General features: G+C 35.6%; 2 protein-coding genes and 1 pseudogene across 4 annotated transcripts; all 3 read right to left on the bottom strand.

Moving 5' to 3' along the window:
- Positions 1 to 21711: 21711 nt before the first annotated feature.
- Positions 21712 to 28875, bottom strand: LOC114184677 (annotated as a pseudogene).
- A 1179-nt stretch (positions 28876 to 30054) lies between these two features.
- LOC114184676 lies at positions 30055 to 31050 on the bottom strand. Its single transcript, XM_028071991.1, has one exon. It carries the CDS (start codon positions 31048 to 31050, stop codon positions 30055 to 30057), a length of 996 nt encoding a protein of 331 aa, XP_027927792.1.
- Positions 31051 to 46613: 15563 nt separating this feature from the next.
- On the bottom strand, positions 46614 to 53198 carry LOC114183344 (rRNA-processing protein UTP23 homolog). 3 transcript variants are annotated; one of them, XM_028070342.1, is made up of 8 exons: positions 53017 to 53197; positions 52104 to 52240; positions 51273 to 51463; positions 51059 to 51139; positions 49826 to 49946; positions 47879 to 48193; positions 47178 to 47237; positions 46614 to 46891 (listed from the first exon to the last, which is right to left on the bottom strand). In XM_028070342.1, the coding sequence occupies exons 3-8, from the start codon at positions 51461 to 51463 to the stop codon at positions 46805 to 46807; spliced, it is 855 nt and encodes a 284-aa protein (XP_027926143.1). In that variant the 5' UTR covers positions 52104 to 52240; positions 53017 to 53197; the 3' UTR covers positions 46614 to 46804. The 3 variants fall into 3 exon arrangements, with proteins under 3 accessions (XP_027926143.1, XP_027926144.1, XP_027926145.1); XM_028070343.1 differs by having other exon boundaries at positions 52104 to 52224; XM_028070344.1 differs by lacking the exon at positions 52104 to 52240 and having other exon boundaries at positions 53017 to 53198.
- Between the last annotated feature and the right edge of the window lie 18891 nt (positions 53199 to 72089).

Below are 72089 nucleotides of genomic sequence, written 5' to 3'. Positions count from 1 at the left end.
AACTATGCCAATGCTTTAAAACGAAAATTACTTATTGAATGGAGTTTATTATCATTTACCAAAACATTATGGCTCATTTCCAGCCACCTCTCGGCTGCCTTACCACTAGGGTTTCTTCCTAACCCTTTCATATTCAAGTCAAATCCAAAATGCCCAAAAAAATATAAAATTAATGTAAGTTCTCCAAGGCTTGAACCCATAACCATGCAATTGCCAAATCAATATCAAGCCATCATGCCAATTTATATTTCATGCAAACAATCATAATTCAACTGTCATACTATTTCACCACATGATTATCACATATTAAAATAACGACGAATAACAACACAAAAGGCATACATAGGACTCAAACCCAAGTCCTCTCACACACCCAAAGTACTCTTAACCACTTGAGCTAGTACTTTTCCACGTTATACCAACCATAATTAAATGTCATAATTATTTCTCCTCCCATATTTATTAATTAATTATTTAATTAATTAATTAAATTCTACGGGTCTTACACATACAACTTATGCTCTCTGAGAATTCCCAGCACCACTCTCAGATGCTGTGTGTTCTTCTTGACTCTCAAAATATATCAATATATCGTTAATGAATACAACGACAAATTGATCCATATACGACCGAAAGATTTTGTTCATGTAGTCCATGAAAATTGCAGGAGCATTTGTCATCCCAAACGACATCACCACATACTCGTAGTGCCCATAGCATGACCTGAAGGCTGTCTTTTGCACATCCTCTGGCTTGACTAAGATCTGATGATATCCAGACCTCAAGTCAATCTTAGAGAACATAGTTACTCCCCTCAGTTGATCCAACAAGTCGTCGATTCTTGGCATTGGGTATTTGTTCTTGATAGTCAGCTTGTTCAGCTGACGATAGTCAACACACAATCTGAAGTTGTCGTCCTTTTTTTCACTAGTAACACTGGTGCTCCCCATGGTGATGCACTCGGTCGGATGAACTTCTTCTCTAGCAGATCTTCTATTTGCTTCTTCAATTCAGCTAACTCTGTTGACGCCAAGGATGAGATCATTAGTGAAATCCACATCCCTGCTTGGTGGTAGTTCTGGTATTTCATCTGGAAAGACATTCGCATACTCATTCACCACTGGTGTGCTTCTACTTCTTGGAAAGACATTCACATTCTGCTCAGTTGTACTCTTTTTCTCTCCTTGAGCCACTATCACGAAGCAAGTAGCTCCAGCTTATACTTCCTTCATCGCCTTCTGAGATGCGATCAACTCCAGTCCTATTGTCTCTGGGAATACCACCCTGCGTCGTTCGTAATCGATGACAAAATGGTTGTCTGACAACTAGTCCATCCCTAGAATCACGTTCAGGCCCTCCATTGGCAAGCAGATGAGATTCACCTTGAACCTGCGGTCTGCCACTACCATAGGGCATCCCACACAAATAGATGCTGGTGTCGCAACTATCAACTTGCACCTTAGCTCTCGCAACACAAGTCTGAGCCTTCTCACACATTCATTAGACATGAATAAATGGGTGGCTTCTGAATCAAACAACATAACAACCTCGTGATCAAACAACAAATAAGTATTCTACACCAGGTTACTTGACTAGTTTGCCTCGGTGGTTGTCAAGGTGAATACATGCCCTGGTGTTATGGGTCGCTCTCCCACTGGTTTCTTAGCTGGCGCACCTTCACCAAGACTGGAAACTCCCTGATCCGGAGTGGTCTAAGAATCGTCGCAACGCGTGTTTCATCCCACCCTTATATTTTCTACACCTCTACTCCTCGGTAACAACAATTGAGTAGAACCTCGCCAGATATTCAAAAATGTCAGTGTATGCCTACGCAGTCAGGTTCCACTGTTAGAAGATGAGGAATTCGCTTCCCTCTCGTGTTTGGCACTCTCAGGAAAGTATTTCTCCATGAATCTCGTTCTGAAGGAAGTCCATGTCACCTGCTCCTCCCGGGTCTGCATCAACTGTTGCATTCCCACCCACCAGTACCCTGCATTCGCCACCAGCAGGAAGGTGACGAAGGTCAGCTTCTGTGCATCAGTGCACTCTATGACTAGACAAATTTTCTCGCACTCTTTGAGCCACATGTCTACCTCATCAGGAGTGGATTTGCCCGTGAATTTTGAGGGCTTGTGCCTCATAAAGTCCTCCATCGTTACTAGGCGAGTGGGTGCTACCACAGCCCTAGGTTGCGCTGCAATGGGCTGCATCGCATCAACCATCCGATGAATCACATGTGTGATCTCATAAGCCCCAACGTTATTGCTCCTTTGCCTGTTTGCCATAGCTTGAGCACGCCATATTTTTAGTTGTTCACACCAAACAGCTCCAGTTAAGATTTACACAGCAAAAAAGAGCAAACATAACTCAAAATAGTCTCGCAAGCGAAACACAGTAAGTTCACTCCCCATACACCCCAAAAATCGTTTTGAAAACAAAGCTCTGATACCAAATGTAACATCTCGACCGGATATTACGGATTTAAAATAATAAAATAAAGAAATAATAATTAACTTCACTAATTAAATCTCATTTCCTAAAAACGCGAAAAATTTAAAAAAATCATTTAATCTCAAAATAATTGAATCCAAGCTTTATAAAATTAAATACAATATTTAAGTTTGATAATATAAAAGGATTACAAATTGTTCCACAACATAATAATATAAAAGCTTTGATGAAAATCTTTATCCCAACTAGCCTTGTTCCGGCTCTATGCATCACCAGATCCACCTACAACATTCTTTGCTCATGTGTATCGCGTACATGATCATCGCCACCCACAAGCAGATAGGGTGAGTTAACAGTTAAACAAACATATATATAAGCCATGTTCTACGTCTTCTAGTAAATACTTCAAGATGTCTTGCTGCCACACCTACAAGCCACAACCGGTAAAGCACGTCTGGGAAACTATGCTACGAATCACACACCATAAAGCCAGGTGGAGTTCCCAATACGAATAATATTTGTAACATCCCAAGACTAGCAAACTCGTCAGTTAAATACTGAGGAGGGCAATCTAACTGGACCCATCCGTACACACCGTTACGTGCACACTCACACCGGCAACACTCGCCAACCCGAGCCACCACTCAAGAGTTCCTCGTTGTCAACACCCAATTTCGTCCGAGTGAATAAATTTATTTAAAAAAAAAGTTTTTTAGTTAATGAAAAATAAAAAAAATTTGAAACAAAATTTTCTTCAAAGATTTTCATACTTTAATTTTAGAAAAAAAAAGAAAAAAAGAGAGAAGAAAAAAAGAAAAAAAAAGGAAAAAAAAGGAAGAGCCTATTTTGTTATCACACTCCTCTTCATGAGTCCAACAACTCAACATATCTTCTACCACCTTTGTTCTGATAGAGAAATTAGTGATATGATTTTAATAATTAAAAGTAATATCTCTTCATATAATTAAAATTAATATTACTGATCTTGATTGATTTTGTGCTTTGATTTGCTATGATTTGATCCTTATAATGTACTGCTATCATGACCAATTCTTTCCTTACATTGTTCATTACAATTAAGGCTAGAATTGCATTGAGATTGCAATATGTGAATATTAATACATAGTCTGTCATATGAAAAAGACCGAAAAAAAAGAAATTTTCTACACTTCTCTAATTCTTTCCCATCATCACTCTCACATACACCCCTCCTTTTATATCTCTCTTTCAAAAAAAAAAAATATAAACATATTGGAGGAGGTAGGGAAAATAAGAAGATAGTTATAATGTAGGGAACAAAATAAGGAGATTGATAAAAAAGAGGAGGAACCGGAAAGTTTGTGATGTATGTCAGTGCCAAATTTTTTTCATTTATTCATTCCAAAATTTTCACTATATTTGTTTTAATATTATACTTTTTTTTCCTACTTATGGGTATTTTTATCTTATTCTAAAAATCATAACAAAAAAATAGTTTTTCTCATTTCTATAGTGTTTGTCTAACACCAATTCTAAAATAATTCCAAATAGTAAAAATTTAAATAAAAAGTTTTCAAAATTACAAAAAAAAAAATCAAATAAAAAAGGTTCTCAAATAGTTTTTCATAAAGAACTACGTAACCTTGATTCTCCATTCACATGGAGATACGTAGGAGCGATAATTAATCTTCATCGGGCCCAAAAAATAGTTTTGTTGTTTTTTTTTTGTACATTCTTTTATTAATATCTTTGGCAAAAATTAAATATTTTGAAAAAACCACATAAATTTTGCACATTTAATTAAAGGCATCGTCTTATGACGAGAGTTGTCGGGGTGCTAATACCTTCCCCACGTAACCGACTCCTGGACCCAAAATCTAATTTTTTGCAGACCTTGCTCTTTTTATGGTTTTCCATAGTTTTCTATAATAACTATGGTGGCGACTCCAAACTCTGTCTTTACAAAATTTAGTTTTTGGTTCGGCGTCCTGTTGCGATTTCGGTTGCGACACTCGTGTTCATCCATCCCGAGCCACAACTCAAAAGATGCTATTTCGAGCCACAACTCAAGGAATACCACGTGCTTAACCCCTATCCCGAGCCAGAACTCAAAGGATACGTTCTGAGCTACAACTCAAGGAAGACTAGCAAGACGACCTTTAAGATATCCTAGAAGCCTTATAGATCACGCACCTCAAAGCAAGCAAACACATTTGCTTCACAGTATCGCCTGACGTAGTGTCTTGGGCGCGAGGCGCATCAAACTTCAAGACCGTTTGGCGGGGGACGCGTACTGCCAGGCACCTCGCGCCTTTGATGCCATTGTCCTTCAGTTACCGCCTGGCGGATCGACCATCGTCGCCAAGCGCCACGACCTCTGTTGCTTTCTAAAACTGCAGCTATCGCCTAGCGGGTCCCATTCCGCCGCCAAGCGCTGCACTAGTACAACGATATGTATAGGTTTAAGCCCTCCAGATCTGATGGCACACTCTCAATAGGCATCAAACACCCCATGTGAACTTTACCAAGTTAATTTAAACAACTTCGAGCTGATTTAATCTTGCTACTAATTTTTATAATATCATTAGATTCCTAACCCAAGATTTCCAATAATGGAACTTGTTCAAGTTCAACATTGCCAGTTCACTAGATACCACTGTTAAATTCATATTTGATATTCCAAATGGTACCTAAGTCCCTACCACTTTTGGATAGCATAACTATCATATCTTAACAATATTTACACTACAATTTCAACTAGAACAATTCCACATAATCTTACCACTCTAACATTTCAAATTGCCTTCCCACCAAACCAACTTATGGTTTTATTAATCAGAATTCTACTATCATAGTGTCCAAACCTAACCAAAACAATTTATAGCTTATTGCTCATATATAACCTCCTCTCACTCATTTCCTATACTCATAGACTTCTTCTAGCATATCCAAATTTTTTATTTAATACTCACAAAACCTAAGCTACACTTTCCAAACTCCCCTATACATCAAACACTCTCTTGCCACTAATCTGGTATAGCGCCTGGCGGCAATTCAAGTGCCACCAGGCAATTCCTGTTGTACCAAGAACCCAGAAGCCCCCTTTTTTCACCTGTGAACCTCAACTTTTCCTAGTGTTCCTCTTGCATATGGATTCCTATCAATTCTCACGCAATCCAACTTCTAATTATAATAATTTGTATCCTCAGCACATCCGTTATCAATCTTTCCAAAATAATTTAAAGACCAATAGGTGATAGGTCTCCTGGCGACACCTAGCTCACCGTCAGGCAGTTCCTCGTAGAAACCTAGAAAATGCACAAAAATAGTATGAGTCGCCTGGCGACTTTGAATGCTTGTCAGGCAATTTCTAGAAAATTTCCAGAAACCCAGAATTTCAAACGGGACAAACATTGTTCATACATAGACATGCCATTCATAAAGCAATTAAACTTAAAATGCGAGACTAACGAGTTATAGCTCCCCTAACCTGCAATTCCTTTGCTTAGAGTTTGAATTTTGAGTATTCCCTTTAGCACCAATGTTCTCCCTTTGATTCCTTCTCAAATCAGCTCCTATGCGTCACTCAAAACTCACGTTTCACTCCAGAATTTCTCTCCCTATTGTGCAGTACAATGATAGACTAAGCAAACGCTTTTTCTCACCTCCAATTGGCCTTTTATTTAGGTCTTAATGAGGGTTAATTAGTCAAAAGGAAAAATAAGTTTAATGGTGAGGTTAATTATTATTCAAGGGCCATTATGGAGTTGTTTTTCAGCCCCTCTTGGCTGCTCTTTTGTTAGCTAGGGTTTCTTTGCCCTTTCACCTTCATGCCAAAACTAATTTTAGCAAAAAGAAAGTTAATTTGTAAACTACCAACCCATAACCATGCCAATGTTAAATCCATGCACAACCATTCAACCAAATCATGTTTTATGATGATTAATATAATTCTATGATTATATTATCACTCAACATGGTCAAGCATATTGTCAAAAATAATAATAAATTAAATAACACACAAATGGCATACATAGGACTTGAACCCAAGTCCTTTCACACAATCAAGTACTCTCAACCTTTTGAGCTAGTACTTGTCCACGTCCTACAGGTCATAATTAAATGTCATAAAGGCTCCCACAACCAGCATATATTAATTTATTAATTTTCACGGGTCTTACAACTGGTATGGCGCCTGCCGGCTTGCCCGCGCTGCCAGGCGACAACTACCTAAAACAGTGGCAGTGGCCACTATACGCGCGTGGCGCTAGCGGCAGTTTTGTTTCTGCTAGGTGGAAGAGGTGTAGCAGAAAGCCTGAATGGCGCCTAGCGCCTGGCGGCGCGAGAGGTGCACCAAGCGGTCTGGAACCAAGTTCCGCCTAGCGATGCGAGAGGTTCACTAGAAGGTTTTGGGTGCAGAGTTGGAGTGCGAGGAGGATTTCTACACAACTTTGGATGAAGTTCATGATGTGATGCTTTGGCTGGGGGCCCAATTACGAGTGTAACTTGTATTAGGGTAACACGTGGCCCCTCGAGGTTGTACCCCTATGGTTTAGGAAGTCCAGTGGAGTGTGCTAGATCATGACTCTTACGATGAGGTTCTGAATGATTGCCCTCTTCAATGCAACTGATTGGGTTTGGTAGTCTGGGATAACTACGGACTTCGGTTCATTTTGGAGAACTCCACTTGGTGTCGCGGATTGCAGCCGTGGCAATTTATTCCCGCGTGTGGACTATTAAGTGGTGGCCTGTAGTCGAAGGGGCGAGTAGATACTCATGCAGCAAATATCGACCAGTGTACTCACCAAAGGGTGTAGAATCAAGAGGCATCTAACGTAAGGTTTGAAAGTTGAGGAACTGATGAATGGGAAATTTCTAACACGGGTTATAGTTTTAAGATGCTTTAATTATGTCATGTTATATTTGTTTTTTTTATTTGAGCTCACCCTATCTGTGTGTGTTTGGCGATGATCATGTAACTTGTTACATGGGAGCAAAGGTTGATGCAGGTGAGTGTGTGGATGCTTAGAGACGGAGTAGAGAACGACTATGGGAATTTTACTAGTTTTCTTCTTGGAAGTTTTATGGAATATTTTGTATTGGCTTTACAAATACTTTATAATTGTAATATTTGAACGCCGCATTGAAATAAATGTTTTAAATTTTTCCGCGTTTTGGAAATAAATTTAAGAATAAATGAGGTTTTCTATTATTATATTTAGTTGTTTTCATTTTAAATAAGTAATTTCCGGCTAAGACGTTACAAATCTTCTACTACCAAAAAAGGATGAAGGAAGAACAACCCTATTTCCTTGTTGTGAGCCTTGAGTTTGTGAGCTGGTGGAAGCCTTCTTGGAAGTAGTCTCCTCGATCGACTCTTATTGATTTGATCGGTCGGCACTATCTGATTGACCCATACAGTACACATACAAACACTAAAACTAATTGAGCGACCACACATTACAAACATTTCCACATGGTGCGTAAACATTTGACAAAGTGTATAAAAAATTACACAATCAAATATATGGAAAAACCTAAAACAACAACAAAATAATATTTTAATCCCAAAATAAACTAAAAAAGCAAAACAACCAAAATCAAAATTCAAATTCAGAGAATAAAATCTCCCACTACCTATAATACTGAATGAAACACAAAATCAAATTGGATAAACTGAGAACCACAATTTCACCACCACAAGCCCAATCGTCAAACCGTAAAATTGCACTCCCTCAAATTTCAATCATCAATTGACAAGTGTGTCTTGATTTTATTCTCTCGTTAACCAATTGAACACCATTAACAAATAGAATCACTTTAACTTTATTTAAGAATTATAAAAAATCAATTAAATAGAAAAAACAATCATATCCTTAAATAAGTATAAAAAGATACATTCTCAAACAATTGCATTCACTATGTTGAAAATATTACACATAAATTTTAGATTTAATAGTTAAAGTGCATTTCTTCAACATTGGGGATGTAGCTCAGATGGTAGAGCACTCGCTTAGCATGCGAGAGGTACAGGGATTGATACCTCGCATCTCCATTTTTGTGAATGGAAACTTGAAAAAATGATATATAAATAAACTAGTTTTGAACCTGTGCATATGCACGAGTTCAAAAATTATTCATAAGTTTAGAAAGTCAATATATATGTAAAAAGTAGATTTTGTAAAAATACAAAAAAGATATAAAATTTTAAAAAGTATAGAGCAAACTCTCTAAGAATAAGAATATACTATGCTAAAATATGTAGAAACTCACTTAATGCTTATTCTTAGACTCGTTTAATTAATGCATGAAAGACATGTTTTATATTTTATGCACCAAATAGTTGTATAATTAGTGCATGGATAGACTCATGTAATATGTATTACTAAACTCGTGTCATAAGTGTATGAACAAACTCGTCTAATGTATATTGCAAGATGCATATAATTATTGAATGGAAATACTTGTCTAATGTGTATTAATAAAGTCTTCATATTTGTGTATGAAAAAACTTGTCTAATTTATATTGTTAGACTCATCTAATGAATATATGAATAACTTGTCTAATGTGTACTGCTAATGACTTGTCTAATGTGTACTGCTAGATTGCTTTGATTAATTTTTCCATAACTTGTCTAATATGTTGTTGTTATATTCTTCTAATTAGTATATTTGCAATATTGCCTAATGTAGATTGTTAGACTTATGTAATATTTTTTCCATACTCGTCTAATAAGTGTATGGGAAGTCTTGTATGATATGTATTTCTAGACACGTCTAATTAGTGCCTCTACAAACTCCTCTAATATGTATCGCTAGACTTGTCTCATAAGTATATGGACACACTTATATAATGTGCAAATTTAGATTCGTTTAATCATTGTAAGTTGAGACTCGTCTAATACGTATTGCTAAATTCGTCTAATTAGTGTATGAACATCAACTTTGTTTTCAGTCTTGCATTTCGTAAGCTGCATTCAATTCCATGTTCTGATCACTCATATTTGGCCATTTTAAGAATAAATATTGTTATTGAAACAAAAACATAGTACACATTCACATTCCATATTAATCTTTTATAGTAAAAGCACATTTAAAAGACAATAATAATATAGATGAGTGCGGTTAAATTTTTACATTCAATCCCATAATATAAGAAAGACATGGAGAATGTTCTAGAGAAAACAAAACATTAAATATAGTATCCAATTTTTACTGAAAATCCATCGAAGGTGTTGGACCTGGTTGTTAAAAAGATTTTTTTCTATCTCGTGTTATTTTGACACCTTGGACTTCAGCATCTTTACTTAGGGATTCCCTGGGTAAATCATCTTTCCCTGCGAGAACAACTCTTCTTCAGCCACCCAAGCTTGCACGTGTAGAGCTTTTAAATTCAGGTTTAATGAAGTAGTAATCCATGGTATATTGAGGCAAATTTTTTTATTATACCTCCAACTTCATTTACTTGACATGTACCTTCTTTTTCCTTTAAATTGTTGATATGTAGAGTTTGTTCTTTGTTTTACTGCTTCCCATTTTTGGAGTTTGAAACAAAAACTTCTTAAATGGACTTTTCATTATATGTAGTGTATAATGTGAAAAAAAATGAAATCTATTCAATCATTTTATTTTATTAAATCCTTTATTGTATAAATGATTGATATTATAGCATGAGTACAACTTGAACTTCTTTAGATCAACAATGAAGGAATAGTTAATGAAATAATTTTATCGGTCATGTTCTGTAACTTTTCCTTTTACAATCTTTCAAGGTTGGACATTTTGATAATATTTTCCTTTTTTCATTTTATTGTTGGGTAAAGTTGTATTATTTTAATGCAAATTAGTTGAACTGAATTTCTAAAAGTTAATCTCAAGTGTACTTCATCAAATGTCAACATCAATTATTCTCAAATGTACTTCCTCGAAATGTCTACATCCGTTATTTAACATTTTATTTATTATAATTTACTTGTGTCATTATAATTAATATAAAAATAATTAATGTTAATGTAGAACCTTCTATTTTGATAATTGTTGACGTTGGTTCAGAGTAATATTGACTTTTCACTTTTTGTAAATATCTTTTGAACTTCACAATCCTACTTCTACAATGAAGATATTTGAGGGCAACGACAAGGCTTTTGCAAAACGTTATTTCTTCAAAAATTGGTTCTAGAGTTCAATGACCTTGGTATCTCCGAACTGGGTAAGTTTTCAAGTTATGTTATCATATTTCTCTAACATTACTTTTCATTCGTCATATCTGACAAATAATTCTTTTTCCCTTACCTTTTATTGTTAAATTTGTTGTAAAAATGAAATCTTTCATGACATGTCCAACTTTTAGACCATATACATTTACATTTTAAAACTCATGTTATCATACAACTTGAAATGCCTAAAGATTGTATTTTTTTTTACAACAATTGATTACTTTATTACTCTTTATCCCAAAGACTCTAATTTTTCCAAAATCGGTTACTTGTAAAGCATACCCAAAGGAAAAAACTACATTTTAAATTTATTAGATGAATTGAGTTTAAAGTATGCTCTCCAAGATTTGTAATATGTTATTTGGTCAATACATGGTTACATGATAAAAATAATTCTTATTGTTTATAAAAATAAATCATAAACATGACTTGGTTCCATTTTGTGATTATTGTGTAACAGTTTGTTTAGGTTGAAGAAACTTTCTTTCTTTACTAGGTATATAGCACATGCTAATGGGTCCAAACTATTTTTGGGATCTATGAAGGAATTATATTATGGTTGAATTTGAAGACTCTTTGACCCAAACCCAAACAGTTCGTATAGCCTGTTAACTTGCAAATTATTATAAGTTGGATGAATTGTACTGGTTAGTCATCCTATATTGTGGACACTGCTACTTTCAATTTAGGATTCTTAGTTTCTTTATGGATGAAATAGAGTATCCCACATCCCTGATGATTCCTATTATGCAACAACCATTATTTTCTTCGAGGTTTTTCACTTGTTTTAAACGATCTATTGGTCTTTGAAGTACTATTTTAAAGTTCATAATATTGTCTTTGGTGTATTAAATTTATCTTGATTTCATGCAATTTTTTAACATGGTTGCAAAATTCCATCTGCTTGGACAACTCTTTTCTACTACTTTAGGGACATGAATAGACCTTTGACTTGGTTCACCTTATTGATCCTTGTTAGAAGAAACATGATATAGGTCGGACAATAAAGATTTGATCTTATATAAATGGATCTTAGAGATGTGCCAATACTATAGTTTGAAGGAAAACAAAATCATACATATGAATTATGTTTACAAAAACACCTTTTTATTTAAGGTTTTTTCTTCTAAAGGAATTGAGATTGAATATTCTCTCCAATTGATTACTAGTACTAATGATGATTCAAATCTTGGAGGATATGACCCTGCAAATGATGTTGAATCCTTTTCACGGGTATCTAACTCTTAAACTTGGATATTAGTATGTAATATTGTTTCATGTGTTATAATTATAACGAAATTCTCACTTTGTTTAGTATTTGAAATTCGACTTTGCTGCAAAAGCTTTGGTTAAAACACTACAAGAAAATGCTTCATTAGTAACCAATTTTAGTGACCAAAAATTGTTAGTTACTATAATTACTAATTTAGATACAAGTTTACAAAGTAAAAAATTATTAGTTGCTAAAATAGTTACTATTATGAATAAAAAATTATAATTGGTCACTAAATTGGTTTTTAAAATTAGCTACCATAGTTTTGGCTACCAAAGAAAACTGGTCACTAAAATTTAGCTACCTAAGTTTTGGCTACCAAAATAACTTAGTTACTAAATTGGTCTCTAACTAATTAGTGACAAATTTAGTGACCAATTATAATTTTTTATTTATATTAGTGACTATTTTAGTAACCAATAAATTTTAATTTTGTAAAATGGTATCTAAATTGGTCACTATAGTGACTAATAACTTTTACTCACTAAAATTAGTAACTAATAAGACATTTTCTTATACTGAAAAGAGGACACGCCATTTATTGGTCAATGCTGAAGGTGATTGTTGGCCTTGTACAATCAGAAGGTCTCGAAGAAATAACAAAGAATGCTTTTTAAGTTGTGGATGGAAATATTTTTGCAATCAAAACAAATTAAAGGAAGGAATTATATTCTGACTTGGTGTAGATAAGGACCTAAGCATATTTATCTATGTAATGGAAATAAAGATATAGTTATTTTGGTTCATTACAATGAAGTACATCTATATTATGTATGTCAGTACAATGAACAACAATGATTTTGATATATATATATATATATATATATATATTGTGTTTGTGGTCCTTATTCCTTAACTTTAAATTTAGGTTAAAATATCTTTTTGATACCAATTTTCGTCAAGTTTTGTCAAATAAGTCCTAATTTTGGTTTTGTGTTCAAATAGGTCCCAATTTTGTTCAATTAGATCCTTTTTTGCTAACATCGTTTAAATCATTAACAGCCATGAACAGTGACTGCCACGTGTCACTTCATGGTTTTTTTATTTTTAAATTTTTTTTAAATTTTTTATTTTTTATTTTTTTTAAAAAAAATTAAAATGTCCACGTGTCAATCCAGTAGTGTGTCATGTGTCAAAGTCAATGTTTTATACTCAATTTGGTCTCTATATTTGTTACTTTTTTTCAATTTAGTCCCAATTTTGTTTAAAATTGACTAATTTTGTCCCTATCGAAGATGTGACCAAATTTAATTTTTATATCAAAGTTATAATGATGTGAATTTTAATATATTATATAAAAATAATTAATAAAAAATGTGAATTTTAATATAAAAATTAAATTTGGTTTCAATTTAGAGAGGGACCAAATTGGTTCATGTTAACTAAAATTGGGACTAAATTGAACAAAAATAATACATATAGGGACCAAATTGAATATAAACCATTGACTTACATGTGGCACACTGCTAGGTTGACATGTTGACATTTAAAAAAATTCAAAAAAAAAATCACAAAGTGACATGTGGCAGTCACAGTTCATGGTCATTAATGACTTAAACATTGTTATCAAAAAAGGACCTAATTGAACAAAATTGACGAAAATTGTGACCTATTTGAACAAAAAATCAAAATTAGAACTTATTTAACAAAACTTAAAATTGGTACCAAAAAGATATTTAACCTTAAATTTATGTAGTATGTGATTGTTATAGGTTAACCTTAAAGAAAATGAGACAAAAAAACTAAATATCGACTTTGAAACCAAATTTTGTATTAGTGTAGAGACTTACATATTTACATGTTGTGAGCCTTAGTTTTTATGCATAAGAAGTTGGTACTTCTAGATAAAGAATCCAAACAAATTTACATTTTATTAATCATGTTACATGATAATTGGTTGTACCAAAGACTACACGTAAATTTTAGAAAATAGTACACATAAATTTTGGATTTAATAGTTAAAGTGCATTTCTTCAATGTTGGGGATGTAGCTTAGATGGTAGAGCGTTCGCTTAGCATGCGAGAGGTATGGGGATTGATACCCTGCATCTCCATTTTTATGAATGGAAACTTGAAAAAATGATATTTAAATAAACTATTTTTGAACCATGAGTTCAAAAATTATTCATATGTTTAGAAAGTCAATATATATGTAAAATGTAGATTTTGTAAAAATACAAAAAAGATATAACATTTTAAAAAGTATAGAGTAAACTCTCTAAGAATACTAAGAATATACTATGCTAAAATATGTAGAAACTCACTTAATGTTTATTCTTAGACTTGTTTAATTAATGCATGAAAGACATGTTTTATGCACCAAATAGTTGTATAATTAGTGCATGGATAGACTCATGTAATATGTATCACTAAACTCATGTAATAAGTGTATGAACAGACTGGTCTAATGTATATTGCAAGATGCATCTTATTATTTAATGAACATACTCGTCTAATGTGTATTAATAAACTCGTCATATTTGTGTATGAAAAAACTTGTCTAATGTTATATTGTTAGACTCGTCTAATGAATATATGAATAACTTGTCTAATGTGTACTGCTAATGACTTGTTAATCATCCATTTTTATATATTTGACTTGTTTTTTATAGTTAGAAGAAAAAAAGTTGTATTGATAACTTAATTAAAATGAAATAATGTTCAATACTTATTTATTGATTTGAGGTTGACTTTACATAATTGTTCGAACACTTTTTTCTAGTATAACTAAATATGTAGCAATAAATATAAAATATTCCCTAATTTTAATTTGTTTTATTCTATTTCATTTTGGGTAACTTTTTGTTGTAAACGCTGACAAAAACATGAACTAGATGAACTTCCTGAAGCGTGTAGATTTAAATTCCTTAAAGACTTATTCGCGGTGTGTTTCCTATAGGATACAACAGGAGCTATCCAAATCTTTCGCAAATCTCAGAACTAGGGAGAAAAATACTCTTTAAAGAGTAAGTAAACCAGAATAATATGAGAGAATAAGAGGAGAAAGAAGAGAGTTTGAGGAAAGTACAGCAAAAGAATATGAGAGATGTGTTTTTGGATGAAGCACAAACACTATTTATAGGTGCAGAGAAGGGTTTGAAATAGGCTAAACGATGAAAATATTGTTGTAAATACCAAATCAAAATCATTGCAACAATATTGGCCAAATCAAAATTGTCTGTCGCAACTTTTGTATGTTTTCGATAACAATTAAAACTTGCTTTTACAACACTTTTCACACAATATGGCATGTAACCAATGGCACGTATGGCTTAATTTTTCAAACAATTTGTCATAAACCTTGAATACTTTTTCTAACATGTAAATTAAATTGATACATGTTTTACTCGTGGTGCGTATATTTATTGTATGGAGAAGGTACATGCAAACATGGTGAGTGGGATATTTTAAACTTCTCCTCTCCATCAATCCAAGAAACTACTAGATATGGTCATATGACTATATCCAATGACATTTCTCCTAACACTGCATGTATCCGCATAACTCTGAACCTCAAAATCGTTGGGATGTAGAACAAAGTTGATTTCCTCAACATTGTTACACTTGCATGCACTGACGTCCCAATTTAATAGAATAATTCTAATAAATAGAACGACGCATGTTTATAGTATAAAATACAGCACCGACAGAAAGTATATCAGAATTAACCTTTTATAGTTATCCCAAATTATACTTGAATGGAAACTCAAAGGCACAACATAATGTCATGAACAGAATCTAAACACAGATTAGATTAAATTGGAAATTTTCTCACAGATCAAATAAACTACAAAATAACAGTACACAAGGAAAGAGGCTCAACAATAAGCAATAAAGGATCCAAGAAGCCTAACTAAACAACACCTTCCCTGCCAACATCACGATCACCAAGAGTCACCGCGTCTACTCACACTAAGGATTTGGTGATCATCACAAAAAGAAAACCGAACAGAAACATAGACACAGGGAGAAAGGGTAAGCTAGAGATAAAATCAAATTTTTAAATAAGCATTTTAGTAAGTACATAAGGCATGTGAAGGCAAGTAATGCAAGACCCTCAAACTCAATTATTCAGATTATGCGCTTGATATAAAATTCTAAAGGAAGTATGCGCTTATGCTGATTTCTAAACTCTACAGAGTCTCGACACAAGGGGTTATCACCCAATTACACACAAGGTTAATCCCATTCTGTCTTAGGATCAAACACCTCCCAAGACTAGGACCTCCTGCCATTCTTACCACATAATTCATTCTACTCTACGAGTGTGAACGATTATCAGAGTTCAGGATACCTTCCTTTATCTAGAAATCTCCTATATCAAGGCATACACTAACCACACCATCACCAAGAGTTTCCCATGAAACTATCTTACCAACAACATTCCACATGTCATCTCAAGCCTTATAATCTCATGCCAATGTACGGCCAACCAACCAAGTCATGTCTCATTTCATACCAAAACATCAATTTCATTCTCATTACATCACATAAAACATACATGGTATCATACTTTAAGCATTGAGGAGTAAATCAATCAGTCATGGAAGCAACAAATAATCCAAAATCAATATGTTGTCAATCTCGCTCAAGCTAAAGAGCTCTCGCTCAGGCGACAAGAGCCTCTCGCTCAAGCTAAAAGTTCTCACCTGGGTGAGATTGCCAACAAATATCACTGGAGCATCCACGAGTTCTCGCTTAAGCTAAACCATCTCGCTAAGGTAAGGTTACTCTCACTCAGGTGGAAGGCCTTCGCTCAGGCGACAACTCGCGACAGAGTGCAGGGACGAGCTTCTGCATATTCTCGCCTAGGCGAGAGCTTCTCGTTTGGGCGAAAAATCACTCGTGTAGGCGAGCACAGCAAATCCCCATCTGCACTCACGCACACAAGGCCAACAAACAGTATCAAACAAACATGAAATCAACTCCATAGCACATAAACGCCAATCCAGTAGATTTTAAAACACAATCTCAAGCAAGAACCAAGCAAATCATTTTAAAAGTCTTTGAGTTATAGCTTCTGTAAGACCCGGGAAAAATTAATTAATTAAATAATTAATTAATTAATAAATGCGGGAAGAAGGCGCCTTTATGGCATTAATTGTTGTTTATTGTTATATGAAAAAGTACTAGCTCAAGTGGTTGAGAGTACTTTGATGTGTGAGAGGACTTGGGTTCGAGTCTTATGTATACCAATTATATTGTTTTTTTGTTAGGATATGTATGAGTATGTGATTGGTATTGTAAACTATTGTTGATTTGTGAGTATCATCAAATGTGATTTGGTATAGTGGTTGTGATATGGCCTTATGAGTGGAAGGTCATGGGTTCAAACCTTGGTGGGCAAATAATAAGTTTTATTTTTGCTAACTAATAGTGGTGATATGAATGTGAAGGGGTAAAGAAAAGCCTAGCAGAATGGGCCCCCAATGGGGCTGGGAATTTATCAAATAAGTAATATTGAAAAAGAAATTAAAGGCCCAAAACACGTTTTATTTTTAATACCTATTTTAAAGGCACCTATAAAAGCCAAAAATTAGGTAAAGGGAAGGGTTTTAGCATTGCTGGAATTTGCTTGGGAGAGGAGCACGAGTTTGAGAGGGTGAACTAAGTTTTGAGGTGCAAGGCTTGAAACAAGAAAGGATTTTGAGTCAAGGGGTTCTGCATTCACAATTGTTGAGCAATTAATCCAGGTTAGGGGAGCTGAATTGAAATTATATGCTTTTGGTCAGATTATATGCTTGGTGTCGCAACCAGAATCGCGACAGGAAGGCGAACCGAAAAAGAAAACGGGTTTTTAAAAAAAGATTTGGGAGTCGCCACCATAGTTATTCTGGAAAACTATGGAAAACCATAAAGATAAGACAAGTCTGCAAAAAACCATATTTTGGATTCGAGAGTCGGTTACGCGTAGGGAAGGTGTTAGCACCATACCGCGCCCGCCCGAGGGCGGTACCTTTAATTAAAAATGCAAAGTTGATGTAGTTTTTAAAATATTAATTTTCCCCAAAATAATAAGACAAAAATATTAAAAAGAAACAAAAAAAACATTTTTTTTAAATTTTTTGGGCCCGACAAGGATTTGACCTTGGTCCTACGTATTCTCATTAAAAATGAGAAATCAGGGTTACCTAGTTCTTTAAAAAAGATATTTGAAAAACAATTGAGAAAAAAAGATTTGATTTTTTTTAGAGGTGAACCTGACAAGGACTGACCTTACTCCTACGTATCTCACAAGGGAGAATCAAGGATCACGTAATTCTTAAAAAGATATTTTGTTTAAAACGTTGATGTTTTTATATTTTGAAATTTCATATATTTTTTGATGTTTTTGAATCATTTGAAAACAGGTGCCATACGATGCGAGCGATCGGACAGACACTAAAAGAAAAAGAAAACTATTTTTCGATATTTTCAAATTATTTGGAAGAAAGTGTCACACGACGCAAGCGGCCGGACAGACACAATAAAAATGAAAGAGAACCATTTTTATTTTTCTATATTTTAATTTTTATGATTTTCAAATATGTTTTTTTTTCCTTTTTTAAAATAAATAAATAAATAAAATTATAAAAGGATGAAATTATTTAAGAAGAATAAAAGTGGGAAACAAAAAAGTAAGGGTGCACGAGTAATTGGTGGGGTGCACAAAGCAAATACAACAACAAGCCCAAAAACAATAGACAAAGGCATGGGGGTGCAGGAGTATCACATGTGGGAGGTGCATGAAGTAACAGGTGGGGTGTGTGCAGTAAATAAAGAGGTGTGTTAAGGAAACACAAAATGGAGGTGCAGGAATTAAAAATGGGGGTGTACGAAAAGAAAGGAGGAGGGTGTGGTTGAGGTAAAAGAGGAGGTGCGTGTAGTAATTCAAAGCCTGGAGCACCCTTTTTTTTCCTTTTCAGAAAACCCTAACAAAGCTAAGGCTTATTCCCCTCACATGGCAGCCTCTTCTTCTCGACGCCACCATCACAGCTCCGGGACCTGGGACGCGCGCCCGCCCCCCCTTCAACGCCGGCCACCGTCGCGAGCCCTGCTGGCGACGATACCGTCGTTCGATTCACCTCGCGTGAGGCGCTTCTACACCAACGTCCACAACGTCTTCTCTTCCTGCTCCAATGCGTTCCAAACAGGGGCTGCACCAATCCCTTTCATGGCCGCGAGGTCCCGCCTGCTAGAGACCGCCATCAGCGATTCCAACCACCACCGGTATCCACGCTCGCGACCACTCGCCACCTATCCTCTTCCGCACGAAAGGCAGGTGCGCGCGGACTCTGCAATTCGTCACTGCCGCGCCAGCCACCGTGACTTGGTCTGCAACCATCACGCGACCACACTGCCTCCTTGTTCATCTATTTGTTTTTTTCGTATTGTTTTTTATGCAGGTGAATGTGAAAATGACGATGGAGGAGTCTTGTGTTTGTAGTGCAGTATAAGAGTCCAAAATTGAATATGTTGTTTGGTGACGAAGGTTCGTTAATGGCGGGCGGGTTTATGATGAGGGAGATGATGGGAGAGTTTGTGTTGATGACCGTGTGAATACTGCTTTTGGGTCTATGTTTTATTTTCAGGTGTGACATGAAGATGATGGTGAAGTGTGTTTGGGTTCTGGTTTGGCGATTTCTTGCAACTAGAAGGTGATGAGGGAAAGATGATGGTGGCGAGAGAGATTGAGGGTGAGATTATTTTCCAGAACTCATTCGGGCAACAGTAACACCCAAACAAGAACATATCTTAACAATGGCAAATAAGATATAAAAAATAAAAAATAAAAATAAAAAGAAAAAATAAAAAACACATTGTGCTCTGTTCTTTACTATACCCAGGTGCGATGGGAATAAACAAAAGGAATAACAGATGTAACTATGCCCATCTCAAACCATCCATACACTCATGAACATCAATATCAAATCACGTTAACATAAGCTCTAATTCATACACCCATGAACATGAACAGCAACATCAAGTCACGGTAACATAAGCTAAGGAGGAGTTAAGAACACTTACCGTGAAAATAAAACTTAATGCACTAACAGCTTTGCTTCCGTTTTCAAATTTGACTCCTTCTCTCCCTCCCTGATTTCTAGTGCCCCCTCCCCTCTCTGTAGTAATCAAAAAAAGACCCCCCTCTCATGAATCTTCCCCCTTTTATTATGTAACCCTCTGCACCTTCCAATTTCGAAATTTGGGACAAGGCTGAGAACAGATGTTGCTTCCTGCTCCTTCAGCCATCATGACCATGCTACATGCTCTTCCCAATACAAACCATGATAGCATAACATGCATGGGTCTGACAAAAGAGAGACCTTACGTTATCTCTTTCTTTCCCCTTTCCCTTCTCTCTTTTTTTTCTTTCTTTTTTTTCCTTTTTTATTAAACTAGAATGAGAGACATAAAACAAAAATGGAGTTGTAATAATAGAAAGGAAAATAATGTAATAATCAAAATAATAAGCCCAAATAAACAAATAAATAAATAAAACTAAACTAAAATAAAAAATAATAATAATAAAATAAATAGATAATTATTTTTTCCTCAAACTAAAACATTTTTTTTCTTTTCTTTTCTTAATTATTTACTTATTTATTCTTCTCAATTGAACTTTAATTAATCAATTAATTTTTTTTATTTTATCATTGTTACCCGGACGAAATTGGGTGTTGACAGCTGCCCCTCTTTACTTAGATTTTACTTGATAGTATGAAATTTTAACTTTCATAGGTTATCAAAGTAAAAGATGAGTAAAGATAAAAACACTAATTTCGTTTAGGTTTCAAAGGAAAAGAGGAAAAAACAAATCAAGCATATACAATGACCAATTCAAGAAAAGGGTCGTGATCCAAAGAAAAAGATAGACTCGACCATTTTGAAGGAGAGGATCTTGTTGTGACAAAGAAATCAATGACCATTCCATCGGAGAGGGCCTTGATGTGAAGAAGGAAACAAATGACCATTCCATCGCAGAGGGCCTTGATGTGAAGAAGGAAATAAATGACCATTCCATCGCAGAGGGCCTTAATGTAAACAAGGAAATCAATGACCATTCCATTGAAGAGGGCCTTGATGTAAACAAGGAAATCAATGACCATTCCATTGGAGAGGGCCTTGATGTAAACAAGGAAATCAATGACCATTCCATTGGAGAGAGCCAAGGAAATCAATGACCATTCCATTGGAGAGGGCCTTGATGTAACAAGGAAATCAATGACCTTTCCATTGGAGAGGGCGTTGATGTAAACAAGAAAATCAATGACCATTCCATCGGAGAAGGCCTTGATGTAAACAAGGAAATCAATGACCATTCCATCGGAGAGGGCCTTGATGTAAACAAGGAAATCAATGACCATTCCATTAGAGATGGCCTTGATGAAAGGAGAACCCGAAGTTTGATTTTGATGTGTCAGTAAACACTGCTTGAATGCTTAGCCGGCAAGATTCAATCTTTAGGCAAATGATGTAATGTAGTGAGGATGCATAAATGCATGGATGCATGGATAAAATTTATAGGCGGCTTTATTTTTTGCCTTTTTACTTATTAATTTTTTTTCCACGACACCCTACAAAAATGAGTCTGCTCTTAGTGAATGTACCCGTGATGCCTCGTTGGTATCCACATACTTTTATTCCCTTCTTTTTGTTTATTATTCTCTTTACGAACTCAGCGTGACATTCATTGCTTTAAATTTATGGAGAGAACTAAATGGTGTTTATTGAATGAAAAACAAAGCAGAATACAACAAAATTTGGAGACAATGTCAATATCCCCTAGTAGCACTTCCTATCAAGGAATCATCATGTATAAATTTTTTTGACCGCATCAGAATTGACCGGTAACGGTAACTCCTCTCCATCCATCCTTGTGAGAATTAGTGCCCCACCAGAAAATGCTTTCTTCACCACATACGGGCCTTCATAATTTGGAGTCCACTTGCCCCTATGATCCTTTTGTATAGGTAAGATCTTTTTCAAGACTAGCTCGCCTTCATGGAACTCTCTAGGGCGCACCCTCTTGTCGAACGTCTTTTTCATCCTTCTTTGGTATAACTGTCCATGACACACTGTTGCTAGCCTTTTTTCCTCAATGAGATTAAGCTGGTCAAATCGGGCCTGAACCCATTCTGCATCTTCCAATTGGGTCTCCATTAACACTCGTAGGGATGGGATTTCTACTTCGAAGGGTAGTACTGCCTCCATTCCGTACACTAAAGCAAAAGGTGTTGCCCCAGTTGATGTACGTACCGAGGTGCGATACCCATGCAAAGCAAAGGGAAGTATCTCATGCTAGTCTCTATACGTGACCACTATTTTCTGTACAATTTTCTTGATATTCTTATTAGCGGCCTCAACTGCCTCATTCATCTTTGGACGATAAGGAGAAGAATTATGATGTTGAATTTTAAATCCTTCACACAATCCATCATTTGATTGTTCAGATTGGTGGCATTATCAGTGATTATCTTGTTAGGCAACCCGTACCTACAAATTAACTCTCTTTTTATGAATTTAGTCACAACTTTCCTAGTCACACTAGCGTAGGAAGCAACTTCCACCCATTTAGTGAAATAATCAATTGCAACTAGAATGAAGCGATGTCCGTTTGAGGCTTTTGGCTCTATAGCCTCGATGACATCTATCCCCCACATTGAAAACGACCATGGGGCAGACATTAAGTTTAAAGTAGTGGGTGCCGCATTGATATTATCTGCATATTTCTGACATTTCTCGCACTTTCTCACGTGTGTGCAACAATCATTCTCCATAGTCAACCAAAAGTAACCAGCCCTCAAGATCTTTCTAGCCATCGAGTGTCCATTCATGTGTGTGCCAAAAGTTCCTTCATGCACTTCCTCCAATATTGACTCGGCCTCTTTTGCATCCACGCATCGAAGGAGAACCATATCATGATTTCTCTTGTACAACACATCCCCACTCAGGATAAAATTTGCAGGCAACCTTCTCAATGTCCTTTTATCATTCTCAGATGCTTCTTCAGGGTATTCTCTGGTTTTTATATAGCGTTTAATATCAAAATACCACGGCTTACCGTCTAACTCTTCTTCAATGAAATGGTAATATGTTGGCCCTTCATGGCTCTTTATTTGGATCATCGGCATTACCCCATCCTGATTAATCTTGAACATCGATGATAAAGTAGCTAAGGCATCTGCCAATTGGTTATCCTCTCGCAGAATATGGTGGAATTCAATGAAATCAAAATACTCCATCAATTCCATGATATAAGTTTTGTAGGGAATCAACTTCTGATCCCTAGTTTCCCATTCTCCCCTCAGTTGATGGATAACCAACGCTGAATCTCCATATACGTTAAAAAATTTTGCCTTTGACTCAATTGCGGCTTGGATGCCCATAGCGCATGCTTCATATTCAACGATATTGTTTGTGCAATTAAAACACAACCTTGTTGTCATCGGAATGTATTGGTTTTTTGGAGATATTAGTATTGCCCCTATACCATGTCCCATGACATTAGAAGCCCCGTCGAATAATAACGTCCATTTCTTTATGTTCTCATCTTCTTGGTCATCTTCGAACAAGGCCATGATGTCCTCATCAGGAAATTCGGGTTGCATCGATTGGTAATCGTTAACGGGTTGTTGAGCCAGATATTCAGCCAAAGCACTACCCTTAATGGACTTCTGAGTGACATACACAATGTCGTATTCTGACAATAGCATTTGCCACCGGGCTATCCTTCCAGTGAGAACGGGCTTTTCAAAAATATACTTGATAGGGTCGGTCTTGGATATCAACCAGGTAGAATGACTCAACATGTATTGTCTTAGACGATGGGCAGCCCATGCCAATGCGCAACAAGTTCGCTCTAAAAACGAGTATCGATGTTCACATTCCATGAACATCTTGCTCAGGTAGTATATGGCATGCTCTCTTTTTCCATTTGCATCATGTTGACCCAACACACAACCCATTGACTCATCGAGTACCGTCAAATACATAATGAGTGGCTTCCCCAGTTCGGGTGGGCGTAACACAGGAGGATCTTGTAGATATTGTTTAATTTTGTCAAAAGCAGCCTGACAATCTTCATTCCACTTAACCACCTGATTTTTACGCAATAGCTTGAATATTGGTTCACAAGTGGCGGTTAACTTGGAGATGAACCTAGCAATGTAGTTCAGTCTGCCCAAGAAACCCCGTACCTCCTTTTCTGTACTGGGAGCAGGCATTTCGATTATCGCACGCATCTTGTCAGGATCGACTTCTATCCCCTTTTGACTAACAACAAAACCCAACAACTTTCTCGATTTCACACCGAATGTGCATTTAGCCGGGTTTAGTTTAAGCTTAAATTTCCTCAATCTCTCAAACAATTTCCTTAGGTTGAGGATGTCATCTACATAAACCTCGATTTCTTTGTGCATCATATCATGAAAAAGCGCCACCATGGCCCTTTGATAGGTTGCCCCAGCATTCTTAAGCCCGAAAGACATCACCTTATAGCAAAATGTTCCCCACAATGTGATAAACGTAGTCTTTTCCATATCTTCCGGTGCCATCTTAATCTGATTATATCTTGAGAAGCCATCCATAAACGAAAATAGTGAGAACTTGGCTATATTATCCACTAATGTATCGATGTACGGTAATGGGAAGTTGTCTTTTGGACTCGCACGGTTCAAATCTCGATAGTCAACGCACATCCGAACCTTCCCATCCTTCTTGGGCACTGGTACAACATTTGCCACCCATTGAGGGTATTTTGCCACAGCTAAAAATCCAGCATCAAATTGCTTTTGCACTTCTTCTTTAATCTTTAATGACATTTCTGGTTTCATCCTTCTTAGCTTTTGTCTGACTGGAGGACATTCCGGCTTGAGTGGGAGCTTATGTTGTACTATATCAGTATCTAAACCAGGCATATCATTGTACGACCAAGCGAACACATCCCTAAACTCCTTTAGCAACGCACATAATTCTTCTTTCACTTCTTTCTTCATACTCGTTTCAATTTTCACTTCTTTCTTTTCATCCCCCTTGCTCAGGTCAAGCACTTCAACATCTTCCTGATGGGGTTTTATTTCCCTAGATTCTTGTTCCACTAATCTCATTAATTCGGGGGAGAGTTCCGAATCACCTTCATAATCATCTTCCATCTTATTGACAGGGTGCTCAAAATTAGGGATATCAACATTGTTATTTTCAAAACATTCATTATCATATCTGCATTATTTGAGTTTATAAAAAAATATAAATAAACAAACAACAGTGAAAAATGCAAACAAAGATAACAAAGGTAGCAAACACAAATTGATTATCAAGATGAGCATAAAGGAAAAGGTGTCATCTTGTTAAGTCATGAATCCTAAAGCTCTTGGTAAGACAATAGGATAAATTAAAAATATTACATTTTAACCAAATTAAACATCACGGGTAGATCCAAAGCCTCCCAATTGTTGAGTAGCGCATTTGGAGCACAAGCCTGCATAAAAATCGAGCTTTCAAGTTCATCTTCATCTCTGACAGCTGCTATGTGACTAGAGTTGATCCATCCCACACTGCGGAAGCTATCTTTGATGTCGTAGATGCGAATCTTTCCTAATCCCAGTTCTTTTCTTTGGATTCGAGCCACACCGCGCTCTCTCCTTTCTTCCGCCAACCTCCTCTTATCCTCTCTAGTAGGCTTGTATCCAAGGCCGTATTTATTTTTTTTCTCGGTGACTTCTAAAGGATACATCAATCCTTGCTCGTAGTTGCCTAGCCCCTTTCCGTACTCATATCCCTCTTTCAACATGACCTTGGTCGTCATAAGGGAAGTACGCGACAAGTGCGGGTTCATTGGAAAGGGCTCCACATAGGCATTTCCCATAATTTCCAAAGATTGGAAGGCTGTCTCGAGGGCTTCCTCTGCTGCTTCAATATAGCGAGAAGATGAAGGCCCACTTACTAAAATATCTTCCTCCCCTGAAACAATCACTAATTTGTCACCCATGACATATTTTAACTTTTGGTGCAAGGTTGAAGGTACCACGCCCGCTGAGTGAATCCAAGGACGACCCAACAAGCAGCTGTATGCTGGAAGGATGTCCATCACTTCGAAAGTTATTTGAAAGACACATGGCCCTATTTGGATTGGCAATTCTACATCTCCCATTACTTCTCTTGTACTCCCATCGAAAGCTCTCACTATCATTGCGCTTGGTTTCATGTGAATACCTTCACACGGTAGCTTTCCCAATGTCATTTTTGGCATTACATTCAAGGAAGATCCGTTGTCGATCAATACACGTGCTATGACATGATCCAAGCATTTTACAGAGACATGGAGGGCCTTGTTGTGTCCCATCCCTTCAGTAGGTATCTCCTCATCGGTAAACGTGAGGTAATTGTTAGCAGTGATATTGTTAACAATTTCCTTAAAACTGTCCAGAGAAATATTTTGCCCCACATGCGCTCCATGGAGTATCTTCATTAACAACTTTCTATGAGAGGTTGAATGCATGAGTAGTTCTAAAAGTCAGATTCGAACAGGCAGGCGATTCAACTGTTCGACCACTTTATACTCGCTTTGTTGTATGAACTTCAAGAACTCGCAAGCCTCCTCATCAGATACTTCTTTCCCATCGTCTTTTCTTAGACCCTCGTCGGTTTGGATGGTCTTCCCTTTCAAGAGTTCCTTAGCCTTCTTGGTATTCACTGATTCACTATTGCCAACTCCATCTTTCACCAAGTTTGGAGGCGTAAAGATTCGACCACTGCTCCTAATTCCACCGATGCCTGATATATTTTTCACCGCTGACTCACCACTGATAGGTTGACCACCTACCCGTTGTTCCTCACCCAACATGTATGCACCATATTTCCATGGGACAACTTTCTCACTTTTGTAGGGAAATGGGGAGGGTGCTTGGATAATAATAGATTGCCTTTCTTGAATTGTCAGGGCAGAGGTGGATCTAGTGAAATGAATCACCAATGGCTCTGGCAAAGTCACACCTGGTTCCGCACCATCTTGTGCAAATAGTTCTTCCTCCATGTCCCCGTGACATACTTGCACAAAGTTTTTGTCTATAAAATTTTGTAGAACATCCTCGAACTCGGTGCATTCATCAATAGAATGTTTAGCACTCGGATGAAATCCACACTTTTCACTCAGGTTATATTCCCCTTTTAACAAACCCAATTTTAATAATGTCTCAAAAACAAACCGTTTGGAGCTTCGAATTTCTTTCACATCCCTCACCAGTCGGTGTTTCTTAACCTCAATGGCATTTGTCGAAGGGTTCCCAAGACCAGAAAGGGGATTAGCCTCAACACTAGGTTTGTCTTCATGGAACTTTATCCATCCTGAGTTGATTAAAGCTTCCACCTTGTGTTTAAGGGACACACAACTCTCAATAGAGTGACCAACTCCCCCTCCGTGATAATCACATTTGGCATTTGGATCATAATTCTTGGGGAATGGAGGCTGCACAGGCTTCATCGGACAAATGGCCACCAAACGCTTTTGGAGGAGATGAGGTAACAATTTCGTATATGACATAGGAATAGGAGTGAAATGAATGAAGTTTCTCTCTTGATTCCTCCTTAGATTAGCGTTTTGTCCCACGTTTCTGTTGAAATTCGAGTTAGGTTCGGTTTTCCAAGCATTATTTTGAGCATGTTGTGGTTGATAAAGATTAGACGGTTGATAAAACCCTTGCTGCTGAGGTCGTGTTTGATGAACAGACACTGCATTGGCCACATAAGGAGGTTGGTTCAAATGTGGTCGATAATTATGTGTAGGAGCCCGACTTTCCCACATAGGTATCAGTGAGGCCGCCTGTACTTCCGCTTCTTTCTTCTTTCCGAAATAAAATTGGGTTTCTTAGGAGTTGCAGCCGCGAATGGGCCATATGCAATCTTTCCACTTTTTAACCCGATTTCTATTCTTTCCCCTATGATAATGATATCAGCGAAATTGGAAGACACATTCCCCAACACATGCTCATAAAATGGTGATTGCAGTGTGTTTACAAACGTCGCCACCATCTCCTTATCAAGTAGTGGTGGCTCAACCTGAGCAGCCAACTCTCTCCACCGTTGTGCATATTCCTTGAAGGACTCAGTATCCTTCTTGGCCATGTTTTGTAATTGCAATCTATCTGGCGCACTATCTGTGTTGTATTTATACTGTTTCACAAAGGCGTCGGCCAAATCCATCCAGGAATGAATTCGAGACTCCAAGTGTGTATACCAATTCAATGCTACCCCAGCCAAACTATCTTGGAAACAATGTATTAGCAATTTTTCATCATAGGCATAAGCAGTCATCTTTCTACCGTACATTGTCAGATGGCTTTTAGGGCATGTGGTGCCGTGATACTTTTCAAATTCTGGGACCTTAAACTTGTGTGGTATCATCACACCAGGAACCAGGCTTAATCTCGCCACATCACCGAACCCATAGCTTCCACCACCCTCAATGGCACGAATCTTTTCCTCAAGAATTTCAAGTTTACTTTTAGCCCCATCAACAACAGTGGACATTGCTTGGACTGTAGCGTGTGGTACAGCTTTAGTCACAGCATCTGCATCGATGAAGGTCTTCGGAGGCTGGGGCACCACAGTCATCCTCGGTCCTGTGAATGTGACTGTCTCATTCATCTCTGCTCCTGTCATGGGTGTCGAAGCTAACATCGGCCCTGGAGTACCGTTCGATAGCGTGTTGTTAGTTGTAGGAAAAGAGAAAGAAGTTTGTTCTGCATCTGAATATTCTCCAACTGGAGGAGTGTATCCCGGAGGCAGACTGTACATTGGGAACGGAACTGACGCGCCTAGAGGCATACCATAAGAATGAGCATTCTCCTCGACCCTAGCGGATGAGGTCTCCCCTGAAGCCTTCAGTGACTTCAAAGCCTCTAGGATTTGGCCCACTTGATCCTTCAGCTCGTTAATGTCAGCCTTCACAGCTTCATAGGCTTCTTCCCAATCCTCCATGCTTTTGTGGTTAGCTCGTGTGCGATAAGGGTGTCATGGAAATTTTGCTGTCGTATTTGATTTTGCTCTATTATTTCGTTAAATGAAATGAATTATGAAGAATGAAAAGAAAGAAAATGAATGCACAACAGTTACTCTAGTTGGAAATTTTAAAGCTGTGAGAGCCTTAAGGTAAATATATCATAGAAATTAACACGAAACTGATACAACCCAACCATTAACAAGTCTTCTACATTCATTAAACGATAAAAGAAAGAAAACCTATTCCCTAACCCTGACTATCATGCTTTTCATCTCCCTCATCAACTTCATGCAATGATTAAAGAAGGCTTCAATCTCCCTTGGCGGATTGAAGATCGGTAATGCAGCCTCTGCTTCAGCTAATAATTGTGGGATTTCTTCAATTGCCCCATTCGCCATGGCAGCTAGCTGTGAGAAACATCTCTTCCAATGTTCTATAGTCATTTCCTGCTCAGCTGTGTACTCATTCATCCGACTGATCACATCTCGATGTTCCTTTTCCAATTCAGCTCTATGCCAACGCTCCTCGTCCATCTTCACCTCATACGTCGACACCACCTCTCTCATTTGTCGTTCAACCTCACTGATTCTCATTTGAGCATTGTGCAACTGTCTCAGTGCTTCAATTTTCTCTTTCTTAAATTCTTCACACAACTGATCCCTTTGGCGCTTAGATGTTGCTGCTGCATCTCTCTCTCGGTCCCTTAATTTTAATAAGGTGCTTGCTGCGGCCAAATACTGTTTCACTCTGAAAGCATGATCTCGTTCTTCTCTTTGTTGCCTAAGAATCCCTTCATACGCCTTTGTCATTTCCTCATTATCACACCTTAGATCCACATACTCATGTCGGAGACTTTGAAGCTCGTTAATTAATTTGGCATTTTTTAATTTCATCTTCTCGATCTCTTCTTTTAGCCCCTTCACCTCCTTAGACTCAACAGGTTCCAATCGCTCCGGAGTAGGAGAGTCTGACTTGAAGGGTAACTTGATCACATTAACCCTTTCCAGAATCCATCATCGGTAAGATATCTTCCCGTCTATTACCCATGGCCTTGGGTCTTTTTTTGCGCGCAGAACCTCACCCTAGGCACTCCTAACTCGTCGAATTAGATCTTGAGAAATTCCTTCTTCATAATAAGTCCATATGGCAACCAGAGATTATGGAGTCGGAGAGCTCTTAATTGGACACCCAAACTGTCGTTGAGCCAGAACAGGGTTATAATTCACACAACTTCTGGTGCCTATCAGAGGGACGTTAGGGAAGTCCCCACAAGAAATGACATGCGACTTGCGCAGCCCAGGGACACACCATCTTAATTTTCCCCCATTCAAACTTGCACAGAATTGGGCCCATTCCTTCGCCCCTCGAATTTCAACTCCACCATGTGGCAACTCCCTAATCTGACATTCAGCATTTACTGTACCCAAGCGGACTCGGGATATAAACCATACATACAATATAGGTACACAGCATAACATCTTCTTCCTCTTGAGTGCGTAGCACAAATTCAAACCCCCGTACACATCAGCTAGAACCGCAGTGACTGGACTTTCCGAATGAATCTTGTAAGCGACAAACACATTGATGGCCGCTTGATCAACAAAATTCTCCATGTTAGGGAAGAGCACGACTCCATATAGCGTGAGAGCCAACACATCCATGAACGTCTCCCCTATCTCCTTCTCAGCCAAACGACGCAAGTGCCCTTCTAAATACCCTTGGGGGATCCCCTTCGAGTTGCCCTTGGAGGCCATTTTACTCTCTAGCTCAGCAGGGTGTACCTTCAAGATTCCTGCCAACGTAGAGATAGATGCTCGTTGCTCAGAATATCTGTAAGGGACTTTATCTTCCACCGACAAACCCAAAATCTGCTCGAACTCTTCTACTATTGGTGCCAACTGAAAATCCTGGAAGGTGAAACATCTGAGCGACGGATCATAATATTGGACCAAAGCGATGACTGTCGACGCTTGGACTTCCACATTCAACAACCTCAATAAGTTCCCACACCGCTTCTTGAAAGCATTCTTCTGTATAGTCTTCATTTGTTGCATCATTTCCCTTAAACCATTCAGATTGCTATCTATAACCCTGATAGGTAACTTCTTCTTCAAGGCATCCGACCCTAAATTCCCTCCGACTTGAAATCCCATGTTAATTTCTTTTGTTTCATTTTTTTTCACAAACTCAATCACAGCCTTAAAATTTCTGACCTAGAATCACAAGAAATGTTATGGCATGGCATGACAAAATACATGTTATACATGAAGAAATAATCAAAATGCATGTATGATGATGCCGCGAAAGAATGTACAGACACATGACTTCATTGCTAATTCAAATAAGGCGAGAAAAATAAGATGAGAATTAAGGTAATGCACATGTCTCCCCTTGTCAGGATGGTTCCTAAGGTAAAATATATGCGCTTGTCAGGATGGTTCCCTAATACTTAAGGATCAAGGTCACTAGAGCTATGGTCCACTTCTTGGCAATTCCCACAACAGTTGGTAGACAACAAGATGTGGGAGTACCAACGAAGTAAACAAACTCTAGCTGGGGTTCTCACAATGACCACTTGGGAAGTTCATCCACTGTGGCACTGCTACACAATCCCCTCTAACTCTAAGTTACACAGACCCGGGTATAGGGCCCCGCTCATGATATGCACAAAGTGTGTGTGTGGAAGGAGAATGATGCATACCATAATCCCCACCTGCAAAACATCCAGAAAACTTCTCAGGCAGATATACAGCAAAATATGCAAAACAATTTACACACAATCACTTCAAGAGACAAATATATACACATCCAAATAAAGACAATAATAAACAAAGAAAAAGAAAGAGGAAATAAAACATAAGGAAAAACCCCAGTGAAGTCGCCAGCTGTCGCAACCGGAATCGCGACGGGAAGGCGAACCGAAAAAGAAAACGGGTTTTTAAAAAAAGATTTGGGAGTCGCCACTATAGTTATTCTGGAAAACTATGGAAAACCATAAAGATAAGACAAGTCTGCGAAAAACCATATTTTGGATTCAGGAGTCGGTTACGCGTAGGGAAGGTGTTAGCACCCTACCGCGCCCGCCTGAGGGCGGTACCTTTAATTAAAAATGCAAAGTCGATGTGGTTTTCAAAATATTAATTTTCCCCAAAATAATAAGACAAAAATATTAAAAAAGAAACAAAAAAACATTTTTTTTTTAATTTTTTGGGCCCGACAAGAATTTGACCTTGGTCCTACGTATTCTCATTAAAAATGAGAAATCAGGGTTACGTAGTTCTTTAAAAAAGATATTTGAAAAACAATTGAGAAAAAAAGATTTGATTTTTTTTAGAGGTGAACCTGACAAGGACTGGCCTTGCTCCTACGTATCTCACAAGGGAGAATCAAGGATCACGTAGTTCTTAAAAAGATATTTTGTTTAAAACGTTGATGTTTTTATATTTTGAAATTTCATATATTTTTTGGTGTTTTTGAATCATTTGAAAACAGGTGTTATACGATGCGAGCGATCGAACAGACACTAAAAGAAAAAGAAAACTATTTTTCGATATTTTCAAATTATTTGGAAGAAAGTGTCACACGACGCGAGCGGCCGGACAGACACAATAAAAATGAAAGAGAACCTTTTTTATTTTTCTATATTTTAATTTTTATGATTTTCAAATATGTTTGTTTTCCTTTTCTAAAATAAATAAATAAATAAATAAATTTATAAAAGGATGAAATTATTTAAGAAGAATAAAAGTGGGAAACAAAAAAGTAAGGGTGCACGAGTAATTGGTGGGGTGCACAAAGCAAATACAACAACAAGCCCAAAAACAATAGACAAAGGCATGGGGGTGCAGGAGTATCACATGTGGGAGGTGCATGAAGTAACAGGTGGGGTACGTGCAGTAAATAAAGGGGTGTGCTAAGGAAACACAAAATGGAGGTGCAGGAATTAAAAATGGGGGTGTACGAAAAGAAAGGAGGAGGGTGTGGTTGAGGTAAAAGAGGGGTACGTGTGGTAATTCAAAGCCTGGAGCACCCATTTTTTTCCTTTTCAGAAAACCCTAACAAAGCTAAGGCTTCTTCCCCTCACATGGCATCCTCTTCTTCTCGACGCCACCATCACAGCTTCGGGCCCTGGGACGCGCGCCCGCCCCCCCTTCAACGCCGACGAAGACATCGGCCACCGTCGCGAGCCCTGCTGATGAAGGATTGACCCCAACCAAGGATGAAGGCACATGCTTAAGAAGACTAAGCATGTTTAGAAAGGAAGTTCACTAATCCTTCATCCCTTTCATTTGTGTATGTTATTTTTGATTCCCTAAGTTGACTTAGTTGAATCAACTTTAGTTGACTTGTTGACCTTTGACTAGGTTTGACTTGTTGACTATAGTTGACTTGACTTAAGCCAACATGTTAATCTATGTTTATTTGCTTTGTAGGTTAATTAGGAGTAAGAAAGCAATGCTAGGTGGCGCATGGTGATTGGGGAGCATAAATGATGTGGATGAGAGAGTAAAGCAAAGGCATAAAGCATAAAGTAAGAGGCATAAAACAAGTGTACCTATGTACCTTTGGTCTCCTTTGTTTTTAGCACACTTTGGCCAATTTTTGGAGACATATGAGACACATTCTTTGTCTCCTTTTGTGCTAGAACGAAATTAGCCTTGCACACACCATAGTTAGCTCTTTTGTCTCTCATTTTTGTAACCTTATTTGACCTAGTTTCTGGAAGCTAAGGTTAGGTTTTTGTAGAGACATCCTTAGGTATCTTTTATTTGCTTAGAAGCCCCTAAACTCTTCTATATAAGGGGTGCTCCTAGACATGTAAAAGGGTTGAACATTTTGAAGTAAAAACACTCTTGTGTCTCAACCATTTGTGAGAGTTTCCTCCCTTGGGAGTGAATACTTTTAAGCCTTATCTTGCATAGCAAGTGGCGGCACACATCCACTCATCTTCAAGGTTGCCATGGCTTCTTGCCTAGCCTTGTAGTGGCGTGTTTCTCACATTTTTATCATTTCTTTCCTTTCCATTTTATGTTGTCTTCTTCCTTTAATTTGTTCTTGGTTTTCTATGGTTTATGTGCTTTCCATTTCCTTTTTGTTTTGAATCAATCCATCATCTTCTTCTCTTGAGCTTTGTGAAAGGAACCTTCACATCTAGATAGCTTGCTATCTTAATGTCCAGTGGGGATTTCACTTAGCTTTCTTAATCAAATCACACCATATTCAATAATCATAAAAAGGAACAAGATAATCCTCTCATCACCTGCCGGCGACGATACCGTCGTTCGATTCACCTCGCGTGAGGGGTTCCTACACCAACGTCCACAACGTCTTCTCTTCCTGCTCCAATGCGTTCCAAACAGGGGCTGCATCGATCCCCTTCATGGCCGCGAGGTCCCGCCTGCTAGAGACCGCCGTCAGCGATTCCAACCGCCACCGGTATCCACGCCCGCGACCACTCGCCACCCATCCTCTTCCGCACGAAAGGCAGGTGTGCGCAGACTCTACAATTCGTCACTGCCGCGCCAGCCACCGTGACTTGGTCTGCAACCATCACGCGACCACACTCCTCCGCTCAGAGCTCCGAATCGCCGGCGACGAGGCTGCCGGTGAGGGTTTCTGCCTCCTTGTTCATCTATCTGTTTTTTTCGTATTGGTTTTTTATGCAGGTGAATGTGAAAATGACGATGGAGGAGTCTTGTGTTTGTAGTGCAGTATAAGAGTCCAAAATTGAATATGCTGTTTGGTGACGAAGGTTCGTTAATGGCGAGCGGGTTTATGATGAGGGTGATGATAGGAGAGTTTGTGTTGATGACCGTGTGAATACTACTTTTGGGTCTATGTTTTATTTTCAGGTGTGACATGAAGATGATGGTGAAGTGTGTTTGGGTTCTGGTTAGGCGATTTCTTGCAACTAGAAGGTGATGAGGGAAAGATGATGGTGGCGAGAGAGATTGAGGGTGAGATTATTTTCCAGCACTCATTCAGGCAACAGTAACACCCAAACAAGAACATATCTTAATAATGGCAAATAAAATATAAAAAATAAAAAATAAAAATAAAAAGAAAAAATAAAAAACACATTGTGCTCTGTTCTTTACTGTACCCAGGTGCGATGGGAATAAACAAAAGGAATAGCAGATGTAACTATGCCCATCTCAAACCATCCATACATTCATGAACATCAATATCAAATCACATTAACATAAGCTCTAATTCATACACCCATGAACATCAACAGCAACATCAAGTCACGGTAACATAAGCTAAGGAGGAGTTAAGAACACTTACCGTGAAAATAAAACTTAATGCACTAACAGCTTTGCTTCCGTTTTCAAATTTGACTCCTTCTCTCCCTCCCTGATTTCTAGTGCCCCCTCCCCTCTCTGTAGTAATCAAAAAAAAGACCCCCCCCCATCTCATGAATCTTCCCCTTTTTATTATGTAACCCTCTGCACCTTCCAATTTTGAAATTTGGGACAAGACTGAGAGCAGATGTTGCTTCCTGCTCCTTCAGCCATCATGACCATGCTACAGGCCCTTCCCAATACCAAACCATGATAGCATAGCATGCATTGGTCTGACAAAAGAGAGACCTTACGTTACCTCTTTCTTTCCCCTTTCCCTTCTCTCTTTTTTTTCTTTCTTTTTTTTCCTTTTTTTTATTAAACTAGAATGAGAGACATAAAACAAAAATGGAGCTGTAATAATAGAAAGGAAAATAATGTAATAATCAAAATAATAAGCCCAAATAAACAAATAAATAAATAAAACAAAACTAAAATAAAAAATAATAATAATAAAATAAATAGATAATTATTTTTTCCTCAAACTAAAACATATTTTTTTCTTTTCTTTTCTTAATTATTTACTTATTTATTCTTCTCAATTGAACTTTAATTAATCAATTATTTTTTTTTTATTTTATCATTGTTACCCGGACGAAATTGGGTGTTGACACTTGGGATGTTGTTTTGCCATGAAATTTCGAGTTCTTTACAAGAGAAATTAGGGGATGTGTAACTGGTACTGTTGGATTGGGAATTTCATGTGAATTGGTGCTCATGATGACTATTTTGTATTGTGTATGTTTTTATGGTATGAAATGTGAGAATGGGAGTCTGTATGGCAATTGTACCTTGTATTCTGTGAGTGTAATGTTGACAATTGAATTGGTGGGTTTTGGGAGCGTTTTGGGTTGCTGATGAAGTGCTTGGGTGCGTAAAATAGTGCAGAACCTGCATTTCTCGCTCAGGCGGGTTGGACTCGCCCAGGCGAGACATGCAGGGACTCATGTTCTCACCTCGCTTGAGGTTCTCGCTCAGGCGATTAGCTTTGGTTTTAAGTGACTCATACCCTCGCTCAGGCGAGTGGGGTTCGCCTAAGTGAGATAGCGAGGGAGTTACGCGTGTTGAGCACGATTCCTCGTCCAGGCGAGGGGTTTATTGATTTTGAGCGAATCGGGGTTTCGCCCAGGCGAGACGACCTCGCCTAAGCGAGATGTCGTGATTGTGTTTTATGCTTTGTTGTTTGATAGCTCAGGCGAGATGGAAATGGGTGCTTGGGCGAGAGATGACCTCGCCTAGGCGAGTGGATCTCGCCTAAGCGAGATAACGTGGTGTGGTCACTGTTTTAAGCTCGCTCAGGCGAATTGAGTTAGCCTAGGCGAGGCTGAGGGCTGAGCTTGGGCGAGAGGTCCCTAGCTTAAGCGAGTTTAAGTGAATTACTATGTTTTTCATGTCTTTGAGAGTGTGTTGGTTGTTTTATGCTAAGGATAGGATGTGTTTGCATGTGGTTGGTGTTTGGGCTTGAAGGACTAAGTCCAATAGGGGTCTGGGATGTGCTCGGTGATTGGACACATGATGGGCATGGAACTGGTTGAGTTCCCGTCGTCTACTAATGGGCGAGGAGTCCTTAGTATGGTGATTGCATATGTCGGGCGCACGATGGGCAAGGAACTGTGATGTTCCCGTCGGCTACTATTGGGCGAGGAGTCCATAGTATGGTGATTGCGTGCGTGCCAGGGTCCAAGTGTGAGACTTGGATGTTTATACTACAGGCAAGGAGTCTGTAGGGCAGGACTATGAGCGGGATAGGCTCATAGGGTTGGACCACGAATGAGTTAGTTTCGTGGGAGCACAGGGAAGTCCCAAGACCTAGTTCATGCATATGACTCATGAAGGACTATGAGGTCATGGTTGGGTGATTGAAAATTATGGGTTTTGTACTTATATGATTTGGGTGGGGAAGCATATTTATTTCATATATATTTGTTTATGTTTTATTGTGCATAACTCACCCTATCTGTGTGTGTGTGGCGATGATCGGATATCTTGTTATCCGGGAGCAGATGATTTGACAGGTAAGCCAGGAGACGCTTAGACTCGGAGCGTGGGCTATCTTGGGGATTTTTGTACATGTATTATTATTTTGGTTTTTGAGATAATTATGTAATCATTTCGGGAGCCATTGAATTTTATTCCAGTTTTATATGTACGGACTCCTGATTTATGACAGTTATTTTAAAGTTTTTAATTTTCCCGCATTTTTGGGAAATAGTGATAATAAATGCGGTATTTATTTTTAATTGGAATTTTTATTTATTAAAAATTAGTAATATTCTTTAGGGATGTTACAATTGGTATCAGAGCAAAAGTTTTGAAAATATTTTTAAAATATTTTGAGGCTAGTGGGGAGTGAGCTTATCGATGTGTTGTTTGTGGTATGCTGTGTGTTCAATGTGAAAAGTGTGTGGTTTTGTTTGACTAAACGATTGATTTTTAACAGTTGTAATGCGGCTTATCCAGGCTATGGCTGCTAACAGGAGGAGGAGGGGTAGTGGCACTGATGACATCGCAGAGGCGATTCACCGCATGGTGGATGCGATGTAGCCACCTGTAGCAGCGTAGCCTAGGACAACGATTGCACCAGTCAGGGTGCCGACAGTGGAAGATTTCTTGCGCCACAAGCCAGCTGAGTTCACTGGCAAGGCTTCCCCCGATGAAGCGGATGCATGGCTCCGCAAGTGTGAGAAAATCTTCAAAGTGATGAATTGCGAGGATGAGCAGAAATTGTTGTTTGTTGTGTACCTGCTGAATGAGGATGCAGAATATTGGTGGGCGGGCATGCAAAAACAGATGGAGAATAGTGAAGAGCCAGTGACTTGGGCCAACTTTAGAGCTCGTTTCCTAGAGAAGTACTTCCCAGATACGGCGAGACAGGACAGAGAGGCTAAATTCCTAGCACTGCAGTAGGGAGACATGACAGTGCAGGAATATGTGAATAGGTTCGAACACTTGGCGAGGTATTCTTCCCAGAACATTACGGAAGAGTGGAAGTGTCTAAAGTTTGAGCGAGGTCTCAGACTTGAGCTGAAGAGGGTGGTAACCCCTCTGAGAGAGGAGATTTCCCCTCTTGGTGGAGCAGGCCAAGAGTGCTGAGAGTCTTGAGAAGGGCCCTAGTCCTATTGTGAGCCGACATCAGAAGAATGTCGCGGAGGCTAGGCAGATGAAAAAGCCGTACAGCCGGCCCCAGACATCTTAGGGTCCCAGTTGCTATCAGTGTGGCGGACCCTGTAACACCCCCGGATCCTCTTGGGCTTACCAGGCATCCCACCTGCCACCCTCAAACCGGTTGTGTTAGGTCTGCAGCCCAATGCACCCCAACCCCTCACCCTTCTCCGTCCATTCATACTGGGTGGGTTGTTGTCAGTGGGAATCGAACCCCCAACCTGACCTTTAACACCCCTGGCAAACCAGCAGATGCTACCAGTTGCGCTGCAGCACAACTGGTAGCATCTGCTGGTTTGCCAGGGGTGTTAAAGGTCAGGTTGGGGGTTCGATTCCCACTGGCAACAACCCACCCAGTATGAATGGACGGAGAAGGGTGAGGGGTTGGGGTGCATTGGGCTGCAGTAACCTGACATGGTCTGGCGGGCCAGGGATGTTACAGACCCCACCTGAAGAGAAATTGTCCACAGCTGGCAGGTGGAGTTGGAGGGTCAGGAGACCGTCGCAAATGTTTTATATGCGACAAACCTGGACATTTAGCCAACAATTGTCCAGAGAAGAAAAGCCTTAGCACGAAGAAACCAGCCGCATCGCCAGCAGAGCGAGCGAGAGCAGCGGGCAAAGTCTTTGCCCTGACCACCACAGAGGCTACACAGTCTGGTAATCTTATACTTGAACCTTGTGTATTGTTTGGTAATTTAGTGTTGTTGTTGTTTGATTCTGGGGCAACCCATTCTTTTATTTCTAATGTGTACGTGGGGAGATTGCAATTGGTGACACGTGATTTGGGATGTGAGTTGCTTGTTTCAACTCCCTCATCAGGTCAAGTGGCTACCAGTTCAGTCTGTGTTGGGTGTTCTATGGAGGTGGCAGGTCGCAAATTCAAGGTGAACTTGGTGTGCTTGCCTTTGGAGGGACTGGACGTAATTTTGGGGATGGACTGGTTGTCTAACAATCACGTCATAATTGATTGTGGACGGCGCAGTTTGGTATTCCCAGAACATGAAGGACTGGAGTTAATCTCGGCTCAGAGGGCGATAAACGAAGTAGAAGCCGGAGTCACCTGCTTTATGATAGTGGCTCATGCAGAAAAGAATAGTACCGCCGAGAAGATCAATGTGATTCCAGTCATGGAGGAGTATGCTGACGTATTTCCAGATGAAATACTCGAGTTGCCACCGAGTAGGGATGTGGATTTCTCCATTGATCTCATCCCTGGGGCTGGCCCAGTATCCATGGCGCCTTATAGAATGGCACCTGTAGAGTTGGCAGAGTTGAAGAAGCAAATAGAAGATTTGCTTGAGAAGAAGTTCATTCGGTCGAGCGCATCACCTTGGGGAGCACCGGTACTACTAGTCAAGAAAAAGGATGGCAGTTCGAGGTTGTGTGTTGATTACCGTCAGTTGAATAAGCTGACCATAAAGACCAAGTATTCGCTGCCGAGGATAGATGATCTGTTGGATCAACTGAGGGGAGCCGCAGTGTTCTCTAAGATTAACTTGAGGTCTGGATACCATCATATCTTAGTCAAACCAGAGGATGTGCAGAAGATGACGTTCAGGTCACGATACGGTCATTACGAGTATGTAGTGATGTCGTTCGGGGTGACAAATGCTCCTGCTATTTTCATGGACTACATGAACAGAATGTTCCGACCATACCTTGATCAGTTTGTTGTCGTGTTTATTGACGACATATTGATATACTCGAAGGATCGGGATGTACATGCAGATCATCTGAGAGTGGTGCTAAGAATTCTCAGAGAGCATAAACTGTATGGGAAGCTGTCAAAGTGTGAGTTTTGGTTGGATGAGGTACAGTTCTTGGGTCATGTAATTTCAACCCAAGGTATATCGGTGGATCCAGCGAAGATTGAAACAATGGTGAAGTGGGAAAGGCCGCAAACTGTGACTGAGGTGAGGAGTTTCTTGGGCCTGGCAGGTTATTACAGGCAGTTTGTGGAGGGATTCTCCAAGCTGGTGAGTCCCTTGACTCAACTCACTAGGAAGGACCAGCCTTTCTCATGGACAGACGAATGTGAGGTCTGTTTTAAGGATATGAAAAGGAGATTGAGGTATACTGTGATGCTTCATACCAGGGCCTAGGTTGTGTATTGATGCAGGAGAAATGACACATTGCTTATGCATCTCGTTAGCTGAAGGTGCATGAGAAAAACTATCCTACACATGATCTAGAGTTGGCGGCGGTGGTTTTTGCCCTCAAAACATGGAGGCACTACTTGTATGGGGCATAATTTCAGGTATTCAGTGATCACAAGAGCCTGAATTATTTTTTTGATCAGAAGGAATTAAATATGAGGTAGAGGCGCTGGATGGAATACCTGAAGGACTACGACTTTGAGCTATTATACCATCTTGGTAAGGCTAATGTTGTAGCAGACGCTTTGAGTAGGAAGAAATCTCATGTCTCGGCCATGATGATTAAGGAGTTGGAGTTGATCGAGAAGCTTCGAGATATGAATCTGGGATTGGATATGGAGACAGATCACATACGGTGCAGCATGTTGAGGATCACTAATGAATTCTTGGATGAGGTTCGGGTGGAACAGGGTAAGGACCAGGAATTGCAGCATATCATTAGTAAGTTAGGCACAGAGAAGAGGAAAGACTTCAGGATGGGTAGAGATGGCATCCTGCGATTCAGAGAGAGGGTGTGTATACCCAGCAGTCGGGTACTGAGGAAAATGCTCTTGGATGAAGGGCATAAGAGTCGTCTTAGCATACACCCAGGTATGACTAAGATGTAAAAGGACTTGAAGGCGACTTTCTGGTGGACTGGTATGAAAACTGATGTGGCATCTTGTCTAGTGTGTCAGAAAGCGAAAATAGAGCATTAGAGGCTAGGTGGTACGTTGGAGCCTCTTGAGATTCCCCAGTGGAAATGGGACAACATTTCCATGGATTTTGTTACTCATCTACCGAGGTCAGTGAGGGGGCATGATTCTATATGGGTAATAGTGGATCGATTGACGAAGTGCGCTCACTTTCTACCTATTAATCAAAAGATGTCCCTAGATAAGCTGGCAGAGTTGTACGTTAGGGAGATAGTCCGGTTACATGGTGTGCCTGAGAGTATCATATCGGATAGAGATCCGAGGTTTACCTCGAGGTTCTGGCAGTCGTTACAGAACACTTTGGGTACTCAGTTGAAGATGAGCTTGGCATATCATCCTCAGACGGATGGTCAGTCTGAGAGAACCATACAGTCTCTGGAGGACTTATTGAGAACGTGCGTTCTGGACCACCTCGGGACTTGGAGTGATGTGCTACCACTGATGGAGTTCACTTATAATAACAACTACCATTCCAGCATCGGGATGGCACCGTACGAGGCCTTGTATGGCAGGAGGTGTCGAACACCTTTGTGTTGGCAGCAGGATGGGGAAGCTGTGGTACTTGGTCCAGAGTTCTTACAACAGACCACTGAGAAGGTAAGGGTAATACAGGAACGGATGTGTGCAACTCAGAGTCGGCAGAAATCCTACGCAGATAAGAGGAGGAGGCCACTCGAGTTTGAGGCTGGAGACCATGTATTTCTCAGAGTTACACCTACAGCAGGTATTGGGAGGGCCTTGAAGTCGAGGAAGTTGACCCCTCGATTCATCGGTTATCAGATTACGAGGCGAATTGGACCGGTGGCGTATGAGATTGCATTGCCACCTCACTTGGAAAACCTGCATAATGTTTTCCACATATCACAGTTGAGGAAGTACGTGGCGGATCCTACTCATGTGCTGGAGCAGGATGATGTTCAGGTGCGTGAGAACCTGACTCTTGGAGTTGGATCGGTGAGAATTTTAGATTCTCAAGTCAAACAGCTCAGAGGGAAGGAGATTTGGACAGTGAAGATTCTCTGGGACGAGGTAACCCAAGAGATGACTTGGGAAATGGAAGATCTCATGAGGAAGTCCTATCCTCACCTCTTTACTGGTAAGTTCTATTTTCGAGGACGAAAACTTTTAAAGGTGGGGAAATTGTAAGACCCGGGAAAAATTAATTAATTAAATAATTAATTAATTAATAAATGCGGGAAGAAGGTGCCTTTATGGCATTAATTGTTGTTTATTGTGATGTGAAAAATTACTAGCTCAAGTGGTTGAGAGTACTTTGATTGTGTGAGAGGACTTGGGTTCGAGTCTTATGTATACCAATTTTGTGTTATTGTTTTTTTGTTAGGATATGTATGAGTATGTGATTGGTATTGTAAACTATTGTTGATTTGTGAGTATCATCAAATGTGATTTGGTATAGTGGTTGTTATGAATGTGAAGGGGTAAAGAATAAGCCTAGCAGAATGGGCAGCCAATGGGGCTGGGAATTTATCAAATAAGTAATATTGAAGAAGAAATTAAAGGCCCAAAACTCGTTTTATTTTTAATACCTATTTTAAAGGCACCTATAAAAGCCAAAAATTAGGTAAAGGGAAGGGTTTTGGCATTGCTGGAATTTGCTTGGGAGAGGAGCACGAGTTTGAGAGGGTGAACTAAGTTTTGAGGTGCAAGGGTTGAAACAAGAAAGGATTTTGAGTCAAGGGGTTCTGCCTTCACAATTGTTGAGCAATCAATCCAGGCTAGGGGAGCTGAATTGAAATTATATGCTTTTGGTCAAATTGTATGCTTGGTGTCGCAACCGGAATCGCGACGGGAAGGCGAACCGAAAAAGAAAATGGGTTTTTAAAAAAAGATTTGGGAGTCGCCACCATAGTTATTCTGGAAAACTATGCAAAACCATAAAGATAAGACAAGTCTGCGAAAAACCATATTTTGGATTCGGGAATCGGTTACGCGTAGGGAAGGTGTTAGCACCCTACTGCGCCCGCCCGAGGGCGGTACCTTTAATTAAAAATGCAAAGTTGATGTGGTTTTCAAAATATTAATTTTCCCCAAAATAATAAGACAAAAATATTAAAAAGAAACAAAAAAAACATTTTTTTTTTAATTTTTTGAGCCCGACAAGGATTTGACCTTGGTCCTACGTATTCTCATTAAAAATGAGAAATCAGGGTTACGTAGTTCTTTAAAAAAGATATTTGAAAAACAATTGAGAAAAAAAGATTTGATTTTTTTTAGAGGTGAACCTGACAAGGACTGACCTTGCTCCTACGTATCTCACAAGGGAGAATCAAGGATCACGTAGTTCTTAAAAAGATATTTTGTTTAAAACGTTAATGTTTTTATATTTTGAAATTTCATATATTTTTTGGTGTTTTTGAATCATTTGAAAACAGGTGTCATACGATGCGAACGATCGGACAGACACTAAAAGAAAAAGAAAACTATTTTTTGATATTTTCAAATTATTTGGAAGAAAGTGTCACACGACGCGAGCGGCCGGACAGACACAATAAAAATGAAAGAGAACCTTTTTTATTTTTCTATATTTTAATTTTTATGATTTTTAAATATGTTTGTTTTCCTTTTTTAAAATAAATAAATAAATAAATAAATTTATAAAAGGATGAAATTATTTAAGAAGAATAAAAGTGGGAAACAAAAAAGTGTGTGACTTTCCTTTTATTTAGTATTTAAGAATGGTAATATGATTTTAAATTAATCTAGTTTACCTTAGTGTGTTTTTGTTGTGGTGTTGGTATTCGCTTGCTATGATTGTATATTTCATGAGAGCAAAAGGTATTGTAAGGCTTGAAAAGGAGCAACACTGAGGCTACCATGGGATCTCTACTAGTTAAACAATGATAGCTTAAATAGAGGTAAAAATGTTTTGTACTAGTTTGATCATTCTCTTCTCTTTGAAATAATGTTTAAAATTCATTTACTATGGAGGAGTGTACACTATATGATTAATTTTCTATCTATACATGTGTACTTAATAGCTTTATGTAATAACCTTTTTATAGTGATTATTTGCTATAATTGGGTAATTACACACCTGTCAATCAAACAAAAATACTTAGGGTGTGTTTGAATTACAATTAGAAGATTTAAGTCTAGTTGAATAAAATTAAAAATCTCATTCAATGAAAGAGTTGTATGGTTTTGTTTTGAAAACATCCTATGTTTGGAGCTCAATGAAACAGAACAAAAATTTGTCAAACATCATTTATATCATTTGTGACTTACAATACAAAGTAAACTTGAGTTTGTGCTCCCAAATTAAAAACCTAACGCACACTTAGGGTGTGTTCTTTTGTGTAGATGGATTTGAGGGAGAGTGTGAAGATGGATTTGAGTGGATAAATATGTGTTTTTTGAGTGGATTTAAAGGGTAAAATGAGTGGATTTGGATATAAATTTTATGAAAGTTAGTGAGAGATTTGATTGATGTGATAGATAAAATAAATTGTGAAAATAGATAGATTTTGAAAGTTACCAAAATACCCTTGATGAAAAAAGAGAATGATTTTGTAATTTGATGTTATAAAAATAATTAAAAATAAATAATACAAATTTTAAAAAATTTAAAATTATATAAAATTAAAATTAAAAAAATTAATTTTGTATGAATGGAAAAAAAGTTATAAAATTAAATGTGTGAAGTATATGAATCCCAATATTGTAGATGCAAACCAAAACAATATACAGAGAAGGCAAACATAATTGGAATCTTGTCTCCTCTAAACACCACCATGATTACAATAACCACTTATATTTTCAAGTGCCAACAGAAACACCCTTTGTAAGCCACAAAATGGAGAAGGTATTGCATAAACCATCACACACAAGCACTCCATCTTACCAACACAGAACCTTTACTGAGTAACTTGCTTTACCAAACTTACGTGAATCTTCAAGCTTGAACTTCGACGACGTCCACGACCAACGGACACCGTCAACAAGGGCCACCACCTTGACCAACTATGGAGCATCTAATGAACTCACAACCTGAAAGAACAAGAAACAAGTTAAAAAAATCACCACACACACACAACATCGGTTATGTAACCGGTGTTACTCTTTTCATTGCACCAGCACTGGTTACGTAACTGGTGTCACACACACGCATCACTGCACCGGTTATGTAATCGATGCACCACCCCCTCACAACCACTCACCAACACCGGTTCACTTCACTCACACTGTTGCAAAATGCCATTAAATAACACCACCACACCATTGGTTCACTTCAACCACACACCGATGCATGTTCGTATTAAACAACACCACCATTCACATGCTTGGTAAAAATAACAAGGTTAATTTGGTAAACTTACCTATAATACATTCAAATCTGAGCATATAAGAGAAGATGAAATGTGGAATGTATCCCATAAATCCGCGCCTACAAATCCATGCATATCTGCTGAAAAAAAAACAAACGCATTGCTATAAATTCGTCTGTGCGAATACACACAAACAGTGTTATACACATAAAGGAACATTGCGTTAGTCTTTGTTTGAATGATAGGATAAATTTGAAAGAGTGAAAAAGGAGGAAAATGAAGAGAAAGAGTATGAAAAGTTAAATTGCTTACATTTAAGAAGAATGATTAGATTTGAATGCAGTAAATATGTGAAAAAAATTAATTATATATTATTATATTTAAAAAGATATAAAATAAAAATGTAAAATATTTTAAAAAAAAAACAAATTAATTTTTTTTAACTAAATAAAAAGTTATATTTTAAAATAATCATATATAAATTAATTATGTTATTTGATTATTTTACATCTTCCTACAATTCTTTGTAAAGTTAAAACGAAAGTTCCTACAATTCTTTGTAAAGTTAAAACGAAAGTGAATATATTAAGGTTATCTCTTTTTTTCTGTAAATTCCTTTTTTAATTATGCTTTTTCCTATCCACACTTTTCTATCACATCTATCATATGATCTTATACTTAAAAATCATGTTTTATATATACTACTTTTTACTGTTTACGTAGAAACACGTAAACAATTTTCTATCACATCTATCATATGATCTTATACTTAAAAATCATGTTTTATATATACTACTTTTTACTATTTACGTAGAAACACATAAACAAGGTAATAATCACACATTCCCTTGCTCTGACAACAAAATCAAAATGCATAAACTCGATTATAAAAGTATAAAACTTAGGTACTTAATATAATAAAAATTTAAATATAATTAAAAATACTAAAATTTATAAGAATCTTAAAACTTAAAAGCTTTTTTATTTATTTATTAACCAAATTTTTTATTTATTTATTAACCAAAGTAGTAACTAGATAAAATCTTCTCAGCGTCAAAATTCAGGTAGAGTTCATTTAAATCAAATCAGAATCAATTAGGGTAAACTTTACCTGTTTGGAAGTACACCTCTAAGCAAACGGCAAAATTGAAAAGTATAAAATATAATATGCAAAACATGCAACTAATGTACATACACTCTTCCCTTCATGATGCAGTAAAGTCAAGAAGCTCTTCTTTTGCTAAGTATAAAATAAATCAACCTAATTGTCTCCTTCTGTCGCCATTTTCCGTTTATGTGACCTCTTTCTTTTCCTGCTTCTCTTCACTTCATTATCTCCTTTCGTTTCCTGCATAGAAGCAACCATTAATGAACTTGTAACAAATATGCGGGAAAAATGTTCATTTTCAAAAATTTCTGAGAATTGCTCGCATAACCAATACCCAGTTAAATAGGAACTATATTTGCTAAATTGTTTTATATTTTTATGTACAAAAAATTAGCATATATTATATGGTTTTAATATGAATGGCTGTGATGAACAAACGTTACACGAGTTGATGCAAAATTAAATCCAAGATTTACAAGTGTTTATGCGCTCATATTAAAAAAAAAATAGAAACTGCAAACTCTACCTTAGAAGGACCAATATTTTGACTTTTACTTTTCTTCTTGCAGGAAAGTGGGTTTGGACCCTGCAAAGTTTGAAAGCACTGTTACAAAAATACAAGGAATACTAAATAGAAATCACAAACTACTAAAAGTAATATAGCATAAGAATATATCCCAGTTATTAACATAAATAACTACTTTGGTCATCAATTTTTCCTAAAACAATGTCACCAAGATTTCCTGTTAATTAATGTCGGCATATTATCAAACTTTCCACAAATAACTTAATGTTTGAGAACACTTTGTTTTTCATTTACAAGAAATATGTCATGAAGGTGACAGGCCTAATATACGTGATAAAACCACATAATTAAACACAACGAAAATAATAGATGAAATCTTGACCATATGTTTTATTAGGACTGTGTGATTAGGCTTTTTTTCGAAATGAAAAAATACAAATAGCAGAATGTCCTTATGAACCTGATTGAATTTTATTCTAATTACAATGCTCATCAAGCACATAACATAATTCAATAAAAATATATTTTCATGGTGATAAACAAATCAATTCATTGCATTATTAATGTAACAAAGCTCTATTTGTGGGAAAATAATAGGATTCTAAAACTAAGCAAAACTTTGTTTATTTTATTCCAAAAGCCTCGTATGATAATAAAAATTGAAATTAGGAAATAGATAAAGCAAAAGCTTAAATTATAACCTTGGCTCTTTTTCTCTTGAACTGAGGTTTATCCTTGACTGCCATCGGATCCCTTGCAAAAGTATTCGCCTCTACTGCCTGAACATTTACGGTCTGATCTCCTGAATCCACATTTTCCATTGTTTCAGTAATGGAATTGTTAGGTTCCTCGTCACGCAGTCTATTCATGACCCTATCCTTCAATATCTTGTACTCTTTTTCAGTCATATGCAACCGTCCTTCTTCAGAAGTTTTAACATATTGCCGTTGAAATGCAGATGGGGATTCAAGAAAAAGAGCATTCCTCAGACCATATATTAGAGGCACACCAGGTACCTGATACAAGTATATTAGTAAGAATAGTACGTCAGAACGTGCAATTCTGTGCAGCACTATGAAAGCTTACTTTATACAAAAATAACCAAAGTTTTCAATTTTTTTTCTTTTGTTGAGAACATCACGCGGAAGGAGTGAATAAAAATCATACTTATCATTTACAAGAAAAATAGGAACCAAATGAAACACAAGTTAAAAATCAGAAATGGAAAAACATTATATAGATGCCAAGGCATGTGTTAAAGAAATTTCTATGTAACCTGATAGGAACCGAAAAATGAATAATGGACCACAAGAGCACTTGATCCAAGAAGCACAAAATCAGCCCAAAGAATGGATTGTTTATGTCAGACAGAAAAGAAGGAATTAGGAAAAGGTGGGGCATGAGTTGAGGTGGCAGAGTTTGTTACGGAGAGAGACTATAAGGCACGTTGAGTCTAGTTTTGGGGAACAGGTTTGTTTTTGGTGGAATTTTTCTGGTATGGAGATGCATTTGCTCTCTGTAAAGGAGCCTAGCTCTGGGGCATAAGAGGGCCTATCCTCTTATTGCATTATTTTTCTGTTTTGCATCCTTTAATTCCAAGAAGTTCTCCATTTCATCTATCTTTGATTGTTTTCTTTGACTGTGTTTGTTTTTTCTGGTATACAACATGACCATTCTAATTAGAAATAGCTATTTGAAATAATCAGAGTTTTCAATCTTTTTCTTATGTTGAGACCATCACAGAGGTGCATAAAAATAATATTTATATAATTTACAAGAAAAATAGGAACCAAATGAATCACAAGTAAAAGATCAGAAATGAAAAAACATTATACAGATGCCAATGCATCAAGATGTTAAAGAAATTTCTATGTAAACATTCTAATTAGAAATAGCTATTCCAAATGACTCAATGAGTAACACCAAGATGGCAGATGCTTCACACAAGGCAAGGTGATGCAACCACGCTGGATTGATTGAATGCGATTAGAAATAGGAGGGAGATATAATTGGATCAAAATATTGGAGATATTAACCAACTGAACATCTCTATCATTGAATCTGTATCAAAAAGAATAAAAGACAAGAAATGGTATATAAAGATACAAAGATGAGGCAGATGCACTAGACATGACAGTGTCTTGTTTTCCCAGACTTCAATGTATCAACCATTTTCAAAAACTTTTCATAATCTTGGGTTTAACAAGTAGTTTCACATTCAAATTGGTAGTTTGGACAAGGCAAAAATCCTTCAATTGTTATTTAATTGTCAATTAAACACTAAGCTCGTCAAAGGCAATAGCATATATCAAACAGTAGATTCAATTCCACTGGCGGCAATATTAAATTGTCGTTCAATTCAAATCCACCCCATCCCACCAACAAGGTTTTCAGATAAAAGGATTTTGGCCGGATAATAAATTTCAAAGATACTTGTAAGAGGCTACAATTAACCTAATACAAAGATAAATGTATTCTAAGTCCAATAAGAGAGACTATGATAGTTAGATATCATTCAAAAATTAGTTCAACAGTTATACAGTTTTTATTTTTCCCAAGATTATAAATTATAAAAGACAAATACTAAAATAAGAAACATATGTAACCATTGGAATCAACTTTTCAAACAAATAATATATGATGCAAACCTCTTGCAGCTTTTTTCGGAGGTCAGTGTCCTGACTAGCAACAAAGAAATGCTCAGAATTGTTTTCTCCAACAGCCTCCTTGATGCAAGCATCTGCACCCACACATTTATCATGCTCACATCTGCAAATTGGTTGGAGTAAATATCAAAGTAATGACCATTTCAACATAATACCAACACTCAATATTAAAATAACATCAAGTACTAACCCTGACCAGTTTAGGACAAATTTAAAATACACAAAAATACACCGTGGTCAAAAAGTGTAATTAATAATAAGTATTCTTCTGTATTCAAATTTTCATAAAAGCACCGCATCAATTATTTGTCTTATGGACTAAAGTTGGGTAATTAGTTTAACACTTTGAAGAGGGTGGTCAACATCCTAAGTCTCAGTTTTTGAAAGAAAGACCTAGATTGGTAATGGAATATGGCCTCCAACCTGCACTTTTAAGTAAATTTTAGGTATAGAGCAGTAAGCCGGCTCATTTGGCCTCCCAGTTTTGATGGTTAGAGATAGACAGTGAAGAAGCCTTCCCTTTGTGTCTGTCAAAATAATAGGGTTTCAAAAGGGAAGGGTGACCAGTTGGTTGTGGAAACAAATCCAAACACAGCCTCTTTACATATGCAAGAGAAAGGCTGCGTACAATTACCCTTTGACATTATGGTACTTTGGTTAATTAGTTAGGTATGGAAGGATGGAAGGATAAGGACGAAATACTATGAAATTGACATTAACTTAAATGATGTGATATATTCCAATGTAATGATGATATGACCACTAGTCCTAGAACACTAAAGGAAACAAAACATGAAATACAGAAACATAATCACCAATTCTAAGAGAAATGAGAAAATAGGAAAGTAATTCTAAAGGATAACCTAAGATAGTATAGTATAATATATTTCAAGACATTCTAATATAATTGAATAACAATTTAAGTAGTCAAGTCTTCCATCAACATGACTTACAAGTGTAAAATAGTTTAGTTACTCCAGTCCAGTCATTGTTCAGTGTATTTAATCCAAGGGTCCAGCTTGTTCCAGACACATATCTAATCTAAAATTACATCTTTGTTTAGTATCCCCTTTGCAAAACAAACATAAATTCAAATGGTTCCAATTACTTGGATTCGATTATCATTCATTTTGCAAGAAATATATTCATTGAAACAGTAAAGCTAATGAAACAATGAATCTCACATCATATGTGCTCGAACAGTGAGGTAATTACCTAGCAACTATAAGTTTATGAGCATTCTCCAGAGTCTCAGAATATGAGCTACCAAGTCGCTTCAACTCAGCCAGAACACACCTGCATCATGTCCATAAAAAACCCCAAAGGGAAATAAAAAAAACAACAAAAAGAAAACATCCAAAAAAAACAATTATATGGCATACCAACTAGAAATAAATCTTAGCTTAAACACACACAAATAGAGAGCAACCTGGTTGTGTAGAGTTTGACAGAAGCACCGAGGATATTGCCAAGTGCGATGTCAGCTGGGGTTATTCGATTCACAAGGAGGTGATGCACAAATGTTCCATCGCATAAAACCTTATAAGGCTTCCGAACACCAAAGCATGTAGTGTAAAACGTCAAAGTTTTTCTATGCCTCTTCTGCTTCTTCAATTTCATCTGCAACAACGCACAACAACAGAATCGAATCACATTGCAGAAACGGGAATTATCTCGGATACTAGACCATTAGTTTTGTAAGATTGAATGAAAGAAAAAAAAATCAAAGGTTAATATAATAAGCAAAAGGCATCAAAAGAGAAAAATTAATGTGGATGTAAACAAATCTCTAAACAAATTGGCTCGTGAGATTTAGGAAGAAGTGTGAAGAGAGAACTTCGATGGAAAACAATTTCAATTTGAGAGAGAAGAGGGAGCTGACACTAGAGTGTGAGTTGTAATAACGCCAAAATAAATGAACTAGGATAATGGAATGGAAATAGTTGGAAATGGAACCATGATGAAAGCCTAAATTATTCTGTTCAGTCAGCTTATGCCAGTCATCAAAACTAGTTATTTGAAGACCATTGGCACCAACAAAATCGTTTGTATTACAATAGCTAGCCATGAACCAAACACCACAAGTAGTCCTAAACTAACAGAAATCATTATGTGGCAACATTACGTATGAGCAACAATAATCGGAATAATAGCAACAAGGGCAAATAGGTCTAAGCTACTTGTTCTCACACAAATATGTCCATTTACCTTGTTCTTCCATCTAGAATTAATATTAAACTGTATAGAAAAAAGGACTAACCCTTAATTTTCTTGTAAAAGTTCCTCTGGTTTCTCTTGCTCTTATGTCTATCAATGTTGACCTTTTCCTCTGGACTATAAGGACAGCTACTACTACTTTCTTTCTATGATCAAGCTACACACTGCATGCCAAATCCACTGCTCAGTGTTAGAACCACTAAAACAAATAGAGCCAAAACATCACACCAGAGATAAACATATATAAATAAAGTTCACGAACTTCTTTTGAGGCCTAACCTGGCCCATTTAATAAAATTCTTGATCATGGCAATTGCAAGTATCATAATTCTTGATCAAATAGCAGTATATGATAGGCAAAATATATCAACTGTTAAAAAGGTTAAAAAGGGTCAAACTCGTTATATCAAAACCAATACATGAAAATCAAAACAACTTCATTTTAGATTTTTCTGTTATTTGAGAAATCTAATCAGCGAGACCAGTGAAGAGTGCAAATCAAATCCAAGAATCAAGAGTAGAGATCACCAAATCATGTAACTTCATTGCTTCTCTCCCCTGTGAGATTGAAGTGGTGGGAATAATGGAAAACTAAAGTTAAAACTCTACCAGAATTCAAAATCTAAGACAATGGAGATTTCGAGTCTTGCAAATGAATAACTTCAACAATTTAATTGCCGGAATCTCCACTTAAAACAGAAGAATAATATTAATTTGACTGATACAATGGAAGAATAAAAAATCTCTGATTTCTTACAACCTGCAAACAAAATTTCGCTGAAGCAAAAAAAATTAACCTTCAAAAAATCTGATTTCTTACACGGGTACACTTGAGTTTGCATAAATGTATAATAACCTTAACGTTATACGAATCAATAAAAAGCACATACTACACGACAGCTGAGACCTCGCGTCACGAAACAAAACAAAACCCTAGAAGAGGCACAATCACTCACAGAGAGCTCGGGGATGTGAGGTGACTTTGTCACGGCACGGGTCGCGGCGGACTCGGAGGTTCCGACAGAGCAGAGCGGAGACGAGCAGGGGGCGGAGTGGGCGCAAAGAAGAAACGAACGAAAGCAACCAAGTCGAGAACCGCCGTTATGGTCACGTCACGGAGGAGAGCTAAGTTTAAATTACAAACTAGTGCTATACTCGTGCGTACGCACGGGTGTTGTGTTTTTCTTTTTCTTTTAATTTTGTAAAATAAAAATATATATATTATATTTGCAGTAAATAATTATTTTATATATACCATTATATAATATAAATTTTAATATGAATAATAAATATTAAAATTAGATATTATTAAAATTAGGATGGATAAATGTAACTTTAATCTTTGTTGTTATAGATTTTAGTGGAGTAATTTAAAATTGGTTACAAATAACTTTAAATGTTTTGTTACTTTGAATAAAAATATATTATATTTTCTAATAGATTATTTTAAAATTGCTTACAAATAATTATAGATATTTTGTTAGATGGAATAATAAAAATATTATGTTTTTTTAATTGCTTACTAATAAATAAATTGGTTATAAATAATATTATGGTTATGATTATTGTGATATTTATGTATTAAAATGTCACATGGTTATTGGTTACTATAATATTTGGAGGGATATATTAATTAAAAGTTTAAATATAGTTGCAAAAGTAGGGAATTTTTTTTTTTTAATATTTTGGAATACAAAATTACAAACATAGTAAGTAATATATAAAAAAAAGATGTTTTAAGAGGGAAAAAAAACTGTTTGGTGGATTTGTGTGCATTCAGAGCAAAAGTTTAACCCTGGGTGCAAAAGGAGAAGACAATTTCATGACTGTATCAAGAAAATTGTGCACTAAAAATTTTCAAAATTCATTACCGTGATTTCATCTAGAAAAATAAGTTTATTTTAAAATTCGTTACCGTAATTTCAGCCTGTAAAAATAAGTTTGTTTGTATATAATATGAAAATACATTGGATTGGAAGACGATAGTTAATTCAATATTTGTATAATTATTGTTATATTTAAATAGAAAAATTATATTAAGTGTTATAATTATGTATAATTATATATAATATCTAAATAAATAATTTGATAATATTTAGATGTAAATTTATTTGCTTTAAATTATAAAATTATTAGTGATGTGTAATTAAACCATATAAAAGGTTGAGTGGTAGAGTTTACACTTTTCCATATAAAATGTAGACATAAGATATTTTAAGAATCCAAACAAAATAATAAGAACAATAACGATCACAATAATGATAATGATAATTATTATAATACTAATACAAAATAATAATACTATTATTAATAACATTAATATTAATAATAAAACTAATAATAATACTGAATATTTACTAATACTAATATTACAATAATACTACTAATACTAATAATAATAATTCAAATAATAATAATATTATGGATCCGGTAAAAAAGAATAATAGTATGAAAATAATTAAATAACTAATCACAGTAATAAATCATATTTATTTCAAAATAATAATAATAATAATAATAACTTTTAATAATAATGTTAATAATAATACTAATGTAATACGACTAATAATAATAAGTATTGGCTGGTATCGTACGGCTATTATTATTATTTTTTAAATTATATTAAGAAAATTAATATAATTATAAATAATATGATTTTTTTTACTAATATATAATCAAAGAATGAATGTTAGTTGTGCGTACACATAGATATATATAACTTGTAATTTAATTATATGTCTAGCCTATGAAATTATTTTTCAAAGTATACTTTGTATGAACTATATAATATTTTATGATTAGATTAGATAAATTAACGTTTTTTTTATCAACAAAGAATAAATAAATTAAAGATAAATTAAAGTTAACTCTTTCGTACCTAAATCATGTGCAAATGATCCTAAGAAAATTTCTCTGGTCAATTAAATGTCAGAAAAATTTCTTCGGTCAATTTTTATCCCGCAAAAGAAAAAACATTTTACATCCCTATCTATCTTTTAACTGTAATTATTAGTTAGAACGTCAGGAAAATACGATAATTTTGGAAAACATATGACTTTGTCACTTTTTTTAGTAAAAAATTTCTATTACGTAATTCAAATACACTTTATTGTGTTATAATTAGACCTTCATATTGTGATAAGTTTTTTTTTTTATTTTTTGTTTTTCTCTATCATGACTTTATTGTATTTTGCCATGATTTTGTTATTGTTTATTTTTTACTTTAACAAATATTTCATGTGATAATAAATGAAATATAATTTCATAATGATATTTTATTTGAGACTATAATTTTATATAATCTACTATTAAATTTAAATAAAAAATATTGTAGCAAAAACTAAATATTAAATTTAAAATTTATTTATGAATTTATAAATATTAAAATAAAAATTTAAATAGAATCAAATATGTTATCCTAATTTAACTATCAGCATTATCTATATAACTTTTGCTAAATTGGCTTCTTGACACGTCTCCTAATATATGTAAGACTATTTACGATTAATGATATATACGAATAGTTTAAACATATTAGTTTATTACTAATAACAATATTAATAATACTAATAATAATATTAATAAGGCTAATTCTAATTTCAATATTGATAATAATAACAACAATAATCACAATTGTATTAATAATAATAATAATAATAATAATAAAATACAAATAATGATTATAGTAATAATAATAATGTAAATCATGTTGGAACTCCATTGAAGTTGCGGGGAAAAACCTATGATACAACAATCCACCATATTTCAAGTCCTTCAATTATTCACCCAAGTTTATATTTTGGAAACAAAAGAATAGAGTGGGAAAACTTTCCTTAATCCTGACAAAATCTTTCACATATAGATACTTTATTTCATTCTACACCTCTTGAAAAAAAAAACATAGTTGGAACACTTTATTGTATTCGAATTTTTTTTTTATTTTTTATCTTAATTTATATTAAAATATGAATGTAATATTCTTATATTTAAATAAATAATTATGAGTAATTTTTATATAAAAACATGTAGTTATATTTTTTTTACATATTAGAGTCAGTAATATTTTATAACATATTGTTTATACATTTGACATATGATATTTTGTAACATTGTTTAAACAGTTATAGTCTTTTTGTTAACTTGGACTCCAAGTTTTATATCCCATGCTTCAATGTTTTGTAAACTCTTCTATTCTTTATTTAAACTCGATATGACATCGACATGGTATAGGATCTAGTATAGAAGCATTACACCTGAGTTATGGATCACATTCAGCAATGTCATAAATATATGTTTCACATCAAATGAGATGTAAAAAAACATAATAGAATAAAAAAAACAAAAAAATTCAAGAGGTGTGTGGTACATCATCTGCTTGCTTTCTTATCTTCTCCACAAGCTATGGTGGTGTAATTTGTTTTTGCTTGATATTTAAATGTTCATGTACCGTAGTAAGAAAGTATAAGCACCACATTCTAATGTAGTATGGGAACAGTAATTGTTCATAAACTATTTGAACTCTGAACCTGTGCACAGAGTGCAACAACCCTTACAAAGGTAAAATTTGGATTGAGTGTGTAACCTATGTCTGTCATAAAAATAAAAGAATCATTACTGAAACTTACTTTTAATTCATTATTGAGTTTTTTTTATAATATAAAAAAAATTCATAGATTCCTTTTTTATATAATAGATTACATTACGTATAATAATAATAATAATAAGATTAAAAAGTAATAGTTGGCTATGAATTTATTTGTTTTAAATTAAAAATCTGACACAATAATTGCTTAGTTGATGAGTGATGTGCAGCAAAAATTTTATTAATTCCCCACTCTTTCACTTTTTAGAGTTTATTAACTATTTACAGTTAAATAGTTTTCTTTTTCTTCTATTTATTTTACTATCTAAATAAAAAATGTCAAATAAATATAAATTTGATTTGACTTGACTTAATGAAATAAGAAAAAAATAATTTATATTTGATTTGACTTGACTTAATAAAATAAGAAAAAAATAATTATCAATCCATATTTTACATTTTAGAGTTAAGTAACATTTGATCACCAACCATTCACTGGGACATTATATTAGGAGCTAAACAAATGAGAAGAGATGTTCTTTAAATTTGATACTAAAAGAGAGAAGTGATTAAGAAAATCAAATTAGAGTCTTGATGGAAGCCGAGTTCAGTGTATCTAAAATTATATAAAAGGTGTTTTACATAGAAGTTGACTTAAAGAAAAATATGGAGGATGCATTCAAGGATCCATGTTTTAAATTTTGAAGACAATGTTATTATGAGCTTCTGAGGAACTCCCAAGGTCCTTATCATATTTCAATCTTGCATCAACATATTTCATTCATTAGTCAATTAAGAGGAAAACATTAAAAATAATAACTCTTGAAATTCATTATTACCTCAAAAAGCCAACAAATGTCTTTAGACACATATACAAAGCAACCCAAATACCAATGAAACCACCCATAGAGAAAAATATAAGCGCAGAAAAATAATGCTTAGAATTGTCACCGAAATCTAAGAGTTACCACAATTAAGCAAAGCTCTTAGTACTCATTCTATAAGGTTGAATGATATTTATCACAATACCAACACTAAAATATGGAAGAAAAACCCACCATGGAAAAGGATAAATATGCAAAATTAGAAGCTCCAAAGTTCACACCATCAAATACAAATGCTAAAGACTTAAGGATTGAGCGACTACCACAAACCGATAAAAGAACGAACAGGAAAGTGAATCTTTGTAGGTGCTGGAAAGATGGCCAAATTAATATCTGGAACATCATAATATTAGTTTTACATAACGTGCCCTCTCAAAAGATTATGATGTTTAATCATTTAAGCAAGATAAACGCGGACAACTTCATCTTCTATTATGTATGACATTTTAGAGAAAGGAAAAATGAAGTATTCACTTGTAAATTAAATAACAAAAATAGTAGTAGTAGATTAATTAAAATAGAGGTGCATGCTGAATATATAATTTCAAAAAGAGTAAAAGAAGAGAGAGCTTGTAGTTACTCTGATTCTATCACCTTTCCCGCATATGGAAGCAGCCCCAAACTCTATCTTTCTAGCTTTGAATTCATGAATACTTTATGTATACAACCGCATATTCTGTCATTACTCCATATCTGCAAAATCAAAGTTTTTAATGGAAGAACAATTATTCAATGACATCGATAGTACAACAACAACAACCTTGCGATGTTTTATATTAATCAAAGATAAAAAAAATACATTACCATTCAGACTTGTTATTAGTACTAATATAATGCTGAAGAAACTTGAGTGTGTCTGGTGTGCACATTTTGGAGTTCCACGTGTGGTTATCACCTATTACTTGTTGATACCAGTTACCATAATCAATTATCAGCACCACACACAAAAAAGAAGAAGCTAAAACCCCATAAAGTAAACTCATAATATGTTATACTAATAACCTGAAGAGAAAACTGCTTCAGTGTAGGGAAGTCAGCTTTGAAACTTGTGGCAGAAACATGTGGCATATAAAAACAAAATTGTACAATTAATTTATAGTAGTATGAGAAAGCAATGTGCTTGACTAACCAAGCAAACATGAAAGGAGAACTCCAACCCCATAAAGAGATCGGAAATTCTGTAAACTCACATGACAGGCACATGTATAAAGGAAATTCTCATTTTCTTTTTCATATAAAAAGACGTAGTAGATAAAAGGTTGAAGTGTGTATGTTTAATTGAGTGTGGATGTAGTGGAACCAAATAATATGATAACAATCATCGTTCCACATCATATTTTGGATGGAATGTTTGACATCCTAAAAAACTAAAATCACTTACATGATCCAAGAAAACAAACTATGCATTGAGCTTACAACTCTAATCCATGCCACAAGCCTTATTGCTTCATCCACCACACACTCAGATGACACCAAATATATAATATTGAAACCTATAATAAAAACCAACATACAAATTGATAAGGAGAAAACATAACTACTGAGTGATTGATGAATTACAGACACCGAAAACATAACTATAACACAATAAATCATCATTATTCCTAATCAAAATTCCATATGATTTATAAAGCATATACCTTTGACAAGTTGTATGGATTGAGATGTAGTGGGGAAGAACCCCTTTGTCTTTGCTGCCACAAAATTAAATGGGCCTCAAACATATTATCATTTGTCACATGACACAATAAACATCGAAAGAGATTGGCTCAGAGAACATAATATTAAAATAAAACTAAAAAAATGGGAAAATAATAAAAGTTAAACCTTTTTCGTCTTTTTGCATGAGAACTTTGTCTTCATCTTCGAAAACCTTCCATTTTCTCTTCAAGAAATAATCAAGGCTACCAAAATAATCAAGAAAACATAATGTTGTAATTGGAACACATTAATATATAGGATTCAAGATCAAGAAAACATAATGTTGTAATTAACTACCCTAGGATTCAAGATCATTAATGTATAGTTGACTATTCCTTTGTCATAATTAAGTTTCATTATCCACTCTAATAAAATTTCGTTTTTCATGTGCAAAAGTGTCCCATTGGAGACTCATAGTAGCTCTATAATGAATCAAAGAATTAAGTTGTTATATATTACTTAAAAATCCTAAGGTTATTGTGAATTACTACTAAGTATATAAGGCTCACAATGAATCAAAGAATTAAGTTGGTAAAGAAATTTTTCTCCTAGAAAACCAACACTGTAAGCACACACAACTCATAGAGAAAAACAAGGTTGAACTAAGACGTCAGAGTAGTATTAATTGGAGACCATAATAGAAATAGAAAATCATTGGTAAATCAATCAACCTTGTGTAGACGAAAACATGAATCAAGACATTCGCTTCACGATTGAATTTCAAATACCTAAATGAATTTTTAATATTAAAAGATGATAAAGTAAACCTAATTGGAAACCGTGGTGGAGTCATACGACAACCAAAGAAAACGTGACATGAATAATGAAGTAAAGGATTTGTTACCATGCCTTTACTCTGGAGTGGAGGGTGTAGTAGAAGAGGAAAGTGATGGAAAAAGGGAAGTAGAAGAGGTGGAAGAAAAGTCGCATTCTGCCTGTGATCCGCCATGACCCCGAACCATTACACTTATAGTACGTCAAAGCATTTGCAATAAACAAAATTACGACAAACCGTTAAAATCAAAAGATAAAGTTTCAAACAATGTCAAAATTAATGAGCTACTACACACACTAGTTGAATTAAAATAAAATCATGTCAAAATAAAATATCAAAATGGAGTATGAAGTACACTAAACCAAATGTAGTAAAAAAAAAAGTCCAAATTTCTCAAAATTTTCCCAATTTTAAACAAATAGTCCCTTTCTTCTACAAATTTAAAACAAAATAATGACACAATAGGAAACATACATTCAACCCTTTAATTACGTAAACCCATCAGCCTTAATCAATTCAAATTTAGCACCCAAAATACCCATTTCACTAAATGTATTATAAAACCTAAAACACTTACCATTAAACTTCAAACGAACACCAATGTAACCATAAACAACAGCTGCAGAAAACATTAGCACATACAGAAAAATGAAACAAAATCACAAACCCTAAAAAATCACATTTGGGAAAAGTTATAGCTAGTATTCGACCTTTCTCAACAATAAGTAGGCTTTTATTGTGATTCATCAACAAAAGCAATAAACCTTGTTGGATCCATAAACTTCAAAAATGGAAAAAAAATAATGGTATGCACCAACTTGATAGTTGATGATCTTATTGGCATCGATTAAGGCATGATAGTAGTTTTGAAGGGAATCAAACCATGATAAAACTCTACACCATCAAAGAAGAAGTACCCAAATTTAGCATAAAACAAAAAAACACAAAACATCTGACAAAATCATACAACATAAGAATAAAAATTATTGATGAAGGCTCAAGAGAAAAAAAACACAAATGAAGGATTATGCTCCTAGGGTTTTAGAAAGACAAAGAAATGAGAAAAGAGCATTCACTTGGGAAAGCTTTTCTGGATTTCAAATACAAAACCATATTGAAAGATAGCCCATGAAGGTTCTGAAATACACTAAGTTCGCGCCGGGTGATTATGATGAAAAGACCAATTTGCCAATAAAGATGCCGATCTCAAAAAAAAAGCAAGGATAAATTGGGAAACACAACAATAATGAAATGACCAAAAACCCACAGTTTAGGACAACCGTCACAATTTTAAATATGGGTGTTTAGAGAATATCCCTAGTAATTAGTTTTTTTAATTTTTAAGTAGAAGATTAACGGATAGAAAAGTATGGAGGAGAAATTTTTTCAAGAATAGAAAAAAATAAATACCAAAGTTAATACAAAATACCATGGTTCTTTTTGTTTTATTTTTTAATAATTTAAAACAATAATATGTCATATTATCAACAAAAATATTTAATATATTTTTCATAATTTAAAAATTCGACATAAAGTTTTGAAATTTTAGAAATATTTTTTAATAGGAATGAAATGGTTAGGATTAATGATTATCAACATTTAATTTAAATTTATGGGTACTATGTTATAAAATATAATTATGAGTTGTAATAATATTTAATTACTATTTTAAAATTATGTTAATATAAAACATTAAATATTATATTTCATAAAAATATTATTTTTATTTTTTCTTTGTTTTTATATTTTTAAAATGTTTATTATTGTTGTTATATTTAAATAAAAAATTATTTGAATAATATAGTTAAGTATAAATATAATATTTAAATGAAGAATACGATAATGTTGGAAAAAGTAAATAATCAATTATAAGTTTTTGGTAGTTAAATTAATTAATATAAATAGTAACAATAATAAAATTAATTTATATATGACATTGACACAATTGACGATGTATAAGTAAAATAATATTATTATATCATTAAAATTTATACCTAAATTTTATAACTACATATTAAATTAAAATAAAATATATATGTTTATGTTACTGTTAAAATATATAATTATTATTATAATTATATATAATATATATAATCACATATATTTATTGAAGATAATAACAACTCTAGATTTTGGTAATATGGAACAAATAAATTTTTTGATAATGTACTATACTAATAATAATATTATTAGTTATATTTATTCGGGTATTAATAAATAATACTATAGTTATGATTTTTTTTTCTTAAGAAAACTAATATAATTATTATTAATAATTGATTTTCGTAATTATATTTAAGTGTTATAATTATGTATAATTATAAATATAATATTTATAAAATTTATAATTTGAAAATTTTAAATAATTAATTACAGTTATTTTTTATAATAAATTTATTGAAAGTAAATTATGGAAATGATTCTTAAGCGAAATATAACTCTCTTTTACTTGTCCTTTGTACACCTCAAGAATATATAAGAATATATATGCATCAAGTATAAGACAAACAAAAATATGATCTTATTCCCTTTTTATTCGTTTTATTCATTCATTATATATAAAGAATGATAAAATATATTTTCGGTCATTTAATTTTTAGTAAAAATTGAAATTATTTTATTTTTATAACTTTTATCTAATTTAGTCTCCTATCTTTCGATATGTATGGATATAGTATTTTTAACCAAATTTTGTTAATTTTATTTACTTTTCAGATGTCTTTCTGTTGGGTATTGGACTACCTTCCTATGTGGAGAAAATGCCCAAAATTTGAGAAGCCCATGTCTCACTTAAACCTAGTGGAGAGGAGGCTATAAAATAAAGAGAGAGGCAGAACAATAGAGTCAGAATACACTGAAAGCCCTAACACATAGAGGGAGAGGTAAAGGGAAAATTCTGTTCACGTTTTTCATAGAGCTGTCGCAGTAAATTCGGCGCTGCGGATTCGTTCACCGTTGGATCGGGCTGAAATTTTTACATCAGGTTCGGAACTCATTGCTCTTCATTCTGACCGGTCGGATCTTTGATACGAGGTCTGAGTTGGGAGATATTAATTTCGCACTACAGTAGTGATTTGTAGAGTTTTTTCTCTCTTGTTCTTCTCTATTTGAAAGCTTTGTTGCTTTGTTATTTGGTTGGGTGTTGACACTAATTTGTGCTATTGATTGAGACTCTTTTGTACTCTTGTTGATCATAGTGGAGCTATTTCTTTGGTCTGGACGACTCGTGGTTTTTACCCTTGATTTGAGGGGTTTTCCACGTTAAAAATCTTGGTGCCTTTATTTGTGCTTTTGGTGATTTATTATTGCTGCTCTTTGATTATTGCTCCTCATAGATTCTTGCAAGTTAGGGGAAATTATATCCGCTGCATTCTTTGGTATATTGTTTGTTATTGTTTTCCCCATCAGAGTGGCATCAGAGCTCTTGGTTGGACTATATTTACTTGTTTGAATGATGGAGGCAAATGCAAAGATGGTTGCTTTGAATGGTACAAATTATCATTTGTGGAAGGGCAAGATGAAAGATTTGTTATTTGTCAAGAAATTGCATCTTCCGGTCTTTACTACACAGAAGAAGAATGGGACTTTGAGCACCAACAGGTATGTGGTTTTATTCGACAATATGTTGAAGATAATGTTTATAATCATATTGCTAATGAGACACATGCCAGAGCTTTGTGGGAGAAGATTGAGTCTTTGTATGCTTCTAAGTCGGGCAATAATAAATTGTATTTGTTAAATTGCTTGATGAATTTGAGGTACAGGGAGAATTCTTCTATTTCTGATCACTTAAATGAGTTTCAAGGGCTCCTAGATCAATTGTCAGGAATGGGCATAAAGTTTGATGACGAAGTTATGGGATTATGGTTGCTTAATACTCTACCAGAGTCTTGGGAGGTATTTCGGGTTTCAATTACGAACTCTGCCTCGAATGGTGTTGTTTCTTTTCAGATGGCAAAAAGCGGTGCTCTTAATGAAGAGATGAGAAGGAAGGCACATGGTTCTTCATCTCAGTCTGAGATGCTTGTTACAAAAGCTAGGGGGAGAAGTCAGAAAAAGGAACATAAAGGTGGTAGAGAGAAGAGTAGGAGCAAGTCCAAGTCAAGATACAAGAATTTAGAGTGTCATTTTTGTCATAAAACTGGGCACATTCAGAAATACTGTTTTAAGTGGAAAAAGGAGAACAAAGACAAGAAGGGCAAACAGAGAGAGAATGACCATGATGATGATGATCGTGTCACTACTGCTACAGATGGTGATCTTGTTCTTCTTCGTGACTTTGAGTCCGTTAATCTTGTATCTGATGAGAGCATGTGGATTATTGATAGTGGTGCTACACTGCATGTTACACCTAGGAAGGAGTTCTTCACATCTTACACTTCTGATGATTTTGGAGTGTTGAAGATGGGTAATGATGGTGAGTCTAAAGTGATTGGTGTTGGTGATATTTGCCTGCAAACCAACATGGGAGTGCAGTTGTTGCTTAAAGGAGTCAAACATGCTCTAGATGTTCATTTTAATTTAATCTCTATGCAGTTGCTTGATGATTGTGGTTATGACAATCACTTTGGTTCTAGTAAATGGAAGCTCACTAAAGGTAACTTGGTTATGGCCAGAGGGGAGAAACAATCTAAATTGTACTGGACTAAAGCTTTGGTTGCTAAAGACAGTGTGAATGCTATGTATATGGAGGCATCTTTGTGGCACCGGAGGCTTAGTCATATAAGTGAGAAAGGGCTTAACTGCTTAGCTAAAAAGGATGTGCTTATGGGATTGAGAAATGCAGAATTGGAGAAATGTTCTCATTGCATGGCTGGTAAACAAACCAGAGTATCTTTTAAGAAGCATCCACCCTCAAGGAAGTCAGAATTGCTTGAATTGGTGCATTCTGACGTTTGTGGCCCATTAAAGGTAAAGTCATTTAGTGGTGCACTTTACTTTGTTACTTTTATTGATGATTGTTCCAAGAAGCTATGGGTCTATGCTCTTCAGCGGAAAGGTCAAGTACTTGAAAAGTTCAAGGAATTTCATGCTATGGTTGAGAGGCAATCAGGCAAGAAGCTGAAATGCATCCGTAGTGATAATGGTGGTGAGTATCGTGGACCTTTTGATGTTTATTGCAAGCAGCATGGTATTAGACACGAGAAGACTCCTCCTAAAACTCCTCAGTTGAATGGTCTAGCGGAGAGGATGAACAGAACCTTGGTTGAAAGGGTTACATGTATGCTTTCGGAAGCAAAGTTGCCTAAGCACTTTTGGGGAGAGGCATTGCTTGCAGCTGTGCATGTTATTAATCTCAGTCCCGCAGTTGCTTTGAATATTGAGGTGCCAGACAAAATTTGGTTTGGTAAGAATGTTAACTATGATCATTTGCGTGTCTTTGGTTGTAGGGCATTTGTTCATGTTCCTAAGGATGAAAGATCCAAGTTAGATAAAAAGACAAGGCAATGTATCTTTATTGGCTATGGTGAGGATGAATTTGGCTACAGGTTTTATGATCCTGTTGAGAAGAAGCTTGTTAGAAGTCGTGATGTACAATTCATGGAAGACCAGACCATTGAAGACATTGATAAGGTGGAGAAGACCACACCCGAGAAAGATAGTAATCTCACTGATGGTAATTCGATGAGGTTGCCCGCTCACAATTTGGAGAATGTTGAAACGGAAGCTCAAGACAATGAGCAACATGGTGATGTTGATGATCAACAGTTTGGAAGTGGAGTAGAGGTTCCAATTGATGATGCTCAAGAGGAACATGATGATGATGACGATCTTGGTGATATACCTGAATCACCTCAAGTCCAACTCAGGAGGTCTAATAGACAGAAACAACCTTCTACAAGGTATTCCTGTGATGAGTACATAACCTTGACTGACGGTGGAGAACCTGAGTGTTTTGAAGAGGCTTTGGATAGTGAAGAGAAGAAACAGTGGCTGGATGCAATGCAAGATGAGATGAAATCTTTGCATGATAATCACACTTACGACTTGGTGAAATTGCCTAAGGGCAAAAGGGCATTGGAAACTAGGTGGATTTTCAGGGTGAAACAAGATTCAAATTCTACGCTTCCAAGGTACAAGGCCAGATTAGTGGTGAAAGGTTTCAGACAGAAAAAGGGTGTTGATTTCAATGAGATTTTCTCACCTGTGGTGAAAATGTCATCCATCAGAACTGTGCTAAGTTTAGCTGCTACTCTTGATTTGGAGGTTGAGCAGATGGATGTGAAGACAGCTTTCCTTCATGGTAATTTGGAGGAAGAGATATACATGAAGCAACCTGATGGTTTTCTTGTTAAAGGCAAGGAAGATTATGTGTGTAGACTAAGGAAGAGTCTATACGGTTTGAAGCAGGCTCCAAGGCAGTGATATAAGAAGTTTGAGTCTTTTATGTGTGAGCAGGGTTACAAGAAGACTACTTCTGATCATTGTGTCTTTGTTAAAAGTTTTTCTAATGATGACTTTATTATCCTGCTATTATATGTTGATGACATGCTTATTGTTGGGAAAGATATTTCCAGAATTGACAGGTTAAAGAAGACACTTGGCGAGTCTTTTGCCATGAAAGACTTGGGAGCTGCTAAAAGGATTCTTGGCATACATATCTCACGTGATAGGAGAGAAAAGAAGATTTATCTATCACAAGAGCAATACATTAGGAAGGTGTTGCAGAGATTCCAGATGGAAAATGCTAAAGCTGTGAGTACTCCTCTTGCTACTCATTTTAAACTGAGTGTTAAACAGAGTCCTTCAAATGAAGTTGAGAAGATCAATATGAGTAGAGTTCCTTATGCATCTGCGGTGGGCAGTTTGATGTATGCGATGGTGTGTACAAGACCAGATATTGCACATGTTGTTGGTACAGTTAGTCGATTTTTGTCAAACCCAGGTAGAGAGCATTGGAATGCTGTGAAATGGATTTTGAGGTATCTTCATGGTACAGTTGATATGAAGCTTTGTTTTGGAGGTGATAAACCTACTTTGATGGGTTACTCAGACTCAGATATGGTTGAGGATATTGATTCCAGAAAGTCCACTTCGGGCTATTTGATAAAGTTTGCAGGAGGAGCTGTGGCTTGGCAATCAAGACTACAGAGGTGTGTAGCGTTGTCTACTACAGAGGCAGAGTTCATTGCTATTACTGAAGCATGCAAGGAGTTGTTATGGTTGAAGAAATTCTTGCAGGAGCTTGGTTTTAGGCAAGATAACTATTCATTGTTCGTTGATAGCCAAAGTGTTATCCATCTTGGTAAGAATCCAACTTTTCATTCTAGATCCAAACATATTGATGTGAGGTATCATTGGATACGTGATGCTTTGGATGCTAAGTTGTTGGAGTTGGAAAAAGTTCATATAGATGATAATGGTGCTGATATGATGACTAAAGCATTACCAAGAGGAAATTTTGAAGTTTGTTGTGAGATCGCCGGTTTGACGGTTATCTCCACATAGTTGTGAGGGGGAGATTTGTTGGGTATTGGGCTCCCTTCCTATGTGGAGAAAAGGCCCAAAATTTGAGAAGCCCATGTCTCACTTAAACCTAGTGGAGAGGAGGCTATAAAATAAAGAGAGAGGCAGAACAATAGAGTCAGAATACACTGAAAGCCCTAACACATAGAGGGAGAGGTAAAGGGAAAATTCTGTTCACGTTTTTCATAGAGCTGTCGCAGTAAATTCGGCGCTGCGGATTCGTTCACCGTTGGATCGGGCTGAAATTTTACAGCAGGTTTGGAACTCATTGCTCTTCATTCTGACCGGTCGGATGTTTGATACGAGTTGGGAGATATTAATTTCGCACTGCAGCAGTGATTTGTAGAGGTTTTTCTCTCTTGTTCTTCTCTATTTGAAAGCTTTGTTGCTTTGTTATTTGGTTGGGTGTTGACACTAATTTGTGCTATTGATTGAGACTCTTTTGTACTCTTGTTGATCATAGTGGAGCTATTTCTTTGGTCTGGACGACTCGTGGTTTTTACCCTTGATTTGAGGGGTTTTCCACGTTAAAAATCTTGGTGCCTTTATTTGTGCTTTTGGTGATTTATTATTGCTGCTCTTTGATTATTGCTCCTCATAGATTCTTGCAAGTTAGGGGAAATTATATCCGTTGCATTCTCTGGTATATTGTTTGTTATTGTTTTCCCCATCAGACTTTCATGATAACATTTGAGTTATTTACATCGTTTGACATATTTTCGCATCAATATTAGCTGAAAAATACGTTTAAAATGTCAGGTAAACTTCAAAAGTTGGTTAAAATGACTAAATTCACGCATTTTGAAATATATACATTTCTAAAGATAGAGGACTAAATTGATTCAAAGTCGTGAGAAAGGACTAATTTCAATTTTCACTAAAAATCAAGAGATCAGAAATATATTTAATCCCTAATAAAAAATTAACTGAAATTCAAAACTGAAGAGGACTACATTTCTCCAGATAGATGGTTTTAAACCAATTTACACTCCAATTATAATAACCCAAATGCAAAAACTCATAGTTACATAGGTAATAAAATAGTAGGTTGAGAGTACCTTTTTTTTTTCTTAAATGAATCGAATTACACGTATAAAAAACTGATAATGAATAATTATTTTTACATGATTTCATTCATAATTATTATAGTATAATTTCTTTTAATGAATTAGGCGGAGTGATTTTTTTCCTTACTTGGATCAAATTCCATTCAACCCGAGTTGTATGACAAATTATGTAATTTTAATGAAATTATTTTTATTTTTTACTAATATATATAATCAAAGGAGGAATGTTTGTTGTTCACACATATACATCACTTGTAATAAATAACTGATTAATAAAAATCATAATAATTAATAACTTGATAAAAATCAAAGTATGAACAACAATTCAAATCAGTCCAATCCAACAATTTCAACTACACTTGATAATTTCACGATACATACCAAGTTTTCTTCCTCTTAAATTTCTTATTTTCTCTATACAAAAGGAAAATATCACAACTACTAAAATTATTAAAATTATTTCTTGAACTCACACTTATCATAAGGAATTTGCATGTTTCCTCAACACTCTATCACTATAATTATGCCATCATTTTTATCTTTCAACAACAACACATTAAATTTACAACCTTTCCTTCCATCAGGAATTGCTATATACATTCTTTCTATGTTCAATTCTAGCCTTAAGTCCCCACCTTTTCAATACCATTACAATTATGTCTTAACATGTTCTCAAAATCCTCCACATAAATTCTACTCAACAATTTCTTATAGGCTAACAATTCAAATGTTTCATCATCATATAATACATAAAAAACTAGAACTTCGTACCAAGAACAACATAGAGCATACAAACTAATTATTTTCTCTCACATGTTTAATGACCTCCTATAATGGCTCTAATACATCCCACATTGTCACAACTCAAAAGGATCTTCTATCTACACTAAAAAACATTCATTTGATGATTGGATCATACCATTCAACTTATAGGACCATATAAATTTAGTTTGGAATATTACTTAAATAAATAAATAATTCAAGAAAAGAATTTAAAAAGTCAAGATATTATTATTTCCAAATGCGGGAAAATTTTAAAATATTTAAATACGCGCCAAAATTATAAGAGGGTAATAATAATGACTTTAAAATTTCCAAAATCCATAATCATAAATGAAAACATCATAAATATAAAGTGAAAAACTCTTAGTTCTAATCCCCAAACCAGCCCTCACATCGTCGCCTGAGCATCCTCAGCATCACCTGTATCCACATATGCTCCTGTGTAACGAATCACACGATCATCGCCATACACAAACAGAAAGGGTGAGCTGAGAAAATAAAAATAACATATATCCATATGTATATTAACATCAGATAAATCATACACCCATCTAATTCAACTTACTTAGTTCTTGGCCAAGACCTTAACCCGAAGGCTTTTTAGGCTTCAAATCACACAAATGGTTAGCCTTGGACTCGGGAATATGATGCTCACACGAACCTGCCCGCTCGTGGTCCCACCTCTACGAACCTCCCCGCTCGTAGTCCTGCTCTACGAACCTCTCCGCTCGTAGTCCTGCTCTACGGACCTACCCACCCGTAGTCCAACACATATGATCCACCAGCCATGTACCTCCCCGCACGCAGAAACTCTCAAGCGTGAGCACGGAACATATCAACCTACCTCACCCGTATCCCCACGTGAGAGTAACTGGATATGAACCTCCCCGCTCATATCATCACATGTTAACCACCATCCATGAATCTACCCGCTCATGGCACAGCATCTCCCGATCCAAGTATAGTATAATTGAGTTAAAACATCACACAAACAAGCTATGAACAACACTGCTACCGCCTGACGCGGCCCAAGCACTGTCAGGCGAAATATGCCCAGACTGCCTGGCGGGTCACTCCGTGCCACCAAGCGCCTCGTCATTTCCAACCCTACCATTTCACAGACATCGTCTGGCGAGGCACACCCTGCCGCCAGGCGCCACACGTTGCAGTGCACATCCCAAGTAAATAATTTAAGCACCCAATCAATCATATTCATTGCATCCATAAAAGAATATCCAAAGAGTGGTCCAATGCATCCAACCACATCTTTGATATTCTTGGTTTTAACCAGAAAAAAAAAGTGATGGAAAATAAGTTAAATTCAACTTAACACGCGTGTCTATTTTTGTTTTTTCTTTCTTCGGTTTGTGCACAGTAATTTGTAAATGGGTTCTACACCGACATCATGTTATATATTATATTAATTACTTATATATATTTATATACCTTTTATTTTTAATAATCTCTACCAGTACAACTATAGTTAACCAAAATGATTAAAAATATTTTTGTTATATCCACCATCATTCAATTGAATTTGGTATAATTATTAATATATCAATGTGTGTTATACTAATTTACTATATTTGCTTTTCTCTGAATATATTACTCACAATACAGCAACCAATAAATAGAATAATTTAAGACTTTCAAATCATAACAATGAAACACACCAAATATCAAAATCTGAATATTAAAGATGGTGAGTTGGCATATGAGAAGGAAACATAGGATTCCTTTAACTTTTATTAAAGAGAATATATATATATATATATATATATATATATATATATATATATCATATTAAAGAAATTAGTTTGTCATAAAGTCAAGAACAAATACTAAACTGTCTCTATTTTTTTCTGCTGTTTTGGCTCATTTTCTTGGACGATGAATCAGCATCTTGTCTTTTTATTTATGAAGGTAAAATGGAGTAATTCCATGAACTTGAAACGCCTACAACTGGATCCATAAAAATAATAATTTATACTTTTTAACAAGACAAAGACGTATTACATTTGTTAACTACATTTTATGCTATTTTTTTATTATATATTGCTAATGAAGTGTTATATTATATATTTTTTTTACTATTTTGTTATAAGACTTTTAAAAGAAATAATGAATCATTATATTATTAATCTAAATAGGTCAATTGGTAATTTTCTTACATTAAGAACTATTCATGAAATAAAAACATAACAAGATACAAAATTTAACTTTCAATAATCTTATAAATTCAACATTTTAAACATATGATAACAAATAATAATTACGAACAATAGATTATAGTTTATATTTGCTTATATAAGTTAGTTTGCTATACTTTAAAATACATTTCAAAGATCTAAAGTGTGTCTCTTTTCACTAAATAATTTTAATAAAAATTTAGGCATGACGTTTATTTCAAAAAGTCTGACATAATTTTATCACATTTGTTTTTGAATTTGAAGATGAATTTGAGGGGTGAATTTGAGGAAAAAAGGAAGTGGAAGTAGGATTGTTTTGATTAAAAAAATAGGTTTGAAATGAATAGATTTGAGATAAAAATTTATGAAAGTTGGTGAATGATGTGATGAGTTTGATATATTAATAAATGTTTTAATGGATGAAATTGTAAAAAAAAGTATAAACTAAAGTTAAAATAAAATTTAAATTAAAAAATAAAAATAATATCTCAAAATAAAAATATACTAAAACAACAAAATATTATTATGTAAATGAGTGAAATTAAATAATATTTTTTTATTTCTTTTCAATGAATTAAATT

Source organism: Vigna unguiculata, chromosome 5 (genome assembly GCF_004118075.2).
Source record: "Vigna unguiculata cultivar IT97K-499-35 chromosome 5, ASM411807v1, whole genome shotgun sequence".
Taxonomy (NCBI): Eukaryota; Viridiplantae; Streptophyta; class Magnoliopsida; order Fabales; family Fabaceae; genus Vigna; species Vigna unguiculata.
This window is presented reverse-complemented; position numbering and strand designations above follow the sequence as displayed.

Bases quoted from the DNA above. Each gene is read 5' to 3' on its own strand.
- LOC114183344 (XM_028070344.1), bottom strand. From the start codon at position 51,463: ATGAAATTGAAGAAGCAGAAGAGGCATAGAAAAACTTTGACGTTTTAC. The intron at 49,947-51,058 runs GTAATTACCTCA...ACCAATTTGCAG, and splicing joins CATAAACTTATAGTTGCTAG to ATGTGAGCATGATAAATGTG. The intron at 48,194-49,825 runs GTTTGCATCATA...TACTTGTATCAG, and splicing joins TCCGAAAAAAGCTGCAAGAG to GTACCTGGTGTGCCTCTAAT.
- LOC114184676 (XM_028071991.1), bottom strand. From the start codon at position 31,050: ATGGGATTTCAAGTCGGAGGGAATTTAGGGTCGGATGCCTTGAAGAAG.